The following is a 72,089-nucleotide window of genomic DNA, read 5'->3' as shown; positions in this document are numbered from 1 at the left end:
TCACATTCAATTTATAGCTGAAGTTGAATTTATTCATTACAATAATATTCTATATTTTATTCTAATATTTTCTACCTTCTTGAACAGTATATCTTCTCGAGCCATGGTTCTCAAACTGTGGTCCGCCTGATCTACAGCTTATCTATATATATATATATATATATATGTATTTATATATGTGTATATGTATATATGTGTAAATATATATGTGTATATATATATGTATATGTGTGTATATATATGTATATATGTGTGTATATATATGTGTGTGTGTATATATATATGTGTATATATGTGTAAATATATATGTGTGTATATATGTATATGTGTGTATATATATATGTTTATATGTGTGTGTGTATATATATGTTTATATGTGTTATATATATATGTATGTGTATATTTGTATTTATATATGTGTGTATATGTATATATATATGTGTGTATATGTATATACTACATATATATGTATTTATATATGTGTGTATATGTATATATATATGTATTTATATATGTGTGTGTATATATATATATATACATACATACATATATACGCAAAATAACCACTAATGTTAAGGGAGGCAAAATGGTCAACAAAAATGACGTACTGCAGCTTTAAATCTAAATTCTCGTGCTCAGTTTAAAGGTAAACATCTCGTCTTGACTTGAATTCCTGCCCACGGATATAGGTTTTATATCTTATTATCTTATTTTATATGAAAAAATATAATTTTCACCATCATTTTGAAGTTTTTTTGAACATTTTCTGGACCAAAACAAACAATTCTAACAATAATAGTAAGTTACATTTTGAGCAGCGAGATCTTTTCCTGCTGGAGAAGCCAAACAAATGGACAAAATGTCTCAGAGCGCGAGTGAGACGGACGGAGCTGAACAAGCTGAAAGTCAGCGTCTGAAAAACACCATCGCTTTCATGTCACTTTAACAGGACACTGATGTTACAGGATGAAATAAAACCGCACTTCCGAGCGCGGACGGGGGGGAACGATTTATCACCGCGTGTCAGAGCTGGGACAAACAAAAATGTGACCTGGCTCTGGCTCGTGTACGGACCGGGGAGGGTTACAGACTTTTTGGCCGATTTGGAACTCGGCAAAAAATCACTCCGGTCCAGATTCATCAAGCGTACCTGAGCCAATGCTGTCGCGAGACATTCATCACCTGCTGACACAAATCTGGCAACACACCTGTCCAGATTTACACCACAGCTGGGGGAAGAGGAGCACCTTCGCTTAACGTTATAAATAGCAGATAAGAGAGGGAAGTTTTTTCTGTCACTTTTGTGCAAAGCCATTATCACGCGAGGCAGCTGTGAAAAGGAAAATTATAGCAATAATAATAATAACACACGTGATTATGTTCCATTGTTTGGTTTTCGTAGCCTCAGAAAAAAGCTTTTTTTATGTGACTTTAGGACGAGGGCCTTGCTTTACAGACGAAGGCCACCATATGGTTTCAAATGTGTTTTCGGGACCGCCATGAAAGAAACATGCTGTTTTACAAAGCTTTTTGAAGGGTTCGGATTAAGGATCTTGTTGGTACGGCCTGTACTTTATTATGTCTCTTCCTTTTAGCTTTTGTATTCTGTTGTGAGTGTTCTGTTTTTGTATTTGTACTATTTGTGCCATAATCTTGACCAGGAACTCCTTAGAAGAAGAGATCTGGTATCTCAGCGGGACCTTCCTGAGCTAAATAAAGGATAAATAAATTAATAGAAATTGTGTTTTCCAGGTTGTAGTCAGACTTTCCAAGTTGACTTCTGGTTAATTTTATGTTGTTTAAAGTCAAAAACCACGACTAATAGACCGTAGCCCGTCACGTAGAGCTACATGACGCGCAAACGCTCTCGAAGCACTCGTCTAATAGCCGCTAGCTAGCTAGTTAGCTAGCTGCTTTCATAAATCGTCAGTCCTTTTCAATTCGACATTGTAACGTGCTTATTTGCGAAAATATATTACAACGAAAAAAATGTTCCACGGCAGATGTGGCCGCCATCTTTGTTTAAAAAATATCAGCCGGCTCGCTGAAGTCGCAAAGCATCATGGGTAATTTCATCTTCCACTTCTTTTTGAGCCCGCATCGGAGCTCACTACATTTTGAGGGTTCATTATTAGGTGAAAATCGCACTTCCCCTTGCCCCCCCCTACACATGAACGCGCAAAATTTAGGGTTAGCGCAAAAATGTTGGGTTAGGGGAGGTATTGGGGCGGGGCCTAAAGCCCAATTTATACTCCTGCGTAAAGTGCTCTGCGTAGGCTACGCAGAGTCCTCTGCGTCGACGCAGAACCTGTCGAAGTGCCTCTGCGTCGTCTCCGGCTGCACGGAATATTTTTTAAGTGTCCGTCACTCCGTCAAGGGACAACGGAGACGGCAAGTGCTGCGATTTGTCCTCAGGACAGGCCGAGCGAAGCTGCTCTGTGCCGGCTCACAGTGAGCAGCGAGCGTCCACAGAGGGCGGAGCTGAACACCGCCGACTTCGTCGCTGCTGCCGAACTATAAATACGTCATATCTTAACACACACAGCACATGTTTAGACTCTAAATGGCCAATTTCTCGCCTCAAATTATCTTAAAACTGCGTTCCGGGACACAGAAAAGTGAGAAACGGCCACTGTTTCAACAACAACAGTCTTTCTCCCCCGGACGCCATTGCTCACTGTAGCCAAAAGCACAACAACCTTGCGCAGCGACCCCTACTGATCGGGCGGGAAATTGCAGCGCCTATCCGTATCCGGATAGCGCATTACGCAGTCGGAGAAGTATAATGTGGCCTTAAGACTTTCTCCGGGACCAAGCTTGCAAAGTTCTGCTTTAAATTTGGACTCGGGATAACAAAGCCTCCTGTTCCCTGAGACACGACAAAGACTGATGTCCACACTGAGACGACAAACAGATGGATGGCGCTCATGAATTCCACTCTTCAGTTCCTTCAGGAGAAATTATGCTCTTTAAACGGCCTCGTATTCTTCGAGGCAGCGCTGGACTCTGCTGCCGACTCCCATTCCACGTAAAAGAGAAACGCGAGGACAGTCGATTAGATCATCTTACATCCTGTCCGTCGCTCGAGGCTCGGGGGGGGGGGGTTTTTTGTGGCCCGTGCACCGGCTGCGTCTTTGTGCGTCGGCCTCGGTAATGGGTGCGTCTCGCGAAACGCCAGCGCTGAATACCAGCTTTGTGATGCTCGCGGTCGGTTCGACACCGTGACACGCGAGGGTCGAGAGGTTGATTAAAACCTGCGGTACAGTTCTGACACTGTATTTCCTCTGTTTAGCAGCTTTCCTGTTGCAATAAATGTTTTGCGGCTCAGCTTTGACCCAAAACCACTTTAACTCTTTGGCCCTTTCTTCCAGTAAATAACTGCGTGGAGGGAATTTTTCGCTGCTGCTGCAGGGGAGCGCTGTGCGGGGCAGTTATGAAAACCTCAGCAATCATCAACTCTCAACATAGTTTTAATTTATGAACGACTTATTATCGGGTTCTGGAAAAGCTACGGTTTTCATGCTCAGCTAATGGGGGATAGATTTAACCCTTTAAGTAATTCCTGGATTAATCATATCCTTTCAGACGAGCACGTGGCAGCAACTCGGTGCATTTAGGCGTGTGGACGTGGTCAAGATGACCTGCTGAAGTATTACCAGATACTGCTGATCTACTGGGGTTTACAGAGAATTCTCGTCAGGTGCCACTCCTTTAGATACTTTACCCAGGTGTACCCAAGTAAGTGGTGCTTTTGCTGCATACCATTTGTAGCATGAGCAAATTCACGTACCCGGAAATTAGAAATCAGTTAGAAATTCCAAGGCATTCCAACAGCCGTTGATTTTACTGTAGATAGCATGTTCTGTCATACTTGTTTCACAGTAAATCAGTCGTATTGTTATATAGTAAATGTATATCGGCAATTTTTTTGTGTTCTCTTCCAGCAGCTAGCATGTTTGGACATTTAGCGCATGTCTGAAAGCAACCAGCTAGCTAGCAACCCACTGCTTTAGCTGCTAGCTGCTTTTAAACATGCCCTAAACGCAGCTAACAGCCAGTTAGCTTATTTTAGCATCCAGATTACACCAGGTGCTGGTTTTGTGCAGTGTTAAAGTGGGTCGGTATTTTCTAATACGCAGTGTAATCACTTTATTTTAGCTCATTTCAGTAACGGCAGTTTTATTAGTTTAGGTTATCTGTCCAATTCATTATTATGGCCCAGAATAATCATTTTTCAGGGTGCAGTATCGTATAGTAGAGTTTACTGTTTGTTTTTATTTTTTACTGTTAAATAAGATAAACGTATATGTACAGCGCAGAGCTGTAGCAAGGGGGTGACCAAACCAGGAAATCAAGGGCCCCAGAGTTGTTAGGGGGCCCTTGTTGTTGGAGTCAAGAGTCTGTGTGAGATGGCATATCTATGAGGTCAAAATATGTTCTTCATTGGTGGTTCAATGAGCCCCCCCCCCCAATGTCCCTCTTTGCCTAGGGCCCCCAGTGACTCTAGGAACAGCTCTGGTAGAGCATTGCTATGGACTAACAATGGCCAGCCAGAACGTTTCTGACTTCTCAACTGGAACAAGGTGAATATCGCTCCCAATTCCAGATGTAAATGGAATGTTGCAGCATTTGTACCTTTTAATAAACGGACACATCTGTCTTTTACCCCCTCTTTGAGTCCTGAATGGTTGGATCCAGGTGTGTCCTCACGGGCACTTTGGGTTTATTCACATTTACAGAGCTTTAGCAACAGTGATCCAATCACTCATTTCGATTCAGCCAGTGTATAGTGCGATGATGTAGCGCTGGCACGCACAGCGGGCCGATGATGCACACGCAGCGTCCTGCCTTTTACGCGGCCTCACCCCGGAGTGGTTTCAATTAATTACTGTGTCAGTGTCCCACATTAACCCACTGGCCAGAAAACAAAGGTTCCTGCGCAAACAAATAAAAACCAAGAATAAACCATTGAATTAATTTATTCTCGGGGCGATGGCAAAGTCAAAGCCATGAAAACAGAACCAAGCGCTAACCGTTATTCGGAGCAGGAGCTTAAGCCATCTGGTTCGGGTTTATATTCCGATGTGCATGTAATTTGTGCTGTAGTTGTTTCCGAGTTCTGTGTAAACACATTTTAATACACTTTGGTGGTGGTGGTGGTGGTGGGGGGGGGGGGACATCAGGAAAGAGTGCAGAGATCTGTCTTCCCCTCCCTCACTTCAATACTTCTGCTATGTTGATGGATAAAGCAAACTCAGCGATATTTCAAGGCATGATAGAGGTGCAACAAAAAAAGGCCTTTTCACGACAAAGCAAACAGGCTTGGAGCTGCTTATGGGCTTGTGTTGACAAATGGAGAGGCAGCATTAAGTACAGTCAGAAAATGGCAATGTGAATCCCCCGAAGAATAGTACGGGGGGGGGGGGGGAAACAAAAAAAACTGACGACTTGGTTTAGACCATAACCATAACCATAAGGCCGGGTGCGACGCTGAATACACACATCGTACAAACGCACACGGTCGTGAACAGAGCCTGAGGCCTGGAGGGAATAATGGTTAGCAACCTGAAAAATGCCCTGATCACAAAAGGCCTCCGACGGTAATAAATGAAATAGTTGAAGCATGCACATTAATCCACGCCAGTTCTCCTCTGTGTGTGTGTGTGTGTCAATACACGTGTGTGTGTGTGTGTGTGTGTTCTTGTACTTGTGGCATACTGAGGACCAGTGTGTTTTTAAACAACAAAGAGAGGACATTTTGGCCAAAAACGGTTACTACATTCAAATTCAAAATACCGAGGTCTTTTAGGTTTCGTTTTCTGACCTAACTGGCAACCCGTGGTTGCTCGGCAGCTGAGACTCTACTGACTGCAATGACTGGTAGACGGCGGTAGGTGGCGCCACCTGACGCCAAAACATGATTTCAAAACATAAACGTGATTTGCAGTCTGCAAAATATTTTTTTTTAATGCAAATATTTTGTCTGTACTGTTGTTGTCGGTGAGTTCAGTTTGTTGTATGAACATTATTCCTGAGTCTCTGAGGATTTTATGGCCAGTTGCTTTAGATTTATTACATAATGCACCTTTAACAGAAGCCCTCAATTTGGCACAAAAACCCGTTCTCCAGCCCTGGTGTTTCACACACTTTTTTGCTCTGCAGACATGTTATGGTACTGCACCCAGTAGATCTTTATAGATGTCATTCGTGAAGTAGATATTTGTCATTGTGTTGATTTATAAAGTGGAAATGCTGGTCCTCACAGCTCTTATACCCGGTTCTCAGTATGCAGCAAGTACAAGAATGTATGTGTGGGTGTGTGTTCTTGTACTAGTCGCATACTGAGGACCAGTGAGGGTTTTTAACCAACAAAATGAGGTATTTTTTACGGAGTGAGGACATTTTGAAATCACTTCCTTAGGTTGTGAACATGCTATACTCAATTTAAAAAAAAGTGTAGTATGACAGTGTAGTATGACTTTTTTGTCAAACTTTGGACTAAATTTTTTTTTCAAATTTTTTTTTCAACTTTTGGATGACATAGTATAGTATGACGTTTTGTCAAATTTTGGATCAAAATTTTTTTTTTTCAAATTTTGGACGACATAGTGTAGTATGACGTGTTTCTCAAATTTTGGGCCAAAAATTTTTTGTCAAAGATTTTTAAAAATTTTGGACGACATAGTATAGTATGACATTTTTGTCAAATTTTGGACCAAAAATTTTGGGTCGACATTTTTTTAAAAATTTTGGTCGACATAGTATAGTATGACGTTTTTGTAAAATTTTGGACAAAATTTTTTTTTCAACTTTTGGATGACATAGTATAGTATGACGTTTTGTAAAATTTTGGATCAAAATTTTTTTTTTTCAACTTTTGGATGACATAGTATAGTATGACACTTTTGTAAAATTTTGGACCAAAAATTATGGGTCAACATTTTTTTTTTAATTTTGGACGACATAGTATAGTATGACACTTTTGTAAAATTTTGGACCAAAAATTATGGGTCAACATTTTTTTTTTAATTTTGGACGACATAGTATAGTATGACACTTTTGTAAAATTTTGGACCAAAAATTTTGGGTCAACATTTTTTTTTTTATTTTGGTCGACAGTATAGTATGACGTTTTTGTAAAATTTTGGACCAAAAAAAAAAAAAAAAATTGAAAAGGTTTTCCAGCCCTTTTTGCTCTGGGGCTCTACCTGCAGACATTTTATGGTACTGCAACCAGTAGTTCTTAATAGATAGATAGTAGATATTTGTAATTGTGTTGATTTATAAAGTGGAAATGCTGGTCCTCAGTTTGCAGCAAGTACAAGAATGTGTGTGTGTGTGTGTGCGTCAGAGAGCGAGGGACGGGGAAAAGCTGCCGTGTCCCTTGTAACTTAAGAAAGTGAGACGCCGTCAGAGCAAATTCTCCGTCTGTGCTTGCCGCTGAGATAACGTGGGAAACTGTGATCACGTGTTGCGTTCGCTGACAAGCCAACATAATAAAATAAAACCAGATTAATGACGCCACCTGCATCAACGCTGTGAGAAAAAAAACTGGTCTTTCATCGTTAGACGTAACTTGACATAACAAAACCACAAAACCTCTTATTATAAAAACTGACAAACCAAGTGTGTGACTTTGGCACAGTTTGGCCGTTTGATCTGGTAATTTTTTTTTTCCTTCCTATTTGCTTTTAACAAGCAACAGTTTCTTTTGTCCAGGACCACAATCTTTCCAAACATAGCAAATTTGTTTGACGTGTTCGGAAAGGGGGAAAAAAAAATGTCACTTAGACGATAAGACGGATTTGTACAGTAAATATAAAGCTCTTTTCACACGTTATTTCAGAATAATGTCCACAGAATTGGGTGTAGACATTGTCTGGACTTCGGTACATTCATGCAGCAGCAGATTTGCTTTGTTTGCAAAATTTGTGTTTTATATAAATACATTTTATTACTTTTTAGCTAGCAGGACACATTTCAGTGGATTTGTATGGCAATTTTTTGTGTTCTCTTCCAGCAGCTAGCATGTTTGGACATTTAGCGCATGTCTGAAAGCAACCAGCTAGCTAGCAACCCACTGCTTTAGCTGCTAGCTGCTTTTAAACATGCCCTAAACGCAGCTAACAGCCAGTTAGCTTATCTTAGCATCCAGATTACACCAGTTGCTGGTTTTGTGCAGTGTTAAAGTGGGTTTGTATTTTCTAGTACGCAGTGGAATCACTTTATTTTAACTCATTTCAGTAACGGCAGTTTTATTAGTTTATCTGTCCAATTCATTATTATGGCCCAATTTATGGAATAATCATTTTTCAGAGTTTACCGTTTGTTTTTAGTGTCTATAGAGTTTTTATTTTTACTGTTAAATAAGAAAAATATCTATCAGATATCGTTGTTAAGGCAAATGTGTACAAAATGTGTAACATGGGTCCAGTTTTTAGTTATTTTAATATTGACTAAATATTTCAATAAATCATAAACATCACAGAGCTCTTCTGGTATCTTTTATTTACTAAAGATTTTCATAATTTAGTGTTTAATGATTTAGTAAAACAGACGGACAGATGTGGATAAGGGGGAGTACTGGTGCTTATTTCCCACTTCACACACTGGTTTTGTCTAAAATAAAGATGCACACGTTAAAACAACTGATTATGGGATTTTAAACAAAATCCCCAAAATGTCAAAATTAAATAATAATAATAATAAATTGCGTAAATAAATAAGATTTTGGCAAAAAAAAAAAAAAAAAAAATAAATCCTGAGGACTGCCATCCTGGTCAACATGGATTTATATGGCGCCATTATTTATTTTGTCCTATAATTTGCCTTTTACTTCACTTCTAGGAGTGAAGATGATTTCCAGTACTTTAATGTTTTTTTTATATTATTATTATTCTAGCGGCTGTAATTACCCCAACCATAACACCACAGAAATTTCAAAGCTTTTGAAAAATGATGTGCACCTGTGACCTGTCTCCTAATTACCACACTCGTGGACTCCCAAACACAGTGAGTGTCTTTTTTTTGGGGCATTTTTTAACATTTTTATCATTAGTAAGTAAACCCATCCTACGTCACGTGGACGGCGTCCAATAGCAGCATGTGTATTATCTTGGATTATGTCGTCTTCGTCGTCCTGTTTTTTGCCCCCCCCCCCCTCCACACACACTCAACTCTTATCGCTTTCCAAACTGTTTACATTTCACACACAACTGTGTATTTTTAGTCTCCATTTGGCTCACCTTGTTCCTGCGTTCGTTCCCTCTACCTTTGCTCTTTGTCTCTCCCTCTCCAAACTGTGTGTATTTGGGTCTGTCTGTGGGGAGTCAGAGGTCATTATTAATCTTGCTGGCTCTCCTAGCTTCAGGCGTAACAGCAGGGCAGCATCCGTGTGTGTGTGTGTGTGTGTGCGCGCGTGCATGTGTGTGTGCGTGCATGTGTGTGTGTGTGTTTAAGTGAGGGAAAAGAGTGGCTGCGAATGAGTCGGTTACGCTCTTTGAGTAAAGGTGTGGAAGAACATGTTTTTTTGTGAGTGCACTGTCTGTAAGTCGTTTAAGTGTGTGTGCGAGCGCGCGCGTGTGTGTGTGTGTGAGAGAGAGAGAGAGTGTGCATGTGTGTGTGTGTGTGTGTGTGTGTGTGTGTGAAGTAGAGGGAAAGTGCATTTTGCCATGATGGATCATGAGAGACCCACATTCTTAATGCACACTCGCACAAGACAGACACCCATGAGAAATGAAGGGGAGAGTGAGAGTGAGAGAGCATGGGAGGGAGGGAGTGAGAGTGAGTGAGAGAGAGAGGTGAGGAGGAAACAGAGTGAGAGAGAGAGAGTGACAGAGAACGGAGAGAGGGAGAGTCCCCGTTCCTCCTGAACTCATTAACCGTTGTCCTCTCCGCCCTCCCTCCCTCCCTCCCTCCCTCCCGCACTCCCGCACTCCCACAATGCCAAGCAGCGGCGTGCATCAATAACGCTGGTGACAGCACGAGGGAGTGCGTGGGGGGAGGCGGGAGGCGGGGGGGGGGACGGGTCAGACAAGCAACCGCCATCTCCCTGGCAACCACCACTATGGCCACCATCGCCACGACAACAATTGCAGAGCACACACGCAGGGGGGTTCCCTCCCCAACGCCCGCCCCCCCCCCCCCCACCCCCCGCTCCTCCTCCTCCTCTTCCCCGCTGGCTGCAGCTCCCCTCCCGCAGTCGTCACACAGCGAGGGCCGCCGCGCCTGCTGCTGCTGGATCAGAAGAAAACTAAATCCGCAGCACGGCTCCGGCAAAGGATGAGGCACGGAGGACAGGCGGGTGGTGGTGGTGGTGGTGGTGGTGGTGGTGGTTGGGGGGGGGGCGGAGAGAGAAAGCTGAGTGATCTTGATTCTGAGGTTAACTGAATGGACAGGAGATTCAGTCTCGGGGGAGGAGGGGCGTCGTCGTCGTGGGGTGTGTGAGTGCCCACAGAGCCACTACCTGTGCGCAAGACACACATTTTCAGATTGTTGTTTACACAGAACTGGATTTTCTACCTGGTCTTTGAAACTCGCAAAAAAAAACCACACAGGACTGATGCAGAAAAAAGGCTCTGTCGTCGCGTACTCTTCTGCAACGCTGTCAATCAAAAATTGGCTCTGCCGTCGACTCCCAGAGAAGCTGAGCTTCCGTGGATGTGACATTTTTGCACGTGACCTCATCCGGAGAATCCAGTTAGCAATAGTTGCGTGGCATGTGCTAACATCTGTGTATTGACTTTGTACGTAAACTCCTTGTTCAGGGTGATGCTGACTATTATGATCGTGAATTTCAAGTCATTCTGAGATACTTTTTGTTTTTGAGACTAAAGTCAGCTCACTGTCAAAGTGCATCAGGGCAAATGGATCATTTTATGAATTTCAAAAATTCATTAAAATTATTCCTTAAGAGGTTTGCAAATATTTTCAACAGATCCTTGTTCAGGGCGATGCCGACTATTATGATGGTAAATTTCAAGTCATTCCGAGATACTTTTTGTTTTTTTGAAGAAAGTCAGCTCACTGTCAAAGTGCATCAGGGAAAATGCATCATTTCCTGAATTTCAAAAATTCATTAAAATTATTCCTCAAGAGGTTTGCAAATATTTTCATATGATCCTTGTTCAGGGCGATGCCGACTATTATGACGGTGAATTTCAAGTAATTCCGAGATACTTTTTGTTTTTTTGAAGAAAGTCAGCTCACTGTCAAAGTGCATCAGGGCAAATGGATCATTTCATGATTTTCAAAAATTCATTTAAATTATTCCTTAAGAGGTTTGCAAATATTTTCAACTGATCCTTGTTCAGGGCGATGCCGACTATTATGGAGGTAAATTTCAAGTAATTCTGAGATACTTTTTGTTTTCAAGAAGAAAGTCAGCTCACTGTCAAAGTGCATCAGGGCAAATGGATCATTTCCTGAATTTCAAAAATTCATTAAAATTATTCCTTGAGAGGTTTGCAAATATTTTCAACGGATCCTTGTTCAGGGCGATGCCGACTATTATGATGGTGAATTTCAAGTAATCGTCCATGTGAAAAACTTTGCAGCCAAAGTGAATGCAGCATTCTTGTTGAAAAGGAGTCCTAAGTCTGTCTCACCACTATTTGCTAAATGACAAAAAACTTAATTTCTGCTCCAAAAAACGCCCGACATTTACGTTACCCAGGTATGTTAGAGCCTTCAGAACAAGATAAATTTTAAAATGCAGCTGTCTGTGTTGACCCAGCGAGCTGCGTTCACTTCCTGACGGGTTCCTATTGGCCACAACTCAACTCTTTGAGCTCCGTCAACACGAGCAAATTCAGTCTCAACATGTCTCCCAACAAAACATCCTGTTCTGGTTCTTTTGCGCTTCCTCGTTCTTCTTCTTTTCACCGTCATTATCTCTGAATCGCTCAGCTTCCGGTTTACTTTGGCAGGTGCACGCGCTCAGAGTGTTTTCAGGTGCGTTTGTAGCTGAAAAAACTCGTCCGGACGGATCTGAAAAATGCCGTTTTTTTCAAATTAAAACACGGCTGTAGCGTGAGGTCCGGGATACGGTCGGAAACAAATGTGTTTCCTGTTGAAATACGAGTCGTATTTGTTGTTTTGTTGACGTCGCGTGTCTTTGTTAATGGTTAAAACACCGTTAGTCCGTCGCTGTTTTGAAGTGAACAATGTCTGGAATTGCTGTGTAATGTGAAACAGGTTACTGGTGGTGCTAAAGTCACGGAAAAGCAATTCCCAATCTCTGCGGATCTCCGAGGTTTTGACCTCTCTTAGCTCTTTGGTTTCACTGACCACATCATACGTCTGTGGGCTGCTCTGAAAAAGGAAAACAGAAGCTCTGATCGACTCTACGCTGAGCAAACGGCAAAAAAAAAAAACTGAAAGAAAAACCATTATGACGAGATCAAGGTGCGCGCGAGCACGTTCATCGCGTGACCGAAAAACAGGCTTCGGTCTTAAGCCGAGGACACGCTACAAGGTTTTTACCCATGATTCACTATTTCTGTGCGAGGGGAACGGACCCCAACTGACCTCAGTCGCAGTCAATAAAACATGTTTTTTTGAGACGCATTCAGGTGGTTTGTACTGATTACACACACAACTGAAAACACATGTTGCCAACAGCCAATGAAAAACAGGAGGTGGGACACAGGAAATAAGGAAGGAAGGAAGTTTGTTGTCCATGTTTGTTTACACTTTATGTCCAAAGCTCTGGCCCACAGACCAATCACGGCCCCCGGTCCGATTATGTGCGGCCCGCAGCTTCGGTTTCGTGAAGTCTGTGAACTCGCTAGCTCCGAAATCCCGATTCAACGCAGCATCGACCACACTATGAAGTACTGGTTTGTTTAGTTATTTCTGCCCCCTGGTGGCAACACAATGTTTTGCTTTATCGCAAAAAAAAAATTGTGGACAAAATTAGCCTGAGAACACTTAGAAGGTGAGGTCCTATTGCACTATCACCTCCACCTCCACGTTTTGTCCATCGCGGCAGGTTTCAACAAGTCAAATTTAAGACTTTTAAAGACTTTTTTAAGACCATAATGAACACAATTTAAGACCCATTTCACATCCATACTGGCAAAAAAGTACAAAAGACTTGAAGGAGAATTGGAGCCACAAATCGTTGAAATTCGGCTTAATTGACTCTGAAGAACTGTTTGTGAATAATTGGTTGATATTGTAAATTTACGACTCAATACATTAAATAAAGGGGTTTTAGAATCAACAGTGGTGTGTTTTTCCTTTCTAACTAAGTTCCCCACCCTACTTTAATTGAAACAATGAACATATTTAGGGGTTTTGTTTGGCTGTCATAGCCTTTCTGCAGAACTTTGAGCATTGTCGCTTTATTAAAAGTGTTTGATTGGAAAAATGTAGGAAAATTCTGTAAAATAACGATATTTTTCTGTAGAACTCTTAGCATTGTCACTTAATCAAAGTGTTTGATTGGAAAAATGGAAGAAAAATCTGTAAAATAAGAGCATTTATTGAAAATTTCTGTAAAATGAATGTTTTTGGACTTTATTTGATTTAGGATATTTTACTTTAATAGTACGGTTTTTGTTTGGCAGCCATAGCTGCCAGTAATTTGCCGTTTTTTTTACCGTTTTTTTTTTTTACAGTGTGTGGGCTTTCATTAAGTTTTCTCCGCTGCTATGCTAAGCTGTAACACACCGCGGCGTGCGCACAGCACACTAGCTAGTGGTGCTTGATAAATTGTCACCGGGCAGCACAGGTGGACTATACTTTAGTTCCGCGTTGTAGTTGTAATGTTATCGCATCCTCAAAAATAGAAACATTTCAAAGCGAGACTGAAGTTTTACACGTTTTAAATAAAAGTAATGATTTTTTAAGACCTTTCAAATTGTATTGAAGAACTTTTATGAGATTTTAGGAGAATTTAAGACATTTTAAGGGCTTAAATTCAAATTATTGGATTTAAGACTTTTGAAGACCCAGCGGATACCCTGAAATTATTACGAAATCGTAATTTGATCAGTGCTATATGAAAAAAATAAGTGTTGAGAGGAAAATACAGAATAAGAGCAGGAGAAAAGATATGGACAAAGAGCGACATTTTGTTCTTTAACGTTGTTTATTACGATGTTTTATTGCAACTTTATCCTTAAAAGTTGCACGTTGGGTACCTTAATTTGGACTTTTGGATGGAATAGATAGATAGATAGATAGATAGATAGATAGATAGATAGATAGATAGATAGATAGATAGATAGATAGATAGATAGATAGATAGATAGATAGATAGGCCACAGGCTATATTCAAACACTAAATTTGATTTAACTTCCTTGCCTGTTCATCTTTAATAATATAATTGATTCATTAAAGGTTAACAGTCCTGTCATTGCAAATCTGCACACGTGACTGTAGAGTGTGTGTGTGTGTGCGTGCGTGTGTGTGTGTGTGTGTGTGTGTGTGTGCGTGTGTGAAATCCAATGATTGTGTTTGTCAGACTTTTAAAATAATACGTAAATATGTTACTGTCCTAAATCGCAGTCATTTAAATAGTAACTAAGACTTAAAGAAAGAGGACATTACGTCCCCTTCTAACATGGTAGAGGGACACAAACTGAATAAATTGATGCTGTGCTATGTTTACTGGGACAAGGACACTCGTCCAACTGGACCAATAACCCTAATGAGGCAGAACCTCATTTCCGAGGCTCTGGTTAAACTTAGAAGGGGATTAAGTGAAGGGGGTTAGACGGTCCACATGAACGGGTGTCGACGCAAGTGTCCTTAGAAGAACAGCCGAGCAAACCCATGTTTAGGACGTCTTTCCTTAGCATAAACGCTGACCTTTGTCAGGACCTGTAGTCCTCATGGAGACCAGAACCTGGTCCTGTGAGTGCATAACCTTATTCCAGAGGATAAGATTTGATTTGTGGTAAGGTTATGTATTAACTATTATGTATTAACTGACGTTTGACACTGACCTGTAGTCCTCATGGAGACCAAAACCTGGTCCTGACATTAGACTTGTGATTAGCTAAACCGGTTATGGTTCAGTTTTAGGGACAGTGCTTTGTTCAGACGGTGCAAATGAATGGAAGTAAAACGCAGTGTCCTCAGAAGAATAGCGGTGCAAACCCCCGTGTGTGTGTGTGTGTGTGTGTGTGTGTGTGTGTGCGTGTGTGTGTGTGTGTGCGTGTGTGTGTGTGTGTGTTCCCTTTATGAAGAGACACAGCGACAGACAGAGCGAACATCTCGCGGAAAATTGGCAGTAAAACGAGTGGAGGATCTACTGTCGACATTTCCGCTAATGTGCGCTTTTCTCTTTCACGTGTTTTCGCGCCGTTAAGAGGATCGGAACGTTAGATGTGTGTCCGCGCGCCTCTTGATAGACGTGAAGCGGCGGCGGCGGAGGCGGCGGCGCGGCAGCGGCAGCGCGGCAGTCTCGCTGCGCCAGCCTTACGGAGCTCGCGTGAGGGATATTTCCTGTCCTCGCGGACGGAAAAACAAGGCGAGAGAGGGAAGGGGGGGGAGGGGCTTACAAAGGCGGCTCGACCAATGGGCTCGCGATAGCTGCGGTGGGCGGGTTCGCAGCGCGCACTCCCGGCCAATGAGGGCGCTGATGAGCCCCCGTGGTCCCCACGTGGGTGCTGAGCGCTTGAGCGACAGCCGCCGCGCTGCGGGCCAATCGGAGCCGCGCGAGGTGTTAATCTCGGCGCGGATTGGCTGCGCGCTGCTCGCCGAGCCCCTCCCCCCTCCTCACTCATCACGTTCGGCTCGTTTGTTGTTAACCCTTTCCTACCACACACACACACACACACACACACACACACAGGAAGCAGCAGCCGCTGAGCCCATAAAACACAAGCCCGCGCTGTAATGTAACAGCAAAACGTGAATTAATGAATGATTCAGAGGCGGTTTGTTTTTAGAAACGCGATACATCAGTTAATCCCGACTGTTTCGAAGCGTCGCTTCTGACAAAGTTAAAAGAAAAGCGAAGGTAATAATAATATACTGCCGAACTGTAGAAGAGCACATGGGGCGACCAGAGAGAGCTGCTTTTTTAACTACGTGTGTATGTGTGTGTGTGTGTGTGTGTGTGTGTGTGTGTGATAAAAACACAAACCTACACATTTGTATTCCCAAATTGTAAAGGCACACTACGTAAGAAACGCAATACGTCATAAAACAGCCATTATGTGTCATCGGAGATTAAGGAAACGCGTTAGATTTAAACACGGACGTCTCCGATAACAATGAAATGTTCTTTTTCACGACCGAAAACCAAAAATAACAAATCTCGTCGCACTTCAAACGCGGCGACGCTGCCTGTTATGTAATGTGAAAAGTTAAAGGCCTCATTACTGCGCTCAGAAACATCTCAACCCTGAGGAGAAAGACGCCCCGGAATGTGCCAATGTGGAGGATTTTCACCTGTAAAAGGTAAGCAGCTTAGCTTTAGCCAAATCTTTATTGTTTTTGTCTGCATGTGGTGCGTTCCATTTACGCCAGAAGTGGGAAGTGGGAGTGAAATCACCTCTGGTTCATGACTGGATTTCACAGTGTTTCGAAATAAAAGTGTTTGTTGTGATTGTGGAGTCATTGAGATTGATTCTGGGGGGGGGGGCCCGCAAATGAGCCCAGGGGCCGCTAGTTTGACACCGCGACGAACTCGATTTAAAAGAAATTGGACCGAAATGCGATCAACGGTAAAAGTAGTAGTCGGGCGTTTTGCTTGATTGACGCAAGTGGCAGCCATTTTAGAATCCTACGTTTGTGTTTTCGGACTTTCTGACTGCGATCTCGGAAATTCCGACTTCCGATTGCAACTGGAACGCACCACGAACGTGTGATAGTGAATGGGTATTTGCATGAAAACAAAGTAGTTGTTTGCGGTGTTGAATTGGGATTGCGGTACCCAGTTTTAACACAAAATTTGGCCGCAGTTTTACACACGACTTAATGTTTTTTGAACAGTCTGTCAGCAATACTCTTCTACTGTGTTATACCAGGGTATGTGATCACAGTGGAGCTGAGCAGTTTGGACCAGAGTGCGTAGAGAATTAAACAAATAACAACAATTTATTGGGAATAAATCTGCCTCCAGTGAACAGGCCGTAGCTGACTCTGCTCGGTCTATTTACACCACTGTATTTTCACGACGGTGTGACTTCAAGAGCTCAGTGTTTTCTCAGGTGGTTCTAGGTATAAAAAAGTTTTTGATGACCCACTGACACAGACTAAAACAGGACTAACCTACTTTACTTTTCTTAAAAACTAGGTAACCGACTGTCGGACCTTTTCCCACCTCGCCGCGATGACATGATAGTGTATAAATGTATAATTCACATTATTTGTTCAGGCACATAAACGTAAACGAGGGGTTCACTCGCTCTCCGTCAGCCCAGACTGAACCATTCGGCGAGTACGGAGGGGGTGAAAAGGCTATTTTTTTTATAGGGTTTGTTTGCAGATAAAAAAAAATAATACATGCAGTTTATAATAAAATGATTGCATTATGTCTTCCTTATGATCTCTTTCTTTCAGTTCGAGGCCCTCGAGTCGTCATAACCTCCCCTTCCCCCCTCCCTGCCCTGCCTTTACTGTGCCCCTGTGTGTGTGTGTGTGTGTGTGTGTGTCCCTGACCATAATCAAATCAACATGCAAGAAAACCAATGAGATTAAAAGCACATGATGAATGCACACAGTTAACAGTGAGGTATAACCCACATTCACACATGCAGCAGCCTCTAAAAGTGTGGCTCGGGCTCTTGCTTCTGTTTCATGGCGGCCGCCGCCGCCGCCGCCGCTGCTGCCTCGGCCTCCGCCGCCGCCGCCGCCACTGTCACTGCACCGTGGATGATTGAAGCACACCACCCCTGTTCACCACCCACCCCCACCCCCACCCCGACCCCTCCATCCTCTCCTTTTAATTGCGCTGATGTTTCAGAGTTGATAAGGCTTCCCGTCGTTGTTGACGCCTTCCAGTTTGCACCACCAACACCACCGCCACCCCTAAAGAAGAAAAGAGGAGACATTAAAAGCAGCCATTTTAAATAGCACCAAAGGGCCTTCCCCTCCTACGCCGTGCAGTCACACAGGCACCAACAACGCTACACCAAGCATCAATCTTCTCGCCTTTTTTTTTTTTGTACCTACCCCCCCCCCCAAAAAAATAAATATATAGGCAAATGTCCCATAAGGGAGCTGGAGAAGAAGGCTGATGTCGCCCCTTAGTGACGGATTAGGGTATTACAGGAGGTCGTCCAGGCCCTGACAACAGAGGAGAAAGCGACTAAAAAATGTGGATTAAAGATTAAATTAATTGATTGGACTATATAAAACATTTTTACATTATATAGGCTACAAACTAGCGGTGAACTAGTAGCTGTTAAAAGTAAGAGGAGTAAGAAACTGCAAAAAATGATGATAGACTTCCGTTATTAATATTATTAAAGTCCTTAAATGTCCTGACAAGTGCATAACAACAGCAGAGGCAGGGTTTAATTTATGAATTCATTCATTTATTTCTAAATATTGTGCTTATTAAGGAAGGATTTGCACAAAAAAACAATATCAACTATTAATTAGTGGCTCAAAAATTCCCTTTTTCATTCCAATACAAAGTAATAAATGACTTTGTAATGCAGTGTTTTTATTTATTAGTGGATTTTCTTTTATTGTACAGTCGTTTTTAACGTAAACAAAAGGTTCCATCGCCGTGGTCCGTGTGATGCTTGTAATCCTTCTTTTATATGAACGCTATATTCAGAAAGGATCCCCTGAGGTTTCTTTTTTGCCCCGTGGTCCCCGGATTCCCTCAGAACGGCGCTGTGTTTTTCCTAATGATATTCTAATGACGGCTATGATTTCATGTTTTCTCTTGTGAAACAAATGTGACAAGGTGGTTTGTTTATATATATATATATATATATATATATATATGTATATAACACAACAGTGTCCTGATGTGAGAGGAGACATTTGGCTCCTGATGGAAGTTGATTTTCACTGAAATACGTTTACAATTTGGCCCGGGAACGAGGGACAAAAGCAGGCAATGAAGTGTAAGATGGCGCTAAAAGTATTATTATTATTATTATTATTATTATACAGCTTGGTTTTTGTCTTGCATGATTTTATAAGAGCAACTATCAGTGAAAACACTGATCTCTTCTTCATTTAGTTCCCATCTTGTTGGAATTGAAGAGAGAGAATGAGAAGAGGAGGAGAAACACAAATACAGGGGGGGGGAGATGACAGGAGGAAGAAAGTGAAGAGGAGTGAAAGTGTGTGTGTGTGTGTGTGTGTGTGTGTGGCGGGGGGGGGGGGGGTGCACTGTGGGGTACGAGGCAGCACCCTGCAGTCCCAAGTAATGGCAGAATAGAACTTAATAGGGTAGAAAAAGGCTGGAGGCTGTTAACTCAGAAACGGTCATTTTGAATTCCCCATTCTCTCCCCTCTTCCTCCTCCTCCTCCCCCTCCTCCTCCATCCTTTCTTCCGTGCATGTTCTATGTATATCTTTAACTTGGCGTGTCGCCCCCCCCCCCCCCCCTCCACCTCCATCGCCCTCCGTGTCATTTACTGATTTCCCCTCCATTTCCCTCCACCCTTAACCTGCGTCTGCCGCCATTCACCTTTCAGCAGCCTCTTCACCTGCTCCTTTCCCTCATCTCCTGTCTCGCAGCCTTGCCTCCTCCCTCCTTCCTTCCCTCCGTCCATACATCCTTCCCTCCTCCTCCTCCTCCCTCCCCCCCCCCCTCCTCTGTGTCTCCTTGGAGGAGGTGTAATGATAGCTATTTGAGTGTCATCAGAGGACCGCTGTAATGGCTTCTAAAGTACCATCCCACGGTTGCCACGGTGAACCTGGCACAGCCGCGGTCCCAGAAGAAGGGCTGGGAAAAAAAAGGGGGTAGATGGATGGATGGATGGATGGATGGAGAGAGAGAGAGAGAGAGAGGGAGAGAAACATCTGGTTGGCCGTGGACAGGCGTCACCGTGCCGACGGCAGCAGGAGTGCTGGCACATCAGCAGACGATGACGCAGCCCCCCGGGGGGGCCACAGAGAGCGAGCTAATGATGCGTGGGATAGGATACATATGAGGAGGAAGTACAGTAATAGTGATAATAGTGATGCTAATGAAAATAATAGCGCTGATAACAATATATGACTTTTTTTTTTTCGATTTGTGAACAGTGTGTGAGTGTATCGAAGAAATAGAGACATAAATGTAACGCACGCTGTTAAAGATAAGGAACGACGGCCACTTTATTAGGTACATCCAACCGCTTAACATCAATATCTCGTCAGCCAATCACGCGGCAGCAACGCAATGTGGTTAGACATGCACCTAATGAATGAAAGAATTGTTTATTTGTCTTATCTTAACTATATTTTCATCATCAATTATTCCGTCATGTCTTGTTTTGGCCGTAAAATGTGGAAAAACGTCGATCGCCGTCACCAAATCTGTAAATATTAATGTTCTCGGATGTCCTTGTTGTGTCCACATAGCAAATTTATTCCATATTTAATGATTTATTTCATTATATGTGGTAAAGGAACCAGAAAATATTCACATTTAAGAAAAATGAGAGGAATGAAAAAAAAAAAAACTATCTATTACCGAAAATAGTTTTGGTAAGAAGAATTAATAGAGGATTTATTTTAGTAAACGATTAACAGTTTTTTTTTTTTAGCTTGTATGAGGTCATTTTTATTTCTCCTGTTAAGATAGGGATTATATTATAGAGGCTTAAATGGATTATGTCATTTTGATGAGTTCAAAATAAAAGGACACACAGCATTAAGGCTGCTTGTTCCATTACTATGTTAAAACATACACAGAGGCTTTAAGAATGTGCAATATTGAGTGTCTTTTTTTGCACTCGGAATGTTTTGAATTGGATTGAATTTGGAAATATGTCACAGTTCAGAGTTTAATGTTCCCGTTTCGCTCGTTTTTATGACCAAAAATGGTCTGTTTTGTGACTTTTTGCACAATAATCGCTAGTGCGATATAAAATTAAATCATAACTTTGACTCAACAGCAGTTAAAAAGACAGAAAAAAAAAATGCGTTTTATAAAGTCTGAAGACTCCCAGGACGTCCATATAAGCAGGTCACCGATTTTCCTTCTGCACTTCATACACTCAGCCCCGCACGTTTCGGATTATTTGTATAGCGCCGAATCACAACGTACGTTATCTCGAGCCTCTGTACATAGAAATGAGCAATCACTACAGACATCAGTGGAGAAGGGGAAAAAAATCCCTTTTAACAGAAGAATAAATCTCTGACAGAACCACGACTCAAAGATGTGCGTCTGCCATCTGCCTAGACAGGTTGCGGTGAAAGGAAACTGCAACCCTGACCCACATATTTTGAGGAATTTTGTCACTTTTTAGAGTCCCGTTTGCTCCAGAGAGCTCACAAACAAACCACATCCTCACACGTCGTCGTTGCTCCTCCTCCTCCTCCTCCTCCCTGTGTTTATCACAATTTTGCGTTAAAAAAACGCCGCAGTTCAAGTCTGGGTCAGGAGGAGTAAATCTCAGGGGCGGGTGATGTTTACTGTGAACCCCGGAGACCCTCGAATGACCTTTCCCTCTCTACTTGTGTGTGTGTGCAATGACATGTATATTGCTGTGGGTCAGCGAGTCTTTGTGTGTGTGTTTATGGCCATTGACAAGCGTAAGAGGGTGTGTGTGTGAGTGTGTGTGTGTGTGTGTGTGTGGTGGTAGATTAGCCAGGTTGGGATGATTGGTTTGAGGATTAGATGGATTCAGGAACAGACATGTGTGTTTACTCTGCAAAGAAGACTTATAATAGGCTGATTGGCGAGGTTTATTACACACACACACACACACCAATCCACTTACTGACCACACACACTCATCCATTCACAACCACCCATATGTTGATTAGCTCATTACCGCCGGGCCTTTACAAACACCACGCCGTCGTCGTCGTCGTCGTCGTCCCGTTGCTTCGTCCGAGGTCCTTTCGACCTCGCAGACGCGTTCTGACCCAAAGAGAGAGAGAGAGAGCGTTTGCAATCAGAGAAGCTGCGTAACCCGACCCCCGGCGTAGGTGCGTAAGAGGAGCTGCACTCAGGCAACTACCCCAAACGCAGCGCTCTGGTTACCCCCCCCCCCCCCGCTCGGGCCACTGTTTGCGTCTACTTACCTGTCTTTATGTGGCAGAGGCAGAGGAAAGGCGGGATTACATACATGGAAGGTTAAAGGCGCAGACAGGTTAGGGAGAAGGAGAGGATGGGGAGGGAAAAAAGCGACACGGAGAGGCTTAAGATTACAGAGGAGAGCTTCGCCTTTCTCGCCCAGTTTTCGGTCGTGATCTGTGAAAGAGTCCTCGAGTCCGAAACGGATCAAGCTCTCGCCTGAGGATCGAGAATTTGGACTCGGAGAGGAAGGCGACGCAGAAGTGTTTTGTGCAAACGAGGAATCCCAGAGAAATCTAGTGAAGAGACTTGTTTGTCCCTGCGAGGCAAACAAGAGCGAGGCGCGAGGCCGGACGAGTGTTCGACAGGAGAGAGGAGAGAGGAAGCGGCAGATGGCGGACAAACAAAATTAGCGGCCAGTGCGAGAGAGTCCGTACCGAAACGACTGAAGAGAGATCAAGGTCGCTCCATCTGACCTCATTAAACAGAGGTGTAGTCGTAGGGAGGCTGATCTGGGAGACCCCGATCAACAGGAGAGAGACTGAGGGAGAGAGAGAGAGAGAGAGAGGGGAAGAATTACAAGAGGGCGCATGTTGAAAGAAGCCTCTTAAGTCTGGGAGCTGGAATTAGAGCCACAGAAACGACAGAGGGGAAGCCACAGAAACCACAGTAAGTAAATTAGGAGGCTGTGGTTGGAAAACTGTATAATAAAGCTTCAGGCCGGGGGGGGGAAGGAATTTGTGGTTTTTATATACTGTACCTTAATGAATCGATTTCCCGTCTTTAAAGCGTTTACATCACGTCGTTCTCCATGACATCAATCCTCCCCCCCCGCCCCCCCCCCCCCCACACACCCTTTTTTTTTTTTTTTTTCCTACTGCATTCAAAACCCTTCTTCACCTCACGTCTTCTCCTTCTGAATCCACAGGTGAAGATGCCGGCCAACGGGAATCGTCCTCTGAAGCTGCAGTTTGGGCTCATCAACCACGAGGGTCGTTACCTCACAGCCGAGGCCTTTGGCTTCAAGGTACAAGCAAAAGTGACTCTCTAATGTGAAGGAAAGTGGTGTTTTGTTGGGGAAAAACGTGTCTTCAACTCTTATTTTAACACTTATTTAGCAATTCTCATGCCATTTTGGACAAGTTCTCAAAAGTTAAAGGTGCATTATGTAATAAATCATAAAATCCTCCTAATGTGTCACAGAGACTCAATAATGTTCATATAACAAACTGAACTCACCAACAACAACAGTACAGACAAAATATTTGCATTAAAAATAATATTTTGCAGACTGCAAATCATGTTTATGCTTTGAAATCATGTTTTGGCATCATGTGGCGCCACCTACCGCCGTCTACCAATCATTGCAGTCAGTAGAGTCTCAGCTGCCGAGCAACCACGGGTTGCCAGTTACGTCGGAAAACGAAACCTTAAAGACCTCGGTATTTTGAATTTGAGTGTAGTAACTGTTTTTGGCCACATTCTTACATATGGCAGCTTTAAACATAACTGTTATCTGTGGTATTGACTAATTTGTCCGAGTTGGTGACTTTTGACTAATTCATTCATTCATAAAACTATTGTTAAGTCAACCAGGGCCGGCCCAAGGCATAAGCGAACTAAGCCGATGCTTAGGGCCCCGTGACCACTAGAGGGCCCCAAGAGCAATAAAAAAAAAAAAAATTTAAAGTATGTATTGCTGTAACCATTACCACCATAAATCATTTTTGCCTCTGTTGATTAACATTATTATTTAAGTATTTGTTTGTTTATTTTATTTAATGCTGTGTTTTTTTAAAGTCAAATCTTTGTATTACAGGAGTGTATTTTTATCCTGTGTATTCATATTTGTGACAGAGTAGAATAAGTAGAATAGCTTTTGTATAGTAGGTGTGTGAATGATCAATAATCATTATTATTGGCATTAACAGAGGGCCCCAAAAATTGAATTTTGCTTGGGGCCCCATGGAGGCTTGGGCCGGCCCTGAAGTCAACCAAAAAAAGAATTAATGGGATTGTGGTTTCAACTGTAAAGCCGTCTTGGAAAAACTATAGTCAGTGATGTTTCTATCAAACTGTAAATGTCATAAATGTCACATTGTTCTTGAACAAATACATATGAATAGTTTTAAATAAATTACTGGGAATCTTGAAATTAAAAGTACAGATGATGAAAACATCTGATTAGACTTTATCTATCGATGATTGTACAAGTTAGGAAGTGTGTGCTTGTTCGGCAACTAATGATCATCTTCATAATTTATTTATTTTTGGTGTCGGGAAACGTTGAAAAATGTTGATCTGTGTTCCAAAACGATTGAATTTTAATGATCCTTATTTTGTCACATGGAGCAAAGAAACCAGGAAACCTGTAAAATCAGAGAGATTATTTTAATTATTAACAAAAGCACTCAGACTGATGAACCGTCGACGAGAATGTTTTTGACGACTGATCCGTCATCGCAGCGCTCTCTCTCTCTCTCTCTCGTTTCTCAGGTGAACGCGTCCGCTCTCAGCCTGAAGAAGAAGCAGATCTGGACGCTGGAGCACGAATCCCAGGACTCCCAGGTCATCTACCTGCGCAGCCACCTGGGCCGCTACCTGGCGTCCGACAAGGACGGCAAGGTCACGTGCGAGGCCGACGGCCACAACTCCGACTGCCGCTTCCTCATCGTGGCTCGCTCGGACGGCCGCTGGGCGCTGCAGTCCGAGCAGCACCTGCGCTTCTTCGGCGGCTCGCGCGACTACCTGTCCTGCTTCGCCCAGGTCATCGCGGACGGCGAGCTGTGGGCCGTGCACCTGGCCCTGCACCCGCAGGCCAACCTGCTGTCCGTGGCCCGCAAGCGGTACGCCCACCTGTCGCCGGAGGACGGCGAGATCGCCGTGGACATGAACATACCCTGGGGCGTGGGGGCGCTGCTCACGCTCGTCTACCTGGACGGGAAGTACTGCCTGAAAACCTGCGACGGCCGCTTCCTCGGCAACGACGGGAAGCTGTTGACGCAGAGCGGCAGGTCCACGGCGTACACGCTGGAGCTCAAGTGCGGGAAGTTGGCCTTTAAAGACTGCGAGGGGAAGTATTTGTCTCCCATGGGCCCCACGGGCACGCTGAGGTCCGGACGCTGCTCCAAGCCGGGCAAAGACGAACTGTTTGACCTGGAGGAGAGTCACCCGCAGGTGGTTCTGATGGCGGCTAACGGGCGATACGTCTCCATACGACAAGGTAGGAAAACCACAGACGGAAGGTTGCCAGGTTTTTGTTCATACTCTATCGTTCAAAAGTTTGGGGTCACTTAGAAATTAAATTTATCAGAAAAACCCTAACCTTTATACTATTATTATTATTAAGAACCCTTTAAGTCCCGCAAGGGGAAATTCAATTCCGCAGTGAGTTAGTGAACACACACAGCACACAGTGAGGTGTAGAACATGTAACCCAGCGCAGTGAGCTGCCATGCCAGTGAGCGGCGCTCGGGGAGCAGTGAGGGGGTTAGGTGCCTTGCTCAACAGCACTTCAGCTGCGGACTGGTCGGGGATTGAACCGGCTACCTTCCGGTCTCGAGCTCGAATCCCTAACCACTAAGCCACAGCTGCCCACAATGACCATATTCTGGTTGGAATATGTGTATAAAGGCCCATTTCCGGCAACCATCTCTCCAGTGTTCTAATGGTACGTTGGGTTTGCGTTAGAAGGCTATTGGATGATTAGAAAACCCTTGAAAACCCTTGTGCAATGGAAAACACAAAGAAGGCTATGTATAGGTGACCCCAAAACCTTTGAACAGATTTTTATCTACCGCTCATGAGCGAATGTTGGGACTTAGTTTACTGGAGGATAGGAAATAAATGAAAGGGCACCAGTGGCTTCAGTCTATCATTCTACTTCTTGAATTAATTTGAGGGATGTTGTGGTTTTTTTAAACTTTAATACACTTCTAGCTCTACTTGGCTAAATACACAAATTAAAAAAGTGCATAAAAACAGACCTCGTATTAAAATGACTTGACATTTTCACAGATTTATTTCAACCTGAACCTGAGTTTTCAGTTTAAAGGTGCATCATGTAATAAATATATAGCAACTGGCCGTAAAATCCTCCTAATATGTCACAGAGACTCAGGAATAATGTTCATATAACAAACTGAACTCACCAACAACAACAGTACAGACAAAATATTTGCATTAAAAAAAATATTTTGCAGACTGCAAATCATGTTTATGTTTATGTGGCGCCACCTACCGCCGTCTACCAATCATTGCAGTCAGTAGAGTCTCAGCTGCCGAGCAACCACGGGTTGCCAGTTACGTCCAAAAAAACGAAACATAAAAGACCTCTGTATTTTGATATTTAATGTAGTAACCGTTTTTGGCCACATTCTTACATATGGCACCTTTTAACTTTTAAGTCTGTCCTCAGGTGCCACACAGTGTGCGGTCACACGAGCCGTTATCTGACATATATTCCGACCCGCACACACATGCATAATGAAGCACAGACCCAGTGAATACTACTACAGCCGCTACAGTTACTACAACTGTCTCGCATACATGTACGACGCGTTCATGTCCCGGAGAAAAACGAGCTTCGCCGCTCACAGGAAGGAAGTACATTAACATGCGGATGTGCCGAATATGCAGGTGCGCACGTTAAAGGGAACGGGCCGCTCGGCGGTGATTGACAGCTGATAAGAGGGCGGCGTGGTAATTATGGGTAATGTATTCCTCGCAATCGGCGTGCGCTGACATCTCATTGGACAGTTGGATGTCATGAGGGAAGCAGGACAGACGAGGCTGACATGGGAGACTATCAGCCTCATCGGGGGGGAGAGACCTGAGACGAATGTGTTTCGAGGCCTGCAACTGATTTAGGTCGGACCGCTGTCCCTGCACAGCTTTGTCCTCGCCATTTAGTCAAATGACAAATGTCTCTGTGCGTCCATTATGGGGAAAAAAACAATAATAAAAGCCAAAGTTAAGGATTGATCATGTCGGGTTTGTGCATCTTTAATGGTCACATGAGCGCATTAATCAATGTTATTTGATTCCACAATCAGTTACGACCTCCGTTTATATATTAAAGCTGAAGCTGTGCCCGATGGCCGCGTCGCGTGACGCTAGGACGACATTAAACGCGACACCACAATGGAGGACGTCCAGAAGCTGCTTGGTTTGCGGCTGTTTGTCTCAACAAGACGTCGAGCTTTGTATGAGAATAGATTGCGGACATTTTTCCTGTCTAGCTCCACCCCAGACAGTCTGTTAGGCTCCACCCTATTTGTATTAAGGGTGCCAAAAAATGGTACCATCCCAAATGGAAAAACCATACCTACCGTACATATATCGTGTATGATATCATGAAGTAATCTCTGATTCCCACCGCTAATTAATATAAACCAGCCTATTTTTTGGCCACATTGCGTGACGGTAGGACGACATTAAACGCAACACCACAATGGAGGACAATCGGAAGCTTTGGCCATGTTGCGTGACGGTAGGGCGACATTAAACGCAACACCACAATGGAGGACAATCGGAAGCTTTGGCCACATTGCGTGACGGTAGGGCGACATTAAACGCAACACCACAATGGAGGACAATCGGAAGCTTTGGCCACATTGCGTGACGGTAGGGCGACATTAAACGCAACACCACAATGGAGGACAATCTGAAGCTTTGGCCATGTTGCGTGACGGTAGGGCGACATTAAACGCGACACCACAATGGAGGACAATCGGAAGCTTTGGCCATGTTTTGCGTGACAGTAGGACGACATTAAACGCGACACCACAATGGAGGACAATCGGAAGCTTTGGCCATGTTGCGTGACGGTAGGACGACATTAAACGCGACACCACAATGGAGGACAATCGGAAGCTTTGGCCATGTTGCGTGACGGTAGGACGACATTAAACGCGACACCACAATGGAGGACAATCGGAAGCTTTGGCCATGTTGCGTGACGGTAGGACGACATTAAACGCGACACCACAATGGAGGACAATCGGAAGCTTTGGCCATGTTGCGTGACGGTAGGACGACATTAAACGCGACACCACAATGGAGGACAATCGGAAGCTTTGGCCATGTTGCGTGACGGTAGGACGACATTAAACGCGACACCACAATGAAGGACAATCGGAAGCTTTTGCCATGTTGCGTGACGCTAGGACGACATTAAACGCGACACCACAATGGAGGACATCCAGAAGCTGCTTGCTTTGTGGCTGGTTGTCTCAACAAGACGTCGAGCTTTGTATGAGAATAGATTGCGGACATTTTTCCTGTTTAGCTCCACCCTATTTGTACTAAGGGTGCCAAAAAATGGTACCATCCCTAATGGAAATGCAAAAAACAACAACAACATACGTACCGTACATATATCGTGTATGGTGTCATGATGTAATCTCTGATTCCCACCGCTAATTCATACAAACGGGCCTATTTTTTGGCCATGTTGCGTGACGGTAGGACGACATTTAACGCGACACCACAATGGAGGACATCCAGAAGTTGCTTGGTTTGTGGCTGTTTCTCTCAACAAGACGTCGAGCTTTGTATGAGAATAGATTGCGGACATTTTTCCTGTCTAGCTCCACCCCAGACAGTGTTTAGCTCCACCCCTGTCTAGCTCCACCTATTTGTACTCAGGGTGCCAAAAAATGGTACCAACCCTAATGTACATGTATATTGTGTTTGGTATCATGACCTAATTTTTGAGTTGAAGGGCGCAGCAAAAATAATATACGTTGCATAATTCCTGTTCACGGAATACTATCATCAATAATAACAAACAAACAAAAAAATCACCAAAAGTCCTGCACTGCACCTTTAAACACGCATCTACGTTTTCATCCATTATAAGCAGTCAGATAAATACTCAACTGGAAAATCAAGCACCTTTATGTACAAGCAGGTGTTTTTCTTGGAAACCTTGTTATAAAATACAGCAAATTTATCAGAAAATAGGCAATATTTTCATGAAATTGTGTGTCATAAATAGTGATAAATGAGGGGGAAAAAGCCCTCTTCATTGCCTCTCAGATGTTCTCCCTGGCTTTGCTGGGTAATGTTCACACTTTATGTCTTTTCCCCGTGGGCCTCACTCAAACAGCTGCTTGTAACATATACACGCTGTACAGTAATGCACTGTTGATACTGTATTATGTATTTGCTCGTCTTTTCTTGCGATCGGGGCTCCGTGGGGTTGGGTTATTCGATCGGCGCGACATCACAGCACTGACGGGCGACACCTGCTCCACATTACGGCTTCAAAGTCGTTTCCTCTTAAAAATGACGTCGGGTTTCTTTGATGGGTTTAATATGAAAGTAGAAGAAATGTCGTCGTATCGCGTTACCGTGAAGTACACTGCAAGTACTTGCCAAGAGATTCAATTGGTGATGGTGGAAAAGGCTTTGCTGGTCTGATTTGAAACTGGATTTAAGGTGGATTAGTCTACAACAGCAGTGCTTGTCAGTGTACTTGGACGTGGCACCCGAGCACAGGCTGCAGATTCTTGTCTGCGGGGTCAAGTTTCTGCGGCGCGGATGTAATTATGTTCAGACTTTAGCACTTTAGCCTCTTGTCAAATATTATCTTGTGTCTTTGCTTATAATTGTGTGGTTTATGTAACGTTTGTAATTTCATTAGCAAAAGCTAGCATGCTAATATGCTACTGTAGATTAGCTGTTCAACAATGTTAGCTGTTGCTTTGATTGGCCATAACAAGTTAGCAAATGTGCCATCATATTAAATCTTATTTGCTAATGTTAGCAAGCTAACATGCTAATGGAGAATGTGTTGTTCAAATATGTTTGCTGTTGCTATGATTGGTTAAAACAGATTACTATATATGCCATTATGTTAAATCTAATTTGCTAATGTTAGCAAGCTAATATGCTAACATGATTAGTTTTTCCAATAGATGACTAAATATCTCCTCATGTCTTCTACCGCCGTATCCTTCACATGAATAAATCTAATTTGTAAAATTCTAATGTATGATTCAAATTTGCTAATATTAGCATGCTAAAGTACAAGCAGCTGACAAAAGTATTAGCTGTTCTGATTGGCTATAGTAGATGACCAAGTATCTCATCATGTCAAATCTAATTCATAATGGTTAGCATGCTAATATGCTAGCACATGATTAGTTCTTCGAAAGTGTTAGCTATTGCCATCTTTGGCTACAGATGACCAAATATATCATAATATCAAATCCAATTGGCAAATGTTAGCGTGCTAATATGCTAACGAGCATAGTTGTTCGACGTTCGCTGTTGCTGTGAACTTTATCATGCTAATGTGCTAACGTTAAATGGGTTAGTGGACAGCAGCAGTGTTTGTCAGCGTTCCCGGTCGTGTCACTCGTGCGCTCGGGCTGCAGATTCTTGTCTGCGGGGTCGGGTTTCTGCAGCGCGGGCCCCGGGGTGCTGTAACCGAATCTCTATCGCCTCATTGTTCCTGGTTAGCATGGGGAGCTTCAGGAAACCAAAACGACTGACAGGAGGAGAAGGATAGACGTGGCGGTGCATGCGCAAAGCGCACATATATATACGCCGCGAAAAGGGTCATAACGTAAACATGTACACGGCGTCATTTCTCTCTCTCTCTCTCTCTCTTCCCACTCTCTCTCGTTCCTGCACAAACAAAAAGCTTTATCTTCTCCCCGACACACTCGCCCACACACACACAACCATGCCGTCCGTCCTGCTGCGGCGAGTGCTGAAGTGAAGTGTGTTGAATTATTGATGAAGTTGGCCCCTGTTCCTGGAAGGCGAGGGGGAGTCTGCTTTCAGAAACCCAAGCTGCTTCTCACCTGGGGCATAGATTCTAACCCACTAATCTAACCCGCTAACCCCAGCCTCGCTCTGTGCCTGCACATGCATGTGCTGCTGAAAAATCAACAGCACAAACCGTCAAACTGAGTCAATATCCCATATTTAGACACAGTACATATCATGCTACAGCATTGCATTTTTATTTCACCATCATATTCACAATTTTCCATGTGTTATCGTAGAGGAATGTCAGAGATTATCTCACATAATCTGCAACCCTCCAGGAAAACGGAACCTTTTATACTTGGAATAAAACGTCAACATGCCAGATTATAGCCATTGGCTAGTGTCAACAAAATGCATTCACAACATGAAAAAGAAAAGGAATTATTAATGTTATTATACCTTCATACTGTACTATATATATTGAATGTTTTGTTGTCAAATACAACACATTAGATCAGCTTCCATGGTTTGTCAATATCCAAGCAAATGGCGTGATTAAGTTGCTTGAGGTTCGGAAAAAAAAATATATATTTGTAATGATAATCATTCACAACGCAGAAAAAGAAAATCTATGTGTGAATTGTTGTTTGACTCAAATTGGGGTCAAAGGTTAAATATTTAGATGCCGGTGTCTCAGAATTGTTTGGTACAACAGTCATTTTTCCAGAGAGTGTTGGGTTTTTTTAGGTCACTAAGTAAATTTGTGTAATTTCCCCCAGCCATTCATCAAAAATGGTTTACCCATTCAAAATGTATATTGTACAACCTGAGGTTATGAAAAATTTATATTTTTAAAGATTTAAACAGTGATTTAGTGAAGAGGAATTACTCTGTTGATATTCCAGATATTCAGAACTTTAAAGGGATTTTTCTTTAGTTACGATTTGATTCTGGGGTTAAGTTTAGGGTTAGAATTAAGGGTTAGGCATGTAGTGAGGATGGTCAAGGTCAAGTGTTTGTGTGTGTACTTGTATTTATATCTTTGTGAGGTCCAGAAAATGTCCAACCCTATCTTTGTAAGGAGATTTTGATAATTTTGACAAAAAACACAAACATTTAAAGGGCCTTTTTCAAGGTTAAGACCTAGTTTTAGGGTTAGGCACTTAGTTAAGGTGACAGTTAAGGTTAGGTTAAGGGGTTAGAGGATGCATCATGTCTATAATCTGCAGAGGCCTATCTTTGTGAGGACATTTTGACCTTATAGGGACATATTGTCTGGACCCCCAGCAACTTTTAGGGGCCTTTTTCAAGGTTAAGACCTAGTTTAAGGGTTAGAATTGGGTTAGGGTTAGGGTTAGGCACTTAGTTAAGGTGACAGTTAAGGTTAGGTTAAGGGGTTAGGGGACACGTCATGTCTATGATGTGCAGAGGCCTATCTTTGTGAGGACATTTTGACCTTATAGGGACATATTGTCTGGACCCCCAGCAACTTTTAGGGGCCTTTTTCAAGGTTAAGACCTAGTTTAAGGGTTAGAATTGGGTGAGGGTTAGGCACTTAGTTAAGGTGACATTTAAGGTTAGGTTAAGGGGTTAGGGGATGCATCATGTCTATGATGTGCAGAGGCCTATCTTTGTGAGGACATTTTTACCTTATAGGGAGTGGACCCCCAGCGACTTTTAGGGGCCTTTTTCAAGGTTAAGACCTAGTTTAAGGGTTAGAATTGGGTTAGGGTTAGGTACTTAGTTAAGGTGACAGTTAAGGTTAGGTTAAGGGGTTAGGGGACGAATCACATCTACGAAGTGCAGAGGCCTATCTTTGTGAGGACATTTTGACCTTTTGGGGACAGAACCCATATCTTTTAAACAGGCTTTTTCAGAGTTAAGACCTCACTAAGTGTCCTTGCTAAGGTATAAAAACAAGTTTGTGTGTGGGTACTTGCATTTATATCTTTATGAGGTGCAAAAAAAACCTTACAAAATCAACTTTGGGAGGAAATGTTGACCGTTATGAAGACATTTTTCTGGTCTCCACAACTTTAATGGGCTTTTTAGGGTTAGGGTAAGAGGTAAGGGGATGCATTATGTCTTTGATGTGTCTTCACTAAGATATCAAAACAAGTCTGTGTGCGTGTATGTGTCAGCGGTCTTAGTCGTATGAATGTAGATCTGTCATGACATCGGTCATCACCTCCTAGGGTTCCTCTGGTCTAAGTGGTCCACTCTGCCCTGAAAGTGGAGACGAGATAATAATTGTACAAAGACGTATACTTTCCAGTAACACACACACACACGCACACATTGAGAAGAGATGAGCACAAAATAATTAAAGGAATTAATAATAAAATACAAAATAGGGGATAGTAGGAAATAAGTGCAGTTGTGGAGGGGAAGGATTGGGAAAAGCGTCTGAAATAAGGAAGATGTGGGGGCAGTGGCATCGGCTTACACTTAATAATAGATGTCAGAGCCATCAATCGCTGATGGATTAGTTAGGCCTGCCCCATTTGCAGGCTGCAGGTGGGACGAGGCCGGAAAGCGGAGCTGGATCTGGGGTCCGGTCCAAAACGCGGCACCACCGGAGCTGCAGTGTCCACTGCTGAATAGTTCATTAGCGATCGCGGCCGCGACAATAACAACAACGACGGCGACGATGACGGCGACGCCGCCGCCTTGTTTCGTACGCGCGTCAAAGATGGTCATCGACAACACGGCCGTTAATATCCGCACGTTGGCTGGCGTGGATTTCACTGTATCTAATCTCCTTTCACTCCCTTCATCCTTCTCCTCTTCCTCCGTCCCCTCTCATCTATCAGATAACGGCGGCGAGGTCCCAGCTGAGCCCCATCTGAAGATCATTTCTAGGTTGAATTAGTGTGAAATGGACACACAGAATAGGTAGACAAAGCATGACATTGAGTCGGGATGAGAGCGAACGAGAGCGATGGGCCCCCCAGGCGTCGGTGTACCGAGTCGAGCGGCTGAAATTTATGCTTCAAATGCACTTAAGATCAATGATGATTCAACCAGTTGTAGGACCTTGTGATACCTATTTTATTGGGTGTGAATAAGATGTGATTAAAGCAGCGGTAACCATGACATCTTTGTCGCGCGTCATCCCCCCTTTTTCCTCCCGTCGCTAGTTCGGTCTCTCGATATCAAATTAAAGAAGAGAGAGAAAAAAATCTTAAAACAGATTGGATTGTCTGTTTTTAAATCATCTCCGAAGCCTGAACAGCCATCAGATAAAAAAACAACAACATGAAATATCAAATGTTGTGCTGCAACAAGGCCCTTGTTGAATCTGTGTTGGTGTTGGATTATGCAGATGTCATTTATATGCATCCATCAGTGACCTTAAACCACTAGAGTGTAGCACAGGTTTAGGATTAGTGATTTACACCAGGATCACATCACCATGAAACCATGTCACGTACGCCAATGTCCTCGTCAGCCATTTTGTTTCTGCTCCTATAAAAAAAATCCTGGATGTTTCAGACATTAGCAAACAATCCTTATAACAGATATTTCAGGTTTGTGGGAGGGTTTCCTGGACTACTTTGGTTTATGACCAAATGTCTAATCATACATAATCTAACTAGCAAATGTTAGCATGCTAATACGCTACAGTATAGTTGTTCAACAAAATTAGCTGTTGCTGTGATTGGCTTGTTATGTTATTAAACTGTTACGAACCAGAAACCTCTTGTTAGCTAATATACAAAAATACATCATTATCAATGTTAGCTGTGGCCGTGGTTGGTAGCAAAATAGCATGCTAATGTTAGTTAACAATGTTAGCTGTAACTGTAGCCATGTTAGCTGTAGCTGTGATTTGGTCATAATTGTTGACCAAATATCAGTCGAGTTTTCCAAACGTTAGCTAACTAATATGCTAACTTACAATGAGTTTTAGTAGTTATGGTAGAATTATAGTAGATAATATTGGTCATTATAGTTTAATTTATGATCTAACTGCTGCATAGCTAATCTAATTATCAAATGTTGTGGCACGGCAATATGTTTAATTATGGTATAGTTATTTAATAATGTTGCATGTAGTTATATTATGTTATTTTATCATAACAGTTTGGCTTATGACCATACATTCATATCTGGTCGTATATAGCGGGTCTTAGCAATCTAGCATGCAAATATGCTAATGTATTCTAGTAACCAGTGTTAGCTGTAGCTTTAGCCATGTTAGCTGTAGCTGTGATTGCCCTAAATAGTTGACCAAATACTTAATCATGTCAAATCTAATTTACAAATGTTAGCTAGCTAATATGCTAAGGTACAATGCGTTGTTTGACAATGGTAGATGCTAAAATACGATTGCATACTAGTCGGTCAAAAATACTTTTGTTAATGACCAAACATCTCATCATATCTAATATACATACGTGTCTAAATAGTTGAAAACAAAGTTAGCTGATGCTGTGAGCATTAGCAGTGGAAATTACATTTTCCCCTTTTCTTTGCGAAGCAATTACGTCTCCGATGAGTTTAATTAAGTTGTAATAACAAAAAGTGAACGGCCCATTGATTCTGTGGTTTAAGTGACCCTTTAATTAAAATCCAACAACTTTATTGTCATGGTTCAAGCGAACATGACCACATTACACAAAGTTCTCCTCGTGTCTCATTGAGTCAACAAAGGAAATGACAATAAAAAATAAATGTTATTTTTCAGTAAAGTAAATATTAAGCCTATTCTGCATATGTTCTGGTTACTTCTGTAAAGTTTATTCTAATCATAATGAATAAGCCTAATAGTCGGCATCTTAAAAATAAAAAATGTGCATGTTTATCATCTATTACCTTTACTATTTTTGCTTATGTGACACCTTAAAGTTTCCCCACTGATAAAGTCTTATCTTAAATGTAAAAAAAAAAAAAGTAACTCACATCTCTGTTATATATAATATAATAATCACTGAGTTTTCTGTGTTTCAATAACCTCAGATTCTTAAAGGCAACACTGTCGTAATAGACCACGTATTGATTTAATCAAAAATATGTTTCGTTGGGTCTTTTAAGCTATTTATAATTAAAATGATTACATGACTTGTTCTCATTATATATATGTCGGATTATTCAGGGTCTGAGCGCGGCTGGTAATTATCCGTACATCCTGCTAAGTGTGGCCCCTAAAATCCTCGGGTCTTTTCCTGTTGTTTTTTTTTTTCCTTTTATTCTTTTATTGAGGGGATTGAGGGATTGGGCAGGAGGCGACTCAAAAGCTGATTATATCAGATCCCTGCAGTGAAGAGGGGCAGAGAGCCAGGGCCGGAGGTGGAGTGTTGGGGGGGGGGGGGGGGGGGGTTTTAGGGGATCAGGGGGTGTGGAGTGGAGTGGAAGGTGGAGAGGGATGACCAGAGGAGAGAGCGCAGGGAAGACGGGTGACGAGCGTCGTTATAGGATTAAGACCAAGGATATTCTGCAATCTGTCTGCGTTTGTGTAAACGAGTAACGGCAACACGTGGAAGGAAAATAATCTGCTCATTCAATGCAAAGGCCTCCACTGTATGTGACTGTATGTGTGTGTGTGAGAGAGACTGGGTGTGAGGGTTTACTGTAGATCTGCAGTACAATTCTGAGCCACATGAGGGCGCTTGTTCATTTCCCCACCACAGTAATCTACAGTTCAGCAGCATGGACACAAGAAATGGGAGCTTGGTGCAGCTGAAGAACAGCTTAATTAACACCCGTGATGAAATATACAAGTGTGATTTTAAAGACAAATCGCAAAATGTCATTTTTTTTAGACATTTGGTCCATAAAAACACTGGTTCCCAAACCTGGAAATGTAGTTTTGAATGATTTATGTTAAATTTATGTGAAAATATTCACATTTAAGAAGCTGAATTTCCATTCATGCACTTGCAACACATCACCTCATAGAAGCTCTTTTCCCCAATTTCGTTTGCCCCTCCCACTTCCCGTTGACCACGCCCATTCACCAAACCACTTTCACGCGTAGATTTTCACCACGACTGATGCATTTGCAAAATTTCATGCGTTTTCGGGCATTTTTAGACCTCTAAATTTGACATTTATTTCAAGGAAAAATAAGAACATTTATAAAAATAAGACTAGCCAAATTAGCCACGCCTACTCGCCAAATCACATTTTCCAAACATTTTTCTTGCTTGCAAAATTTTATGACTTTTCATGCATGTTCAGAAACTCAAATTTTTGCGATTCTTTTGGGATAAAACGGAATAATAATCCCTTCAGTTTTCAATAATAATGACAAATAACTAATAATAACTCGTTAGCGCAACACGAGAGGTGGTGCAAACTGTTAGAAAATAACAAAAGTCGTGCAATATGGAGCTGTGTAATCTGACAAAACAGAAATTAGAGATTAACAGAAGAATATATGCGCATAAATTCTGATTTTAAAGCACTTATTTAACCTTGGGAAGCTGTTGCCATATCAAACCAAGGTCGCAGATTTGGATGAAACTAAAAAATAATCCACCAACCTGAGATTAAATGTGATTATTAACTGTTTTAAAGTAGCTATAAGTATCTGAGAAAGATCTCTAACAGAGGATTTAACACTTAGTTAAATCAGATTTCTGAGTCGAAAACACATCATTCACTTCACTCTCGTCTGTGTCACCGAGTGAAAAAGGAAAGTAGTGAAATGAAAGCTGTGAAACAGCTTGATGAACACATGAACTCGTGCATGGATGGATTTCTCCCAAACACCAAACAGTCGTCAGGTTGTTGAACCCGCGCTGCGCTCAGGTATTAATGACAGGATGTGCCCTGCAGGGGTCAGCCTCTCGGCCAATCAGGAAGACGAGACGGACATGGAGACGTTCCAGATGGAGATCGACAAGGAGAGCAGGAAGTGCACGTTCCGAACCAGTCAGGGGAATTACTGGGCTCTGGTGGCTCACGGGGGAATCCAGAGCACGGCCACGGAAGTGTGAGTGAAACAAAAACTCCTTATGTTGTGTTAGGAGTTTACAGGACGCTGAATAAATGGTCCAGTATCTTATTTTACAGCTGTTTTTAAACAATAAAATCTGTTTGTTTTTTTTTTTTATCCAAACAAAAGAAATAAACACACAAAAAGGACATTTTACGTCACTTAAAGTGTCACAATTAGATCATTTTAACACAAAATGAATCATATTCTCACTTCCTCTGCTGCTCTCCATATATGACTTATACTAAAAAAGATTATTTTCATGATTTGTTTGGTCCAAAAAATGTTTAAAAATGGTGATACAATGTTGTTCTATAACCACAAATAATAAAGTTTGAATGAGTTATTTTCTAAATAGAGCAAAAACCTTTTTTTTTTATAAATAAAACTGATTGCCTGATTTTAGCTATTGGTGTTCTAGCTTTAGTTCAAACTTTGTGACATATTTTATGCCAGACACTCAAATTCAATTTTTCAAACTGAAAAAAGTATAAAAATTATTAAATAAACACCTTAAAAGGTGTAGAATCAGATTCACCTTTACTAATGTTTAAGCAAAGTTTGATTTAAACACAAAAAAACAAAGAAGAAGCAGAAATGCAAAGGAGAAATAACCGTTAAAAATAGAATTTAAAATAATAAAGAGAGAGATAATACATGTGTACATGATTTATATATAAATACAATAAATAAATATAATGTGCACATGTACACTTCTCTCTCTCTGTCTCTTGTTTGATTTTAACAAATTAAAAGTCTCTCCTGTGTTTCTTTGACTGCAGCTCAGCAGACACCATGTTCGCAGTGGAGTGGCTCGGCCACAAGGTGGCGTTAAAAGCCAACAATGGAAAATACATCTGCACCAAGAAGAATGGACAACTGCTGGCTGTGAGTGACTCTGGAGGTGAGAGACATTTTTGACTTTTGTCCACTATATTATATTTTATTTTATTTATTTAAAAATAAATATATAAACATATGTTTTTATTATTATTATTTATAACAAAACAAACAAGAAAGCAGCCAACAAGAAGAAACAAAGTGCATAATCTTACCTGCCTTCAGGAAATCGAGCTATTCTTAGTCGGACTAACATACCTGGATAATGCGATTCATAGTCCGATTACTCCTGCATGTGTACCCTTAATCGGACTATAGTTAGATCCTGTGTGTTTGTTTGATTATTTGGTGTCTGTTTCGTCCGCCGTGTCCTCGCCGTGTCCTCACCGTGTCCTCGCCGTGTCCTCAGGTGAGGACGAGCTGCTGACCCTGAAGCTGATCAACCGGCCCATGTTGATCCTGAGAGGAGAGAACGGCTTCATCTGCCACCACAAGAACTCCAACACGCTGGACGCCAGCAGATCGGTCTACGACATCTTCACGCTGCAGTTCAGCAACGGGGCGTACCACATTAAAGGTCAGGAGGGACACGCCCATTTCTCGCAGAATGCTCACAACCGTATCGGGCCCCGAGCACGAACGCTAGGGGCCCCGAAACGTGTCCTGGCGCTAATTTGTGCAAGGAACGTATTGAACCTATTCAGATTCCATGTTATTGCGGTAATTTTTTACAAAGCTAATGTGCAATATTGGCACTAGGGCTCTATAGTGCCCCTTAAGGTGAAACACGGATGGAGCAAGCCAAGATTAAGTTGCACCGAATTTTACGAAACTTGGTAGGAACTTGAAATAGCCTAAAACGAACAAAAAAGTCAATTGGGACCACGGCCTTAACTCGACAGGAAGTTGACAATTTTGTATTTTTGCCGTCTATTTTGGCGATTTGCACCCCTACGCTAGTGAACAAACTCGTCTGTGCGCGTTTATCGTACCAACATGAAAAAAAACGCAACAATTTGTACTCGACACATCAAAGGCAAAAAGTTATCGGAAAGGTTTCGCGGATTTAAAAGGGCGTGGTCACGACAAACCAACGGAATTGCCGCAAAACAGTTAGTGCCCCGATAACTTTGTCATACATTGACTGGTCGCCTCGAAACTTCATACGTGACAAAAGAGACCGACCCCGAACACGTTTACGGACACAAATTTGACCCAGGAAGTCGGCCATTTTGAATTTAGCCGAGCATTACTGCATGACCTGGACACAGGAAGTGGGTCTTTCGAAACAGGAAGTGCCCCGTAATTCGCTTCATAAATTAACAAATAAATGAAACCATAGCATTTTCTATTCATTGGACTTTTTGGACTCTGTAATCATGGTGTTTGTGTTTGAAAATCCCACAGGGGTCACCGGTCACTTCTGGTACGTGAACAGCGCCGGGCTGGTGTGCGCGGACGGCGAGGCCCCGGAGGATTTCGCGATCGAGCTGCTCGAGCACCGTCGCCTCGCCATACGCGGGAAGAACGGCAAATATCTGCGGGGAGACCAGGGAGGGACGCTGAAGGGGGACGGACTCAGCCTGAGCGCGTCGGCTCTGTGGGAATATTAGAAAACAATCCAGAGTCGACTCGACTCTTCGTCACTGAGGTGATCTGACTACTCTTCATCACTGCTCACTCTACAGTTTTTAACTTCATGTCCACGCTGGTCCTCGTTGGTTCTGCAGCAGCAGAAATAATCTGGAAAAAGACACAAGTGACGTGAACGTGGATTATCAGACGAGAGAGTTCTTGAATATTCTTTTTGTGTTTTTGCTGCAAGAGGAATTCAGTTTCAGAACATAAAACCATACATCAGTGTGATATAAAGTCAGGCTGCAACCATTAATTAACGATTATTAATCTATTATTTAATTAATCCTTAACTGTTTTGTTAGTTTTAGTGTTTTTTCACTTTCATTTAAAGGACAAAATGTCAACATAAATGTGAGATATTCAAGTAATTGATACTAAAACAAGTTCAATAATAAATAAATAAAGTGAGGATAAAAGTGTAAGATTGCAACAATAACTCAACTATAACTAGTTTGAGTGTTTCCTAAATTATTAAAACAAGTTCCTCTGGTTTTTCAGCTTCTTAAATTTGAATTTTCCAAATTTTTGCTCCGTTTAACAGAGAAATCATTTTTTTAAAAAGTGAATAATTTTGGTTTGTGGACAAAAACAAGACATTTGGGAACAAAATTACTTTCAGATCAACATTTTTACGGACCAAACGACAACAGATTACAGCAGATTAGGACTAGTTACACCCTAGTTAGGCTGGATTAAGGGGTTAGGGTTAGGGTTTGGAGATCACAGCTTTACATTTTCTGGACATAAACGACTAATGGATTAATCAATGATGAAAATAATCGTTAGTTGCAGCCTTGTTATCCCTGTATTTTATCGTCCGCTCCTTCGTATCGCAGGTGTCACAGTGTTAGTGAGTGCAGACGGCGACTCGTTGCCATTTGAGACAGTCGCTAACGTGGCGTTTGCTGTTGTTGGCGATCACCTGTACAAACAGTCGCCTGTAGTAATAGCATCACTTCAACCTGTTCAAGTGTTATTTCATTCCAGTGTTTCCACAGGTTCCTCTGTTAATAATATTTACACCTTTTCTCTCTCTCTTTATTAGCATGAAAATGTGCTCAAACTAAAATAAACATGTATGGCTGCTAATGGTGCGTTTGTGATCCTCATTTAATTTAATCCCAGACGATCTGACGGATTTTCCTCCACGTACCACACTTTGAGAACCATGGGGGGATAGAACCTACTGTATAGCTTCAGTAAAGGTTCTCCGCTTAAGCTAGCAGCAACGCGACGCGACTCGCCTTACTCCTTTGAATAGCCCAGACCTGTGGTTCTCAAACTGTGCTACGTGTACCTTTAGTGGCGCGTGGGACATTTTCACGCAAACTTTGTCTGCACAACACTGAATATTTAGCCGCATAAAGGTTTAGCGGGAGTCAAATTTAACCATGCTAGTTGGTCAATTGTGTAATTCGCAAGCTAGCACTTCTTTCAACAAGTGGTTTCCCGGCATAATTAACGCTTACACCCCACCTGCCCTTTAATAAATGATAAAAGAAACCATAAACTGCCACTTTATTACTGACACTTTGTTGAATAATGGAGGAAACCGTTGTGGTGAACAGGCTCCAGTGGCGCAATCGGTTAGCGCGCGGTACTTATAAGACAGTAACCTGCAGAGCAATGCCGAGGTTGTGAGTTCGAGCCTCACCTGGAGCAATGTAGCTTTAATTTGTCGTGCAAATGACTTGATTTAATTAAAGTGTATATTTGTAACAGCTGTTTCTGAACCGAGGGCGGTTCTTGTTCCAACCGGATCGTGTAGCCAGGTCTTCATGCTTCAAAGGCGAGCGCTAACTACTAAGCTAACTACTGTGCTTCACAAACCAGCACCTGAACTTTAACTGCCGCCATTTTGTGTCTCTTCATAATAATGTTCCTCTCTCTTTCTTTACCTTCTGTGAAAAAGAAGTAGAACATGTAGTTCATTTGCTGGTTTGTAAAAAAAAAAAAAATAAACATTGAGCAAAGTGAAGAGTATAAAAATGTGTTTTATTATTTCTTTACAGGAACAAAACCAGCGTCAGACTTTAGTTTGTACGTCACACAGAGCAGAGGTTAAAGGGTTAAAGGCAGAGCTGCGTGGGCCGGGTTTGAACATTTCTGTGCGTTAAAGGACGAGTAAAGGGTTTTTTCTCAGTTCTGTGTAAACGGCGAGAAGAGACGTGGTCGTCTGCCCCGAGGACACGCCCACACCCAACGCTCCCGAGACTCGCGTTTGCTGGATCTGATGCAGCAGTCGCTGAGAAAAAGACAAACAAGACGGGGACGTTAGACACTGTCCTTCAAGTTAAGTCCTGAAGGTTGACTTTGTTGTTCATTGAATGCAACTGCTTTATTAAAAAAAAAAAAAAAAAAAAAACATGAATATGTATTAAGAGTAAACGTCAATTAAGATGCAAACATTCCTTCAAATGTAACCAAATATGCTCTTTTTTTCTTCCCACAGGAAACAGAAGAGATTAATTTTGCACCTTGGACTCATAGAAATGTACGGAATATGTTAAAACATAAACAATAGGAATGAGAATTTCAAGAAAAAAAATTCTATTTGAATATCTGGATAATTTAAACCAGCGTTTCCCAGACTTTTTAAGGTGGCAAATAATTGTGACACAAACAGGGACATTATTGTCTCTTTATAGTCAATTTGTGTGTCTGTAATTTTTCTTTGGCAACATTTATGTCTCCTTTTTGTCTCTTTGAGGACATTTGAGTCTCTTTGTAGACATTTTGTGTCTCTTTGAGGACGCATTTGTGTCTCTTCATGGTGATTCTGTGTCTCTTGTCGTCGTTTTGTCTCTTTATAGTCTGCATGTCGGGATTCTGTGTCTCTTTGAGGACATCTGTGACAAATCTGTGCATAATGTAGCAACAAGTTTTCCCCTAATGTCAGAATTAGAACTGGTAAACTAATCATTTCCCAGAGATGTTTGGTAAATGTAGGATTACGACATTGAGCCGATGAGTTGCATTCAAGGAACCTCGTGAATGTCATCACTTCTGAAAATCAAATGTTTGCTGCAGTTTTGTATCTTTTCACCACTATGACATTAACCGATTGACTTTTTAAAGTCATTAAATATTCCTGTCCGCTCCTCGTAGGAAGGATCCGACATTAGCGCTTAAAATAAACACAGTAAAAACCACAGTTACTAACCTCAGCTCGCTGCAGTGCGGGTCTTAAACCTAAACTCTGGAGCCTCTTTGTGGACGCAGGTCTCTGGGGAGCACTTAGCATCAGAGTCTGTGTCCAGGAACAGAGCGACAGAGATTTCACATCAAAGATTATGACTCAAGAAAGAAATGATTAGATTTCGGTGATGAGCCGGACACAAATTAGGATCAGGGATTTCTCTGGTTTCTAGATGTGTATCTTCTAAAACTCAAGTTTTTCTTTTTACGGAGTGAGGACATTTTGTGGGTCCTCACTTTGTTTTCATTGATATCACTTCCTTAGGTTGCTATAACATGCTATACTCTGTTGGTCAAAAAAAAAAAAAGATTCAAATTTTGGAGGACATAGTATATAGTATGACTTTTTTTGTCAAATTTTGGACCAAACATTTTTTGTCAAATTTTTTTTAAAATTTTGGACCAAACATTTTGGGTCCAATTTTTTTTTTCAAATTTTCGACCAAAAATTTTGCGTCAAATTTTTTTCCCAATTTTGGACCAAACATTTTGGGTCCTATTTTTTTTTTTTCAAATTTTGACCAAAAATTTTGCATCAATTTTTTTGTCAAATTTGTTTTCACATTTTCGACCAAAAATTGTGCGTCAAATTTTTTTCAAATTTTCGACCAAACATTTTGGGTCCAATTTTCTTTAAAAAATTTCGACCAAAAATTTTGCATCAATTTTTTTTTTTCAAATTTTGGACCAAAAATGTTGGGTCAAATATTTTTTTCACATTTTCGACCAAAAATTTTGCGTCAAATTTTTTTCAAATTTTGGACCAAACATTTTGGGTCCAATTTTTTTTTTCAAATTTTCGACCAAAAATTTTGCGTCAAATTTTTTTCCCAATTTTGGACCAAACATTTTGGGTCCTATTTTTTTTTTTACATTTTTGACCACAAATTTTGCATCAATTTTTTTGTCAAATTTGTTTTCAAATTTTGGACCAAACATTTTGGCTCCAATTTTGTTTTCACATTTTCGACCAAAAATTGTGCGTCAAATTTTTTTCAACTTTTCGACCAAACATTTTGGGTCCAATTTTCTTTAAAAAATTTCGACCAAAAATTTTGCATCAATTTTTTTTTTTTCAAATTTTGGACCAAAAATGTTGGGTCAAATATTTTTTTCACATTTTCGACCAAAAATTGTGCGTCAAATTTTTTTCAAATTTTCGACCAAACATTTTGGGTCCAATTTTCTTTAAAAAATTTCGACCAAAAATTTTGCATCAATTTTTTTTTTTTCAAATTTTGGACCAAAAATGTTGGGTCAAATATTTTTTGAAATTTTGGATGACAGTATAGTATGACATTTTTGTCAAATTTTGGGTCAATTTTTGTTTTAAATTTTATATATAAGTAGATATTTGTAATTGTGTTGATTTATAAAGTGGATTTATAAAGTAAATCACCTTAAACATAAACACCTGACTGTGTGCTGTGTGTGTTCACTAACTCACTGCAGAATTAAATTTCCCCTTGCGGGACTTAAAGGGTTCTTAATCTTAATCTGAAATGCTGGTCCTCACTTTGTCAGCTCTTTTACCCGGTCCTCAGTATGCAGCAAGTACAAGAATGTGTGTGTGTGTACCTGTAAACGGCTCAGCACAGCATGGTGAAGTCCACACACTGCTGCTATAGACGAGCTCTCAACCTGAACGTCTACCGCGCTCAGGGAATCTTCCTTCCCCGTGTCCTGCTCTCCTACATTTACCTGGAGGACACACAGGAGACGTCATGAAACACATAGAATACACATAAAAGTTAAAGGTACAATCTGTAACATTCTGCCCCACAAGATTGAGTCGCCGGTCTGTCCGTTGCATTTAAGCACCACATGAATCCAGAAAATATGTTGAAATATATTTTGTTATCTATATATTAACACTTTTACATCATGTTCATGACCTATTAACTAGGTTCCTGACAGCTTCTTGTGGTGCTGTCGTCAAAACCACACTATAAGACCTAAGACCGGAGACAAGTCTGAGTTAAGTCCGCAACATACGTCCTGTCCTGCCCTAAACTTATCCTCAGTCTCTAGGTCCTGATCTCAGGTTCTTTCTTGGTCTTAACTACAGTTTACTACTAGCTCTGAGTTGAGGATGTCCTCAATACGATGTTCAGTTTATGATTACAAGCTCACAAAAAGGAGAAACTCTCAGTAGAGGCTGAAAGCGACTCTGGATTTACCTCCTAAGAACGGTTGTTCCTCATCTAAAAAGGTCAGAAAAGACCAGGTCTGGCATTTCTGTGATGGACAGGACTCCAAAATGACTGGGAGTGATTTATGTTACATGTTTTCCTTTGGTGATTGGCTAAAATAGTCTTGACCGTGCTTTTATTGTTACTAGTTATTTACCTCCGTTGCAGTGAGTTTGACTCTGGCTCCATTTGGACCTCGAGCGTGGACAACTGAGCTGCTCAGGTCAACCTTGTCTCCTTGGTGTACCCTCTCTCCTCCACCAGGACCTTCAGACAGAAGCCAGTCCAAAAAAGACAAGCAGAGATCTGACTTTGGACCCTGAGGATTCAAATCTGACGCCAACGTGTCCTTAAGAAGCTCTGAAGACACGCGTATCCTCGCTGAAAACAGCTCCTGCTCAGTCTTTGAAGGTCCTTCTCCTCCTCCCGTCTCCACTCGTCTGACACACTCAGTCCGGCGTGAGTTCAGAAAAGCGTGAATCGGATCCGCTTCGATGCAGAAGGAGTGAGACGTGGCGTTTTTGTTGATGTCCACCTGCAGGACGTGCAGCCAGTCCACTGTGAGAGTGTTCAAGGGCAAACTGATGGAGCTGCTCTGCAAACCAGGGCGGTGCGTGACGTCCTGCTCTCCCAGGAGACTCACGAGCGAGAAGACGAGTGAGCAGCTCACCTTCACGGGAAAGGAGGCGTCGCCCGCAGCTGCTAAAGGCAGCGACACGTCCAACGTTTGCCCAGGACGCAGATCGTGGACCGGGAATGAGAAGTTAGTGGAGGAGCTTTCTTCTCCTGCGGCGAGTGAGCAGGAAACGGGAAACGCGGTGATGCTCAGCGTCCAGCCACGTTCCAAAATAAAAGAGCTCGAGTTCTCCAGGACACACGTCAGGTTCAGGGAGTCTTTTTGCAGGAGCCGGCTCCACGTGGTCCTGGCGTGACATCTGATCTGCTTCGGAGGTTGGTCTTCAGTGTTTGAGCGTTCGATCAGGAGGAAGCTGATGTTGAGAACCTGATTGAGGTGCTTCAGGATTTGATTTTTGGATTTGATGGCAGTTTTCAACGCAGAAACTCTGTTTTAAAAAAAAAAAAAAAAAGGGAAAGTAAGATTATCTACAATTCATTGTCAATAAAAAAGGTCATAGCTGTTAGCACACGTTGCTACGTACCGTTCACAGACGTCCCCGATGGCCGACAGCAGATCACCGGCGCTGCGACAAACCGGCGCTGAAGGACGACTCGACGCGTCGTTGCTCTGCTCGGGTAAGAGAATCTTCTGCAGCCGCCCTCTGACAGACAGACTCAGGAGCTGAACTCGTCCTGGTAGCAATGGTTAATTAGCCAAAGTTAGTTAGCGAGTGAGAAGACGTCTCACAGAGACAAAGAGGCAATTAAGAAACTTTAAAGCTCCTTTAGAGTGGTCCTATGGAGGTCTACTTGCATACATTTGTGGACAAAACAAGACATTTGAAACCGTCATGATTTACCATAGACCATGGACTAAACGACCAATAAAGAAAGTAATCTAAATGTTAACGGATAAAGTAAATGATCGTTATTTCCAGACTTCACTCACCTGTTGCATTGTGTGAATGTGCAGCCAAAGCAGAGACTCTGCACACCTTCAGACTGGTGGGACTGTGGACGACGGCGGCGGAGGACTTTCTGGACGTCTCCTCGTTCTGTTCTTGACCTTCTCTCCCGGACCTTCTCTCCTCTGACAGATCCAGCGTCAGCAGGTCTGAACCCGTGCTGTAGTAAAGACGCCGTTTGTCCACAGATCCACTCACCACAGGACCCGGCACACGCGTCTCCACGAAACCAGCAGCGGCTCCTCCGTCTCCGCGCCTCTCGGTCTTCATCAGCAACACTCTGCCTCGTTCTCCCACTGCCACCAAACACTGAGCGTGTCCCGGAGCCGTTGCCGCGGCGACGAACACGACCGGCTGCCCGAGGCTGTGCAGGACTCGGAGTCGTGACCCCGGGAGACGCAGAGGGAGGGAACACAGGCGTCCGTCTGTCAGGCCGCAGAGGACGACCGGTGATTTGGCGAGGGCGGCGTCGACCCCGAACAGGAGTGTGAAGAGGACACACTCCAGGTGGTAATGACTGTCCGGTGAAGTCTGCTCTGATGGAGACGTGGACGAGGAGTGGACACAGATGAGGACCGGCCTCCTCCTTCTTCTTCTTCCTCCTATCTTTCCCTCATCATCGTCGTCGTCACACACAGCAGCCGAGACCAGAGGCAGACCAAACGAGCCGAGCAGCTCGCAGCTGCCGGACTCTACTTCTGGTTCTGGTGTTTTGTACAAACTCAACAGCCACGCTGTGTCTCTGTGAGAGAGGAGCAGGAGGACGGAGCCGACGAGGAGCAGAGACAGCACTCCTTCCTCCTCGATAACGAGGGAGTCGGAGGAGATCTGCAGCTCAGCCGGACCACAGGGCGCATCAGCTGCACGGTTCTGAGCCCTGCAGAGGTCAAAAGGTCACAGTAAATGTGCTGTCGAGCTTTCTTCGTCTGTACTATGTGTGTGTGTATATAAATATCTTATAATAATACAAACCGTGGGAGCAGTAACTGTGGTCTGACACAGTAAACTCCACTGCTGCAGGACACATAGATGAGCTGTTTGTCTGGACTCTGAACCAGATCACTGACAGGACCAGGAAACTGCAGAACAACCTGGAAACAACACAACACAACAGAACACACAGGAAGTTATCTTCACCACCTGACTCTGGTCCACTGGCTCTGACTGAGTGCAGTTAATATTGAACTTACACTGAGTTTTCTCTCTTCGCTGTTAAAGACGTAGACTTCATCGCTGCCCGTCAGGATGAAAACGTCTGTCCCAAATCCAACAGTAATTTTCGGCGTGAAGGACGCGTCTAAAAAGCCAAAGTCTGCCAAAGTCTCGACAGAACACCGACCTTCCATAACAACAACACTCGGAGACTTCAAGGTTTACTTCCGGGTTGTGGGCACCCAAGAGCATGCGCAGTAGTGTTACTTTTTCGTTTACATTTTCTTTTCAATATTACGACAACGCAGCTTGTAGTTATATATTCGTCGCTCATTTGCATTTATTTTCAAACTTTATCGATCTATTAACGAGCCGCTGTGTGGATTCATTGAGGAGAGGAGACCCACGACAGCAAAGAACTGCATTACCCATGAGCATTAGCGAACGCAAAGGCGTGGGCGGCGGATGTAGTTTTGCTACGCAGCACTACGGCTACGGCACCACAAAATATGGTTGAAATTCATATTAAATGTATAAAACGTGGTGAATGTGTAATTTACTCGCTTTTTATTTAACATTTAGAGCAGAATTAGTCCGCTCGGCCAAGACCACTAGGTGGCAGACTTCCGGACTGTCCATGTTGCTCCTGTAGCCAAGAAGAAGAGTCACCACTCACCGGTCCAATCAGAAACGTCGAAGTGAATCTTGGGCTGACATTTGAAAACGTTAGGCTCTGGTTGTTGGGCTGTGTGTCGTCCGCGGAGGAAATAATACTATTTTAACACTGTACAAAATGGAGGCGATCAATGAAGGAGAGACAAAGATGTACTTTTACGAGAACCGACTGAAGACGTTCGCGGGCTGGCCGTTCGACGAGGACTGTACGTGCACACCGGAAAACGTGAGTGAACGTGAACGAACGAGATTCTTCTGTATCTGACTGCTAGCTAGCAACGCTAGCACAACAACAATTAGCTCTGAAGGCAGAAAGACATCAGTTGAGAGACATACGCTACAAACTTCATATTTAGCTGTTCAAACTGCGGGGTTAATGCTAGCTAATGCTCATGTGTACATATTGTTTCGTTTGTTAATAGCATTGTCACAAAAGTTCTTAGGTGAGATTTCATGATGGGAGATTAGCTTAGATGAGCTATAGTTCAGTATTAGTCTTAATACATTATTTTTGTGTTAAAATGTGTTGTTAAGATGTTGCTGTAGTTTAAGAGCAATTGAAAAATACTAGTGTGTTTTGTTGGCTTTCCCTTAGGGACTGTCACCAAATTACCCATTTGAGTTTATGTCTTCTAATAACTTTAGCGTCATATGACACACTGATTCCAAATTAACGCTGAATTGTATTTCTTAAAAAAAAAACTTTATTATTTTATTTTATTTTTGTATATTTATCGGAATGTCACGTGACTCCAACTCATGTCAGATGTTAGCGCTACCTACTGTTGTTATTTTACTATGTTTATATAAATATTTACATTCAAAAACAAATAAATAAAAAATTAAATATTTACATTGTGTGTGTAAAACTGACATGATGTACATGTCATTAAAATGTCTGAATCTGAATCAGTTTTCTTTGGGTTGGTCATTGATGAGTTCATCTGCCCGTGAGTCCGTGTGGACATTTTCTTGCTCAATGACTAAACGATTTTACGGAATAATCGACTTACTGATTCATTTTCTCTCTGTGTCAACTTGTTGTTTAATGAACAGGTTTCATGGAAATGTTTGTGTTTGTTATTGCAGATGGCCAAAGCTGGCTTCATTCACACGCCTTCGGAGAACAGCCCAGACATCGCCATGTGTTTCTTCTGCCTCAAAGAGCTCGAGGGCTGGGAGCCAGAGGATGATCCAGAGTAAGAGATACAACTTTATTTATACACACACCAATGGCTCACATAAAAAAAAAAAAAGTATGGAATTTAATTTGAGTCATTTCCAGGTCTGTTTCCAGACTATTATCTCACTTTCTGAAAATAAATATTTTAATATATGCAAATCAAAACGAGTTACTAACACAACATAGCCTACCTGTAGATGATATGAAACTAATCAAGCTGTCTGTAGAATGGTGTCGAGTTACCATGGTTACTGTTACTGCCTGCAATCCTCATTTATTTATTATTTTCCATACGTGTCGTCAAGCTAGCCACCGATTGTCGGCCGCGACAGTGTCATGGGTTGGGCTGGCTTCATGAAAAATGAGTGAAGGATTTTAAAACCTTTTATTTACATAACAAGCATCTAACAATTGGTATTCAGATGTTTACTATTGACTGAAAAATCCTCAGAGAAGTCTAGAAATTTGAGTCTGGAAAATGTGTAGGAACTCTGTATTCAGTGATATAAACTTGTATCATATTAGAGAATGAAAGGTTAATGAAGCCTTCTGTCATTCTTGTTCAAGAATGAATTGTTTTGCTGTTGTTGTTATTGTTTGTTTTCTGATGATGAGACTTTAGAAACGCACATAAGATTGTAGTTTGTCACACAATGTGAAGCCTTAGCATCTTTATATAACTTTTGTTACTTTATATATGCTATTTATATATCTTGTTGTTTTTACACACTTTTACATGGATGTGTATGCGTTCTCCAAAGTAGGATGAAGGAAAGTGTGCAGTGAACTCTTGATACAGGCACCATAATTTCCTGCTATCACGGCAGTGTAAACGAACAAATTCACGTGATGTACGGAGGTCTATAGACGTGTTGATGACTAGCATATCTGTAAATATCTCATATCTCTCGCAGGCTTCCATACAAGTACATTACCGCCATGTGTTTGTGGCCAAATGGTAGATAAACTAAAATATCTCGTCTCCCCATTAGAAAGGAGCACAAGTCTCACTCGTCCTCCTGTCACTTCATCGCCCTGAAGAAGAAAGTGGAGGATCTGACTGTGGAGGAGTTCTTAAAACTGCAGAAGGAGAGACACAAGATCGTCATTGTAAGATCTTGACTGACATGTTTTCGTGTGTTTCGCTGACATTTCTACTGAAACACAGACTTGTACCAGTGTTCATTTTTTCTCCCTCTACTCGCAGAACAAATCCTGCAACGACGCCATCACAAAGTATGAAGATGCAGCCAAACTGAAAAGAGCCGACATCGTAAAGACGGCCATGGGAGAGGAGTGACGGCCTGGCTGCAGACGAACGTGTGTGTTTGTGTGTGTGTGTAACTCCTTTCCATGTGTCCTTCGTCTTTTTTTACGTGTTTTCTCTGTCACTTTTAACGTCTGTTTTTCAATAAACTTGTTTTTAATTTACAGATTTAACCAGTCTGAAAGTATGTGTACATGAAAGAACTACTTTCAACGCGTTATTCCACTTAAACAATCATCGGTGCCTACGCCAAATCAGTGGCGCATTATTCCAATTATTTCAGTTTATATAACTGAAATGTTGATTGTCCATAAGTTTCACGTGTATCCACTAGTATTTAATCATGTGTTGTTAGGGCTGGTTTGATGATCAAGTATCCATGAATTCCACAGAAACTCTCACAGTGATTGCCCTCTCTCTCTCTCTCTCTCTGTCACTCGGCCCTGATTAAAACCCGAAGGTAAAACTCGGGCGTTAACTGTGACGACTTAACAAGCTGCTCCCCTTAATTAGAATACGTGTTAATGATGTTGTTGGAGGTGTTTGGCTTCTGTGAAACAGCTACAGAATATAAAGAGCAGTTTGTTATACACATTTTCAGTAAAACGGTCATGAACTCGGCTGAGACTTTCATGGTTTTAACCAAAAACCAACCGATTATTCATCAAATCCATTCACTTTTTATGTTTTTTTGAGAGAAAACATGGGGGAGGGAGTAACTCGTACCACTTCCTTTTATGGCTCTTTCCTAATTTCCTGTTTTTGTGCATCTGAGTGTTGGTCCGTTAATTCTGGGCTTCATCTTTTTGTCTGATGCTCATATTAATTATGATGTTGTTTATGGGATTTTAAATGTGTTTTCATACAAATTTGGTCCAAAACCATCACCAGTTTCAGGTTTTTTTTTAAAAACCACTGTGACCCAATTCACAAAATTACTCCTGATAAGAGCAAACTGTTATATGTATAAGATGGTGACTAATTTATTTGTAAAATCTAACGTCATTTTAAATGGGCAAACAAATCATTTCCAACAGATTGTAAATACGCATTAATCATTAATCTGAAACTTTCTCCAAATAATAATAATAATAATGGGTATTATTTACAGTGTTGCACTTTCTCATGAACAATTCTGTCAATCAAAATTGATATTTACTTCCCTTATGTCTCGCACACATTTCCCATTGTTTTACCAAACGATAACCATAAAAATAAGATGGTTTTACATTATATTAAACGTTACAACATTAACACAGCACTACTACTATTTTATCCAATACATTTAACTTATTTGTTGTTGACTCACGAGTATTTATTGGTTTTTAACGCAATGTAACGTACCTTAAATTGTGCTTACATGCTAATATATTCACAATAAAGTCAAATTGTGTTAATCCAGTCAAGAAGGATTGTTTTTGGGGGATTAAAAACAAGTTAACGAGTACTCATTGACGCGTAATTTCATTAAATCTGTAGTAAATGTTAGTTTTCAGGTTTCTCTGTGTCTTTGTTTTCTTCCACCTTTTCGTGCGTAAAATTGCGCGTCGCAGTGATGAAGACGAGTCCCTCCCAGACTGAAGCTGCTGCTCCTCATCCTCATCCTCACTCACTCACTCACATCTGTGTTAATCCCGCTCCGTCCTCACACGCGCCTCTGGACACCGGGAGAAGAACATTTAAAACCTCGGTGGAGATTTTGGCACACGCGGACGCACCGTCCTCTCTCACCCTGTGATGAAGGAGCGCGTAAAAGGCTGAGGATCTGGATCTTCATCATCACCATTCTCTTCGTCACACTGAGCTGCTGCTGCTGAAGAAGAAGAAGAAGGAGAAGGAGAGGAGTCTTCAGAGCAGGATGAAGGTAACCTTCGGTTCTGTGGTGATCGCAGCAGGGATCTGCGGACTCCTGAGCTTCGTCTTGTTGACCACGTCCCTCGGAACCGAGTACTGGTACATCATCGAGATGAACCCACAGAGCAACGCGAGCGACTTTGAGGACATGAGCTCCCACTCGGGACTGTGGAGCATCAACGAGGGTTGAGTACCAGGTTTTTTTTTTTTTAAGTTACATTTAATTCTTGTGTGAAAATTACACTTTTTGTTTAAAAAAAAAAAAAAAAAAAAATCAATTTTAACCTAAAAACAGCGCCAGTGATTAAAGCTGTAGTATGTAACTTTTAAATACACACACACATATCTCTTGTAAACAGATTAGAGTGTTCACACCACACGCTTGGAATATTTTCTATTTTGTACCAATGTGAAAAAATAATTTTAGGTTAAGGAATCGACTCTGGTTCTCTGAAACACGAGCGAGGTGAAGTGAATGTCAAAGAGCGCTTTAGGTTAAGGAACTGACGGTGGTTCTCTGAACTGTAACCGAGGTGAAACTAATGTTGACAACAGCACTTTGGGTTAAGGCGGTAACTCCAGTTCTCTGAGAAGACAGTGAGGTGGGACCGTACCAAAACAAAAGTTGAAATGTGGACCAAATCCAAGTGTTTTGGGTGACTCCAAGTTACATACTGGAGCTTTAAAGGTGCCATGTGTAAGAATGTGGCCAAAAACGGTTACTACATTCAAATTCAAAATACCGAGGTCTTTTGGGTTTCTTTTTCTGAAGTAACTGGCAACCCGTGGTTGCTCGGTAGCTGAGACTCCACTGACTGCAATAATTGGTAGACGGCGGTAGGTGGCGCCACATGACGCGAAAACATGATTTCAAAACATAAACATGATTTGCAGTCTGTAAAATATTTTTTTTAATGCAAATATTTTGTCTGTACTGTTGGTGAGTTCAGTTTGTTATATGAACATTATTCCTGAGTCTCTGTGACATATTAGGAGGATTTTTAGATTTATTACATAATGCACCTTTAATGTACTTTTTTTTTTTTTTGCCATAATCAGTTCTTTTAACGACTTTGGTTTTAATATTTGCATATTTGCATTTCTTCCTTAAGCTCCACAGAATAAGTGTGTTATTGTTGTTGTGTTTGTTTGTTTACGTGCAGGTGGGCAGATGTACGCGTACAACATGGACTCCTTCAAAGGCGACTACTCCAGATACTCTGACGCTGAGCTGCACCTGCTGAGTCAGTTCTTTTCAAGTTCTTTCCTCTTCCTCCAGCTTTAATAAACACCAGGGGGGGGACGTTTTAATATACCCAGCTATAATGGGCTCAGTCGGGGGCAAATTCATGGATCCCCAAACTGATTTACTACATGAGTTACTGCCATGTGATTGGCTGATTAGATGCATGTGTGAACAAGTGTATTGTCTCCTCCCACATTTAGCTGTTTGCACAGCTGTGAGGTGCTGGAAAACCTTGAAAACGGGCCTTCTGTAAGTGCCTTGAATACATAAGTTGTGTTTGTGTTTGTGTTTACAGACATGCACAAAGCAGTGGTGGTGCTGCTCCCTCTCAGCCTGGTCCTCCTGCTGTTCGGCGGTATCTGCGGCCTGGTCAGCGCTCTGGCTCGCAGCCACGTCCTCCTCACCGGCACGGCCTCGTACTTCTTCATCTGCAGTAAGTTCAGCTTCACCGAGCCTCCGTTTATCAACACACCTGTCCTCAGACGTCACAGTAATAAACAGGAAAAGAAAGAAAACGCCCGCTCTGGCGTCAAAGCCTGTTTCGTAGCAGTTAATCCACCATTACCGGCTTTGTGCTAAAAAAGATTCCACATCACGACTGTTTCTTCTAAGTTCGCTCTCTGCATCATTTACCTCTGTTTTTAAATCAAGCCGGAGCCATTAGCCGCTGCTATTAATGAAAGCAGAGTCGATAATTATGGTGATCATGGCGGCGCGGGCAGCGAGCGAAACGGGATTCTGCACTTTTTTGTTTAAAGGTTCTCCAAAAAAAATAGTTTTTATACCAAGTCTTTCATCCTCCTCCTATAGTGAATTTAAAGAAATCCTGTTATATACAGAAGAACAGTATTTTGGATTTTTTTTCCTCTAAGGAACCACCAGGGGAAGCTCGCGTACCACCGGTGGTACACGCACCACAGCTTGAGAACCGTGGTCTTATACCGTACGCGACCGTCCTCACCCACACAGGTTGATCTCTCAGTTGCTCACAAGGAAAATGTAGTGTTTGTTCCACAGATTATTGTAGATTATGAGAGGATGTTTTTAGTCTGGCCACATTATTAGGGACAGCTGAGTTCAAAGGTTTAAGTCAAAACGATGATTTAAAGGTGCACTTTGTTAGTTTTGTTGATTATGTGACTATTTTGCGTTTTTGTTTTTTTACCTATTTAGCTTCAAGATTTGAAAGCTATATACCTACAAATGCTAGAGCTGCAACAGTCGCTAAAGCAACCAAGGTTTGCAGCAGTGCAAAGACCTCAGCGGTCCTGACATTTCCTAATATAATAAAGTGTCCAGTGAGTGAATAAGGAGGTTAGTGAGCTGAGGCTAAACTGAGCAGACTGTAACACTTTTTGTTCTCAGGGCCTGAGAATTGACCTCATGTGGTCAAAAGCACTAAAGTTAATTATCACCTGAGATTGAGATTATGATTTGGCCATATTGGATAAGTTTGCATGAATGGGCCGGTTCATGTGTGTGTGTGTGTGTGCGTGTGCGTGTGCGTGTGTGTGTGCGTGTGTGTGTGTGTGTGTGTGTGTGTGTGTGTGTGTGTGTGTGTTCTTGTACTTGCGGCATACTGAGGACCAGTGAGGGCTTTTAACCAACATTGGTTAATTGAAATCACTTCCTTAGGTTGCTATAACATGCTATACTCAATTTGTCAAAAAGAAAAAAAAAAAGGAAATTTTGGACGACATAGTAGAGTCTGACTTTTTTTGTCAAATTTTGGATTAAAGTGTTTTTTTCAAAAATGTTTCAACTTTTGGACGACATAGTATAGAATAGGGTTTTTGTCAAATTTTGGGTCAAATTTTCTTGTCAATTTTTTTTGTCAGATTTTGGACCAAAATGTTGGACCAAATTTTTTTTGTCAAATTTTGGACCCAATTTTTTTGGGTCAAATGTTGGACCATATTATTAGTATAGTATGACGTTTTTGTCAAATTTTGGACAACAATTTTGGGTCTAATACTTTTTTCAAAATTTGGAAAATTATTTTGGGTCAAATTTGTTTTCAAATTTTGGACGACATAGTATGGTATGACTTTATGTCTAAATTTTGGACCAAATTTTTTTTTTCAAATTTGTTTATAACTTTTGGACGACATAGTATAGTATGACGTTTTCGTCAAATTTTGGACAAAAATTTTGGTTCCAATTATTTTTTCAAATTTTGGACCAAAAATTTGGGGTCAAATTTGTTTTCAAATTTTGGACGACATAGTATAGTATGACTTTTTTGTCTAAATTTTGGACCAAATTTTTTTTTTCAACTTTGTTTATAACTTTTGGACGACATAGTATAGTATGACATTTTTGTCAGTTTTGGACCAAAATGTTGGACCAAATCTTTTTTTGTCAAATTTTGGACCCAATTTTTTTGGGTCAAATGTTGGACCATATAGTATAGTATGACGTTTTTGTCAAATTTTGGACAAAACGTTTTGGGTCAATTTTTTTTTTCAAATTTTGGACGCCATTGTATAGTATGATGTTTTTGTCAAATTTTGGACAAAAATTTTGGGTCCAATACTTTTTTCAAAATTTGGAAAATTATTTTGGGTCAAATTTGTTTTCAAATTTTGGACGACATAGTATGGTATGACTTTATGTCTAAATTTTGGACCAAATCTTTTTTTTCAAATTTGTTTATAACTTTTGGACGACATAGTATAGTATGACGTTTTTGTCAAATTTTGGACAAAAATTTTGGTTCCAATTATTTTTTCAAATTTTGGACCAAAAATTTGGGGTAAAATTTGTTTTCAAATTTTGGACGACATAGTATAGTATGACTTTTTTTGTCTAAATTTTGGACCAAATTTTTTTTTTCAAATTTGTTTATAACTTTTGGACGACATAGTATAGTATGACATTTTTGTCAGATTTTGGACCAAAATGTTGGACCAAATCTTTTTTTGTCAAATTTTGGACCCAATTTTTTTGGGTCAAATGTTGGACCATATAGTATAGTATGACGTTTTTGTCAAATTTTGGACAAAACGTTTTGGGTCAATTTTTTTTTTCAAATTTTGGACGCCATTGTATAGTATGACGTTTTTGTCAAATTTTGGACAAAAATTTTGGGTCCAATACTTTTTTCAAAATTTGGAAAATTATTTTGGGTCAAATTTTTTTTGTCAAAGATTTTTTCAAATTTTGGACCAAAAATTAAAAAAAGAAAATGGTACTGCAACCAGTAATTCTTTGTAGATGTCATTCAGTACATATTTGTAATTGTGTTGATTTATAAAGTGGAAATGCTGGTCCTCACTTTGTCATCAACCCAGTCCTCAGTATGCAGCAAGTACAAGAATGGGTGTGTGTGTGCCTGCGTGGCCGTTTCGCCTCATTTCGTTGCATCAGAGGAGCTCCATCCTCGTCATGCTCTCTATCAGATGGGTTATGAGAGCTTTTATCGGTCTGCGGGGAGACACCGCAGTGAAACAAAAATTGCTTTGGAAACCATTCAAGACCAAAAATCTGCGTCTGTATTTCCACATTTGTTGTTTGGGACGTCGGAGGACGTGCAATTCTTGTTAAGTTCTCTGGAGATGGAAATGGGATTAGCTCGCGACTCTCATGTGGAGGATAAAACGGATGCAAACAGGCGTAGTTTTATAAATATCTTTAATACTTATTATCTTTAATACATATTATTACGGCCATATTGAGGAAAGAAAATATAGCTTACGAGAATAAACAATATATGGAAAGAACGATAAATGTTCCAAATCACGGTTATTAGCTGCGAAAATGGTATAGGGCCCAGAATAGACCCTTGTGGCACTCCGTGTTTGATATCAGCGAATAGTTAAATATACATCTAATGATGCACCCAGACACGTCGTCAGTGATGGAACCTGGGGTCATTGGGTTGTTTCGGGTCTCTCAACATCACACACCCTCACCCAGGCGAGATTGATCAAGTCCCGACTTAAGGTGTTTAGGTTAGCATGTACCAGCGGATCACCCCTCTTGATCCACAGCCATCTAGAGGCCGTCTCAGCCGCCTCTGTTGTCGTCTTGACGGCCTTATTGAAGAAAGAAAATGTAGCTTTTGAAAATAAACAATATATGGAAGGATCAATAAATGTTCCAAATCACGGTTATTAGCTGCGAAAATGGTATAGGGCCCAGAATAGAGCCTTGTGGCACTCCGTGTTTGATATTAGTGAATGATTATGTGTCATTATTAAGTCAGAAATTGTGATAATTGGTTTAAAATGGTAGCGGAAATGCATCACCCAGTGCCTTTAAAGAATTTCACGGTGATTTCCTCCTGCCCGATCACCTGGTACAATATTATGGTTATGTTTTGTGATTCATAAGGATGTGTTCCCATCGTAGCACTTCTCACGCCGACATGTTTTCCTCGTCTAACCAGATTACAGTTACGCAAACGTAACGTTGTGAACGTTAATCCGATTATCTCACCCAAGTGTCATAATCTGAACAAGCAGAACGTTGCTGAATCTGTCGCCCACTCTTTAAAACTATAACAGTCTTGTTGGTTTTAGTGTGCGTTATTGACCTAGAATTTAAAAATAAGTCTGAATATTGGCGTCATTCGTTATTTTCAGCTGCCCACCACACACACACACACACACACACACTGTTACAGATAATTACCGGCACATTTTTAGGTTATTTGGCTAAATGAGATTAGATACTAATCACATCTGCACTATTACCTTCACCTGGGTACAATAATAAACGTCGTCTGGCTCTGGCTTTCAGACGTTCTCCTGCCAACAGCTCATGACCTCCATGAAGAAAACCTTTGTGGATCCATCGACGCGTTCCTAAACGGACTCTTTACGCTCTTGCTTTAATCAGCAGCACACGGCAACACACGTGGAATCAGATCGAGGCCTGAATGAGACTCGAGTGGTCGCGCGCACTTTAAAGTTAACGCACAGAAGTCACAAAATAGACCAAATTCCTCTTCTTCTTCTGATTTTATTCAGTAGTAACGACAGTTAGGGTTAAGGTTAGCTCTAACCCTTAGCTCTGTATATGTACATTTTAACAAAGTAATGGTAAATAAAGCAGCCTAAATGCTCTGGGTTTTAAGGGTTAATATCGTAAATCTGCTTACTATGACTTACCTATCATGACCAATCATATTTATCTTCGTACTATATGAGATATAAGAAAATAAAGGACACTTTTCATGTTCAGGAAGCTGTTTTCCGTCTGCCGTCTTACGTTTATCTGTTCTTTTGGGGGGTGTTTTTGTTGTCTCCCGTCACTCTTTGTCTTTGTTGTTTCTGTTCCTCCTCTGCTCCGGCACAATGAACGTCATAAAAATAAATAAATAAATAAATAAATAAATAAACGGAATGAAGAAACTGCTTCCTCATCAATGTTCCCGAACCCTGCCGCACCTCAGGGTGTAATTGTAATAAGAATGATTATTAGTCCCACACTGGGTATCCTTGGCGCTCCAATTACATCGCGTTACAACCAGTAACAGCAAGCTGTCAAAATTAAAAGGGTTTCCAATGGCAACACTGTGAAAGTTGTGTGCGTGTGTGTGTGTGTGTGTGTGTGCGTGTGTGTGTGCGTGTGTGTGTGTGTGTGCGTGTCAGTCGGGTCTCTGCTGATTTGGATGTTGTGTGTGAGGACAAGTCATGCGTCAGTGTTTTTCCTGTGTCTCGTAATATTAGACTGTGCATGGCTAATGGCTAATGGCTAATGGCTCGGCGTTATTGTTGGTTTTATCGATGAGCTGCTGTGAATGTGCACTCTGTCGTCGCCGTAGTACAGAAAAAAAACAGAAATACATCAAATGTTTTTCCATTGAATAAAAGCATTCGAGCTCCACTGTTTACACCCACGGCGGGAAGAGTTGAATAAATTACGCAGCAGTTTTAAAAATGAAGATTTTATTGGAATTTGTTGACCTGAGGAGATTATTATTATTGAAGTTTTTACGATTGCGGAACTCGGAATTTGCGAGGACTTCCAACTCTGGAGCAAACTCACCCTGACACACAAACGCTGCTACTTTCACTGTTAACAGCACTTTTGTTGTGTTAGCATCACAGTCGTACATATAGTGTGTTTGTCTGCGCTAAAAATACCACGTAGTGCAGTGATTTAACAAATATATATTCATGTGTTCAGAGCATTTATTCTGAAAAAATATGAACTTATTGAAAAAAAATAATAATAAAAGCATTGTTTTGGGGAGTAAATGTCCGTAAAACAACTATTATCACATGTCAGGCTCAAAGAAGAAGGTCCAAATTGTTGTTAGCTTAAGGCAGCAAATGTTTGTTTTTTTGTTTTTGACGTTTTAAGGCATTTTTGCCAATGAATATACAACGTTTTGTCGACCGTTTAATTGCCAGTCCCTGATGTAGAGCTTTGTTATCAGTTGGTATTGCTAACTAGCTACTAGCTAGCTAGAGATACGTTTGCGTCCATGTTGTTTCTGGCTGAAAACAGATTTTAGCCACTTAACAAAATGCTCAACTAATAAAAAATCGACACCTACTTTAGTCTACGATATCTTAACAATATATTTGTTGGTTTTCGTCATTGTTGGACGTCATTTTCCACCTGAAAAGTGAACAACGTAATAAGCTAGCCCACTCCTCCACACCAAAGTCCATAGAGAAAATCAGTGATTTTACATCACAGCACACAGGAGCTGTCGATCCACTGCTGCCTCCATTAGTAAGTCTAAATGTCCATGTTTTAATGTTTTCAGTTTTTGAAATTAATCATTTTGGATTTTAATAGGTGACACAAATCAAATACACCAAATGAGGCAGCAGGGTGAGTCGTTGATAAACGGGTAGAAAAGGTTGTTTCACAACAAAATAAAGCAGAAAACATATTCTTAAGGTATTGTAAATGTTTAACTTACTAATTGCATGACATTTCTAAATATATGAAAATGTGCAGGAACCTGAGTTATCGGCTTCGCTTGGACGTTTCATCTTGACCTGTTGAATTCTAAGAATGGTTCTTCCTGTTGCTCTTATTGTTTTTTTAGATGTTTTCCAGTGCTGAGCCGATTCTGTTGTCGTCTCAGTAAATTACACACAGAGAAAAGACGGAAACCTTTTCACAGGAGTGTGAAGTGAAAACGCTGCAGGACTCATTACGCTCTGTGAAGTGACAGTTTAAAGAGAGTAGCTAGAGTCATCCCTGGATGTGTTTCTCCTTTTAAATGCATAAATCGAAACATTCAGAACCCTGAAACCTGACACTGATTTCATGTTTTTTTTTTTTCCTCTGCATTCATGTTTTTGCCTCCTTCTCTACGTCCAGGTTTGCCGACCTTGAGCGGCGTCGGCCTCTACATCCTGTACTCGTACGAGGCCCTGGCAGAGACGGAGAGGCTGGTGGAGCCCGAGGACCTGGCGTCCGTCCGCACCTCCTTCGGCTGGTCCCTGGGTCTGGCCTGGCTCTCCTACGGCCTGGAGCTGCTCGCCGGAGCTCTGCTGCTCGCGGCTGCACAGATGGTCAAGCGTCAGCAGCAGCATCAGCGGCAGCAGCAGCAGCAGCGCATCGGTCCGTCCAAGGCAATGATGAAAGGCACCGAACTGTAACTGTCACTGAACTGTGCGTGAAGGCGTGAGGACGAGGATCAGTCAGGTATGTTGATGCCGAGAGAAGAAAAAAACAACAGAATTAGATTTTTAAATCTAACAGAGTTTAGTTTTTAATAGATTCATGTCCTGTGGCTCTGTGATAAATAAGGTGTAGTGGTGTCGCCCTCTTGTGGTGTGAAGAGAAGCGTCTCTTTATATCCACCCTCCACACTCATGCTGATTATTGATCATCGATTGCATCTGTGCCAAACAAAATCACGGACATTTTGACGTAGAATTAAGATACATTTCTATTCTCAGAGCGTGTCACGCGATTGATTTCATGTTATTCACGTGTATGATGTTATTGTTAAAGGTGCATTATGTAATAAATCTAAAGCAACTGGCCGTAAAAATGTCACAGAGACTCAGGAATAATGTTCATATAACAAACTGAACTCACCAACAACAACAGTACAGACAAAATATTTGCATTAAAAAAACAAATCTTTTGCAGACTGCAAATCACGTTTATGTTTTGAAATCATGTTTTTGGCATGTGGCGCCACCTACTGCCATCTAACAATCATTGCAGTCAGTAGAGTCTCAGCTGCCGAGCAACCACGTGTTGCCAGTTACGTGAGAAAAAGAAACCGAAAAGTCCTCGGTATTTTTGAATTTGAATGTATAACCGTTTTTTGGCCACATTCTTACATATGGCACCTTTAAGGTCACACGTATAGTTGTTGTTGTTGTTGTTGTTGTTTACGTCATTTTGTGCCTTGTTGACTGCATGTTTTTCTATAAAAAAAGAAGAAAAGAAATGTGCAATAAATGTTGGTGCAGCTTCACTGCGGCAATTACCTTTTTTTTTTTTTACGAGTTATAAAAACATTTTAATGATCAACAAGTTGGATGTTTTGGCCTCTTGAGCATTTAATCAAAGCAGAAAACGTTATGAGTCTGAAGGAAAACTGCGTAGACTGAGTGATAATTATTTTAGGAAGAATTTGATTTTTTTAATCTGATTTATTATTCCCTCACCGCTCGTGTTTCAGAGCAACTGTTTATTGTGTTTAATCCCTTTACGAGCCGTTTGCCTGAATGACGCCTGTACAGGAGCACTGATGATGTCAGGAAACACGGTTACCATGGAAACAACAGATGCAGACTTCCGTTTTTTAAATAAATACTATAATTTCTCTGTTATCAATTCGCCTCAATTGGCTTTTAAAACAAAGAATATTCTGGTCTGTTTTGACGTCGATTGGCAAGAAAGTTTAATTATATTATATACTTACTGGACTCACTGTCCACTTTATTAGGTACACATTAAACTGCTTTATTGAAGCTAATATCTAATCAAACATTCACACCATTTTACAGCGAATGGTCCAGAAAAGTGACTCAAGTAAGATTTTTTTAACACAAAATTTGATGCAAAAGCAAAAAAACCCACAATATTGTGTCCTGTGTGCCAAATAAAGTGGCCAGTGACCATATTTTTTACTCTCATTAAAGAAAACGGAGACATTCAAATGTCCAGTGAGTCATTTTTAATGAGATCTTCCAACATCACAGTGCTTCAAGAAAAACTCACACAGCCTGGCTGTCCGTTCATTCACACACACACACACACACACACATATGACGTAGGCATCAACGCTGCAGCAGAATAAAACAAACAAGTCAAAGACTCTGTAATTTCTAAATACACACAGTGTCTAAACAACGTGAATAAATCGCTGAGGCAAAGCTGTGACGTGGGACGAGATCAACACGACAACATTCAACTAAAACTCAACCACCGTGTTGGTATTTTGAGCTTTTACAGCTCTTTAAGGCAAAGTGATCCAATGGCAGAGAGACTCTGAGATACCGTATTAATAAAAGATATATATGTTATATACAAAAACGGGGGGTGGAACTGAACAGATAAATAAACAAACGTCCCCTAAAAACCATCATATACAGACGCGGATAGTTCCACGGAGCTGTGGTCAGGGGAAGAAGCTCCATCGTCAAAGATCAGACACTGGACTCCACACAACGTCTTCATGTGATGATGATGAGTCAAATGTAAACGTAGCGGTGTGGATGTTAGCCAAAGCTCGTCACACCTTATCAAACCATGTCCAGCTCCAGAGAACATCAGGTGCTCCTCGGGTGTGTTTGAGACTTCCAGTGCTGCCGGACGGAGGCGAGTCCCGACACAGTTAGCCCGGTTAGCGGCGCGGCGGTGTTTCTCCAACAGGTGGCGCGCGTCAGCCGGGTAAACACACCTTCCCGGCAAACAGGAGCCCCACGATGGTGAAGAATATGGACAGGACGAAGAGGACGTAGGACGATCCCACCACCGTGTTGTTGGGCAGCTTGTACGGCTGTCCGCCCACCTCGTTCATGTAGAAGCCGATGGGGAAGATGAGCGCGGCCATGCAGAACAGCACCACTGTGAGGAAGACCAGAGAACTGCATTAACGTCGTACACACGGAGACAAATGGTGATGAGCATTGTCGCTATTCAGGTAAATTCAATTTCTCTGACTCGGAGCTAAAACTGCCCATCACCCTATACCTGCCCAGTACAGAATACCAGGTCCTTTGTGTATAGTGTATTGTGTATTGTGTATTGTGTCTAGCTTGAACTGTCAACTTCCTACAACATCCGCAGAGAGTCGGCTCCCAGATACCTCCAGTAGACAAAAAAACACTGCCTTCAATGGCGGACTCTTTGTCTATTGGAGGAATGCAAAATGGGAGTTGCTCAGGTATAAACGTGGAGGGCTCACTTAGCCCTTTGCTAAGGGTCTTTCTCCAGCTACTCCTGTGAAGATTGACCTTTTCCTTGCAACGTCGCGCCCCCACAGCGAGGAATCGGCTGGACTCAAAATGCCGCCATTTTGGCAGGAAGACGCACTTGTTGTACCCCACAGATGTTTATGCTAGGTTATATGTCGGGGAACTTGTCTCTTTGCTGGTTGTTTTCCTAAAAAGTGAAGATGGTGGACAGATGTTTTTACCCAGGTACGACAAAACAAGCTAACAGGGAGAACCTTTTACCTGATCGACAAAGACCCTGAGAGACGGCAGCGATTGGGAATCCAAAGGCAACAGATTTCACTTCATATCAGGTACAGAATCTAAGTCTAACTAATTTGTAAATCCTGTTTATTTGACATGCGTTTATTCAGATGTGTAAAAAGTTTATCAAGGCATTGAGGTCGTCTGGAATGAGGTTTACTCCGGCTGTTTTCATACTCTTGAAAAGCACCAGGGGGCAGTATAAGGGTCCGATATATTCAGCCTGTCGGGTTCTGCTATATTTTGCATGGATTTTAAATGCTTAGCGAGCCCCTATGGCTTCAAACCGACCACTGCCGCCGTTTATTGTTGCAGAAGATCTTCCTGCCAACATGGCGGTGTAAACGAGTCGCATGTCACACATTTTTTTTAAAAACGTGTGGAACTACAAACCTGTTTCCAGCACTGACTCTCCTTCTACTGCTGAAACTGTCTATAAATAGAGTCGTGTGAATCCAGGCTCCTGTGCTCACTTATACAGACTCATTTTATCTCTGTTGTCTAAAAATAGAACCTGGCTCCATCTGTTCCGAGCTCCTCCGCAGTCGTTTTGTCAAGACGCTTAAAATTAGGAAAAGGAAAGACAGAAATCCTGGCGTCTAAGAAAGGCCGATATTTTAAAGCCGTGTTTTCGTTTCACGGGATTTTTTTTTTCTTTTTATAAAACATAATGTGCAGTTTAGCCTCGAGACGCTCGGTTATTTTCTGTTCTCTGTGCTAAAAACGTCCTGCTTTCCATTTCAGGCTCGTCCTCGACAGTGAATCAATTTTGTCCGCGGGCGTGGAGGTTTTACTCAAACTGGAAATCAGCGAGTCAAATCCCTGGCCGGATCCCGAAAACACGCCGCAAAATCGACACGTACTCCCCGTGAAGGCGATCCAGCGGGCGTATCGGGTGGCCTCGCGGTGCCAGTGCGACATCACCAGTAGAACACAGGTGACGGTGAGGGAGATGATGCCCAGGATGATGAAGAAGAGCGTGGCGATCCACTCCGGTGGCAGCTGCGGCAGGATGCAGGTCCGGTCCCGGCTGTGGATGGTCTGGCACTGTCGGACCAGACCCACAGTCAGAGAACCTGGATGGAGACGGATAGAGTTGGGTTAGTGAAAAGGTCCACTCACTCACTCACTCACTCACTCACTCATCTTCTACAGCTTTATCTGCTCCTGGTGTCTTTCTTCTGTCGCTACCTCATCTTTTTTCCTTTCACCCCAACCGGTCGAGGCAGATCATCTACGTAGGGTGCAAATCGCCAAAATGGACACTAAAAGATTCAAAATGGACGACTTCCTGTTGAGTTGAGGCCATGGTTCTGATTGACTTTTTTGTTCGTCTTGGGCTACAACATCTTCCCACCAAGTTTCGGGAAATTCGGTGGAACTTAATTTTGGCAGCGAAACCCTAACCCAGTTTCGGGCACTATGCCAATATCGCATTATTATCCCCCAGACCTCTACTAAGTTAATTGTCAACTATTTAGATAATCGATTAATCGGTTTGAAGCTTTTTTTCATGATTAAAACAAGATTTCTGATTGTTTTAGCGTCTTAAATGTGAATATTTTCTTCGTTTTTTTGCTCCACGTAACAAAGAAATCACTCAAACTGAATCATTTTGGTTTGTGGACAAAACAAGACGTTCAAGAACATCGTCTTTTCCAGGTTCAACATTGTTTTTTTTGACATTTTATGACATTTTATGGACCAAACGGTGGCGCGAGAAAGTAATCGACAGATTCATCGATTACCGGATGTGATGCGGTCGCGGAAATCCGTTAGTTTTGGGGTCCAGGTCCACTAGAGGGCAGCACAGATCCCACTGATCAACACCACGATCTCGGATTCTGTACCTAATAAAGTTGCGAGTGATTGTATATTTCCTGTACTCGTTCTCTACAGCGATCAGGAGCGGAGGAGCCGCTGAATATGGATACATGCTAACGGGTGACGTGTGCTAATGTCAACAACAGAGCCCTGTGTGACGCCATCCGCCCACACCTTCATTTATTCCTTTGTCTCCCTTCCTTTTCTTGCTTTTTTTCCCCACAGAATTATCTGCGGCGACTGCAGACGCAGAAGAAAAGAGGATCTTTGTGCATCTGATGGATTCATTCAGAGCAATTTTAAACACAGCGAGTGTGGAATTAGCATAATTGTCACAAGGGATGACAAAAAATGACAAAAACAGCAGGGGAATATAAACAACACCCATTTATATTAATACGTCGAATTTCACCACGTTGTATCTCAAATCACGTCATAACGACAATAACGTTTCTCCTCGTAGCATGAAAACATAACATAAATATTTAATGTTGGCATGGAAACGCTTCAGTTCCCGTCCGTGGATCACAGACGGAGCTGAGTGATGACACCAGGACCAGAACTAACCCTCCCTCTGCTCTCAGGGTATATCAGGATATCCTGTTCCCTCTCAACACGTCCTTTCATACCGTGGATGAGGAGGATGAGGAGGAGGAGGAGGAGGAGGAGGGGACGCTGTAAGTAACCCAATCACAGTGCTGCAAACTGGACTCCAAAACAAACACAACACCAGTCTGAAATGTGCTTTTTCAAAAGTAAACAAGAACAGAGTTAAAGTGTAAAAGACGTCTCTGTGTGTCTTTTGATCGTATAACTCTCCTATGGTTCACTTCGCAGGCCTCAAATGAATCAGATTAATATTTTCTCAATTCATCCACGAGTCGTTTGGTCCAGAAAATGTCAAAACTCCTTACAATTTTTTTGAAAAAAAGTTTTTTGGTCTAAAATTTTTACAAAAACATCATACTATACTATGCATCTAAATTTGACGACTTTTGAGAAAAAAATATTTTTTGTCCAAATTTTGAAAAAAACCGTCATACAATATACTATGTCGTCCAAAATTTGACTATTTAAAAAAAAAAGAAAATGTTGGTCTAAAATTTGAAAAAAACGTCATACGTCTTCCGAAATTTGACTAAAACATCATACTATACTATGTCGTCCAAATTTGACAACTTTTGAGCAAAAAAAAATATTTGGTCCAAATTTTTAAAAAAACATCATTCTATACTATGTCGTCCAAAATGTGACTATTTTTTGAAAAACATTTTTTGGTCTAAAATTTCAAAAATAACGTCCTACGTCGTACGAAATTTGACTTAAACATCATACTATACTATGTCGTCCAAATTTGAAGACTTTTGAGCAAAAAAAAATGTTTTGGTCCAAATTTTGAAAAAGACGTCATACTATACTATGTCGTCCAAAATTTTACTATTTAAAAAAAAAATTTGGGGTCTAAAACTTGAAAAAAAACGTCATACGTCGTCCGAAATTTGACTAAAACATCATACTATACTATGTCGTCCAAAATTTGACTATTAAAAAAAAAAAATTGGGTCTAAAATTTGAAAATAACGTCATACGTCTTCCGAAATTTGACTAAAACATCATACTATACTATGTCGTCCAAATTTGACAACTTTTGAGCAAAAAAAAATATTTGGTCCAAATTTTTAAAAAAACATCATTCTATACTATGTCGTCCAAAATTTTACTATTTAAAAAAAAAAATTTGGGGTCTAAAACTTGAAAAAAAACGTCATACGTCGTCCGAAATTTGACTAAAACATCATACTATACTATGTCGTCCAAAATTTGACTATTAAAAAAAAAAAATTGGGTCTAAAATTTGAAAATAACGTTAAACGTCGTCCGAAATTTTACTAAAACATCATACTATACTATGTCTTGCAAATTTGACAACTTTTGAGAAAAACATTTTTTTAGTCCAAATTATTTTAAAAAACATCATACTATACTGTCATCCAAAATGTGACTATTTTTTTGAAAAATATTTTTTGGTCCAAATTTTGAAAAACAATGTCATACTATACTATGTCGTCCAAAATTTGACAATTTTTTTGAAAAACATTTTTTGGTCTAAAATTACACAAAAACGTCAAATGTCTTGTTTTGTGGACAAATACCTTAAATATTCATATTTAGGAAGCTGAAAAACCAGAGAGCTCGTTTCAGATCCAAACTAATCTAATCTTCTAATTTAATCTAATCTATGTCTTCAGTCAAAGAGACACGTTTGTGTCCTGGTGATGACGTGGACATTGTCTCGTTACAGAGACACTTTGAGGACACAACATCCGGAGAATAAAATGTCCCAAAAAAAAAAGTTTGCTTTTCAACATTTGTCATTTGTTAGCAGGGCAGGCTAACTTTTACTTCCAAAACTTAAGCACCTTTTATATCAGAAAATAACTTTTAAATACTTAAAGTACAGTAAATGTCATATACTTTGAGACTTTCTCTGGTAACATACTTGTACTTTAGGTACTTACACCAGGGCCAAAAACTTTAAAAGTGATTCAAACGTTGACTCTGGGCAGAAACACGGTATACGTCACTGCGACTGTGCCGCAGGAATCTTGAAGTTCTCCAGGTGGAAAACATTTCTCTCTAAATCTGTGTGTGTGTGTGTGTGTCTCGCTCTTGTTCTCAGGGGACCTCATTAAAAGTCACACGACCTCATTCCCGCGTCAACACTTCCTGCCTTCAGGTAATTACGACTCGGCTAATTAAACAGGAACAAAAGGCTTTAGGTGCGGAGTGGAGTCCAGTACATTTCACACCACGGTGAGACGTGATAATGGTGTTAAAAAAAAGTAAAATCCTGGAAGATGAAGATAGACGATGGTGTGTGGTGTGTGTGCACACACTAATTTAATTATACAACAAAAACACTTGTTTTAAATCCTGTAATATCTCCACTGTAGCGTTAGCACGGACGCTAACGGTTGCGTTTACACTGTCACATCGTCAATGTTTAGTTTTGGAATTGAATATTATTACTATTATTAATGGGTGAATGAGGCATAATTACATCACATCAGTGATAAATAATCGTTTAATTACAATAACACCCAAGAACACAGATGATGACAGTGATCAGAACAGGATTAGGGCCACATGTGAATAGGGTTTTTGGTAAATGAAAATATTCTGAGATTAAACCGACTGCAATCTCAGAATCCTGGGAAAACACTCAGAAAATCTGACTTTAATCTCAAGAAGAAAATATTGCAATTCTGAGATTAAACTCAGAAAACTCAACGAGCTAAATTCCAACTTTTTTTTCTCAGAATTCTAAAATTAAATGACCCAGAAGTCTGAATTTTAATCTCAGAATTAAAACAAAAAATTCAGAGATTAAAATGTTTTATCCATTCTTGGAATTCTGGGGGGAAACTCCGATATTTGACTTTATTCTCATTAGATGAATAGGGATTAGAATTTGTTTTAATTCTTCATTATTTTATTTTTTTAAATGATCATTATTATACTTTGTTTTCAAAATGAATATTAACATATGGGCTTGATTGTCTTAGACAGTTGCAAGAAAATAAATAAATAATCTAAAGTCTTTAAATATCAACTAAACCAAATAAATATCAAACTCCAATTTCTTTAACAAAAATCAACCATATATTTTATTTCTTGAGAAAAATCAAAATGTGTTTCAGAGTAAGTTTATGTTTAGTTAAAGGTCAAACTGTAAGCATGTTTGTTTTTTTAAGTGAAAGAAAAAGACTATATCGGCATCAATATCAAAGTTTTGATATCGGTTTCAGTTTCAGACACAAATCTCTGTTTATTTCAACGATCCAAGCAGCATAAAGCGTTTTTAAATACGTGAAACAGGTCAAATAACTAACTAAAGTGAAAGTAAACAACTGTCTGCATGTAGAAACAGAAACAGTGTTGTATGTTGTAGCCCCAGCAGGTCAAAGGTCAAAGGTCAGAGGTCACACAGGATGGAACCTTACCGGCTGATTCTCCAGTGTTGATCCAGTCCGGGTTGACGATGCTGGCGATGGCGAATATGTCCGCGGTGAGGAAGAGGCATGTTGAAATCACGGTGAGTTTATCCATGTCTGTGGACCGGACACGGGGCGGCGGAGTGGGTCCGCGGGGACACGGGACATTTAGGAGTCGGCCGTCACGTGTCCTGTCCCATCGTCCCTTTCACCTGTGGTGGTGGAGACAGGTTGGTCCACTGTTTGTCCACGCATCTCACAGGACGAACCCACGGCAGAACAACAACAACAACAACAACAGCAGCAGCAGCGGGTCTTGACTCCTCTTCTGCCCGGGAAATGAGGCTCACAGCCCGGCTTCAGTGATCACCGAGAGCCGGGGATCCACAGCAGCATCCCGGAATGTTGAGTGGCGAAAAATAATAACAAGCAAAAACTTTGTTGTTGTTTTTTTTAAATCAAATCTTCACGCGTGAATTCCACTCATCCACTTATTTTTCGAGTCCTCTCCACGGAGCTCCCCCCCCCCGATTCCTCCTCCTCCTCCTCCTCCGTGGACACAGACACGAACAGCGTCACTACTTTCCACAGCGGAACATTAAAACCTCCACGTGAATCCACTCACTTCTGTCATTTCGCCTCTTTTAGACCTTTTAAAAACACGGAAAACTTGGGTTTTGTTCCGCGCGATGCTGCCCCGAGTGTCCTCACCCAGCTGCTGGTCGCCCCTCTCTCTGTGCCCGTCTGTGTGTGTGTGTGTGTGTGTGTGTGTGGTCGGCAAGTCTCGCGAGAAAACCCGTGATCTCAACTGCCACCTTTGTGGCATCATCACCAAGTGGTTTAAAGATGTTGTATGTAAAACACGGATTGTTTAAATGACAGTGATCTAAGGAAACATATTTCACAGATAACAAATACATTTTTAATTGTTGGCCATTGTTATTACCCACTTAAAAAAAATAAAATAAATATACTTTATTTCAAA

At 41.5% G+C, this 72,089-nt stretch overlaps 5 protein-coding genes across 5 annotated transcripts; 3 read left to right on the top strand and 2 right to left on the bottom strand.

Annotated features, from left to right (window-relative positions):
- Positions 1-23,090: 23,090 nt before the first annotated feature.
- On the top strand, positions 23,091-40,276 carry fscn2b (fascin actin-bundling protein 2b, retinal; the record flags this gene model as incomplete). Its single annotated transcript, XM_083903342.1, has 6 exons — positions 23,091-23,183; positions 24,653-25,379; positions 37,664-37,820; positions 38,606-38,727; positions 39,073-39,240; positions 40,071-40,276. The coding sequence occupies 6 exons, from the start codon at positions 23,091-23,093 to the stop codon at positions 40,274-40,276; spliced, it is 1,473 nt and encodes a 490-aa protein (XP_083759468.1).
- Positions 40,277-42,367: 2,091 nt separating this feature from the next.
- Positions 42,368-48,620, bottom strand: faap100 (FA core complex associated protein 100; the record flags this gene model as incomplete). Its single annotated transcript, XM_083903921.1, has 8 exons — positions 42,368-42,546; positions 43,465-43,551; positions 45,078-45,200; positions 45,849-46,755; positions 46,852-47,002; positions 47,259-48,151; positions 48,247-48,365; positions 48,465-48,620. The coding sequence occupies 8 exons, from the start codon at positions 48,618-48,620 to the stop codon at positions 42,415-42,417; spliced, it is 2,568 nt and encodes an 855-aa protein (XP_083760047.1). The 3' UTR covers positions 42,368-42,414.
- Positions 48,621-49,219: 599 nt separating this feature from the next.
- On the top strand, positions 49,220-51,584 carry birc5a (baculoviral IAP repeat containing 5a; the record flags this gene model as incomplete). The annotated part of the gene is made up of 4 exons (XM_083904327.1): positions 49,220-49,327; positions 50,191-50,300; positions 51,277-51,394; positions 51,492-51,584. The coding sequence occupies 4 exons, from the start codon at positions 49,220-49,222 to the stop codon at positions 51,582-51,584; spliced, it is 429 nt and encodes a 142-aa protein (XP_083760453.1).
- A 1,825-nt stretch (positions 51,585-53,409) lies between these two features.
- tmem235b (transmembrane protein 235b) lies at positions 53,410-64,424 on the top strand (the record flags this gene model as incomplete). Its single annotated transcript, XM_083903762.1, has 5 exons — positions 53,410-53,590; positions 54,569-54,649; positions 54,947-55,084; positions 61,942-62,195; positions 64,179-64,424. 5 exons carry the CDS (start codon positions 53,410-53,412, stop codon positions 64,422-64,424), a joined length of 900 nt encoding a protein of 299 aa, XP_083759888.1.
- On the bottom strand, positions 63,824-71,562 carry LOC310938968 (modulator of smoothened protein-like). Its single transcript, XM_083903624.1, has 3 exons — positions 71,114-71,562; positions 66,149-66,361; positions 63,824-64,653 (listed from the first exon to the last, which is right to left on the bottom strand). The coding sequence occupies exons 1-3, from the start codon at positions 71,217-71,219 to the stop codon at positions 64,469-64,471; spliced, it is 504 nt and encodes a 167-aa protein (XP_083759750.1). The 5' UTR covers positions 71,220-71,562; the 3' UTR covers positions 63,824-64,468.
- Between the last annotated feature and the right edge of the window lie 527 nt (positions 71,563-72,089).

This window comes from Microchirus variegatus (assembly GCF_963457635.1).
Source record: "Microchirus variegatus genome assembly, chromosome: 17".
Classification (NCBI taxonomy): domain Eukaryota; kingdom Metazoa; phylum Chordata; class Actinopteri; order Pleuronectiformes; family Soleidae; genus Microchirus; species Microchirus variegatus.
Note: the sequence above shows the minus strand (reverse complement) of the source record. Positions and strands in the feature narration are given on the sequence as shown.

Bases quoted from the DNA above. Each gene is read 5' to 3' on its own strand.
- LOC310938968 (XM_083903624.1), bottom strand. From the start codon at position 71,219: ATGGATAAACTCACCGTGATTTCAACATGCCTCTTCCTCACCGCGGAC. The intron at 66,362-71,113 runs GTAAGGTTCCAT...GTCTCCATCCAG, and splicing joins CAACACTGGAGAATCAGCCG to GTTCTCTGACTGTGGGTCTG. The intron at 64,654-66,148 runs GTACGTGTCGAT...TCTTCCTCACAG, and splicing joins CTGGATCGCCTTCACGGGGA to TGGTGCTGTTCTGCATGGCC.